This window comes from Cheilinus undulatus, linkage group 6 (assembly GCF_018320785.1).
Source record: "Cheilinus undulatus linkage group 6, ASM1832078v1, whole genome shotgun sequence".
NCBI classification, from domain to species: Eukaryota; Metazoa; Chordata; class Actinopteri; order Labriformes; family Labridae; genus Cheilinus; species Cheilinus undulatus.
The window spans coordinates 36,344,598-36,415,969 of NC_054870.1; the positions used below are offsets into that span (position 1 = coordinate 36,344,598).

The window sequence follows — 71,372 nt, forward strand, 5'->3', positions numbered from 1 at the left end:
ATTCTTTTTTTTCACGAAGAAGACGAGACCAAAAATAGAATTGGACCTTTTATAATAAAAAACTCTGTTGAAAAGTAAGTTTAGTTTATCACAAAGAGATGAAAACAAGACTAGAATGTCAGTGAAGGTTTGCTGGACACGCAATGAGACACTACATTATATTTATATTTCTCAAATATGCATAAGAGGTGTGTTAGTATCTTCAGATGTAACTTTTAAATCAGTTAAGGTATTTGAAGTGCAGCGATAAAAGAGTTTTACATTTATAATAATACAATTTCCCTGATAAAATTATTTACAAGAAAATAAATGTTTCCGCTCAAAGTAAAGACTAAATTTAAGAACCTTGAATGGACTTTAACTGCATGGTAAAGTATGGAGAAACACAGGACATTATAAATTCTATAATACTGTAATAATGGGTGCAATTTGTAAGAAGATAATGTGGAATAATTAACTAAAATACAGTGTAGTGTTACAGTTCAATACACATTTGATATAGTATGATATGAAATAGTAAATATACGGTAAAAACCTATATATATTCTTTACAATCTATCAATCAATCAGTCTTTGTTTCTATAGCACCAATTCACAACCGAGGTTATCTCAAGACCGAGGGCAGGCGTAGGCCGTAATAATAATATTCTAACAATAATACTAACTACTGACATAATAATATTGTTATCATCATAAATATAATTATTATTAGAAGAAGAAAAAGAAGAAGAAGAGGAGGATTAAGAAGAAGACATACCAGTACATATTCCACTTTTTATTACAGCAGTTGAGTCGGGGGTTTTCAGGTGTTAATCTTATTTCTTGACATAAGTTTTGAAATGTCAGAGGTGCTTGTGAATGCCTCTTACGTTTACTCCCGCCCCCTCTTCCTTCACATTGGTTTAGAATGCCGATATTCTAGCCAATCATAGCAAGTGGTACGGTTTCCTATGGACCAATGAGACTCAGTCAGGAAGTTAAACAACAACTCTTGTTACTCAGTGTTCTTTTAAAGAATAAAACGCGAAACATCTTTTTAAATTCGTTTAGTCGGTTTGTCATGCCTGCACAGAATGGATGTTTGTTTTTTTGTGTCACAACAGGTCTGTAGTTGTTGTAATTGGCACTTTTAACGGTTTTGAGTCTCTTCACGTTGCTTAAGACTGTTATCGACCCATGGGTAAAGTTCATCAGTATTTCTAACAACATGGAGGTAAAGGATGTAGAGAAGTGTTGCTGTGTAGTCAAGGTTTTTGAGACTTTTTTAGGTAAGAAAGCCGTGAGTTGCAGTGGGGTTATCGTCGATCCTCAAACTGGAATAATATTATGCACCGGGCTCCCGTTTTCTCGTTTCATTGCCGACAAAAAGGAGCCCCTGTCTGCAGACCAAAGGTTCATATCACCTCACAGCTTCAGTGAGAAACTCAAAATCCGTGTTAGCTTTCCTCCAGATCTGGACGCCAGCCTGTCTGCCCATGAAGAGGCATTGTCACCCTCCAGAAACAAAACAACACAACAACGGGAGGTAGCAGCCGAGTTGTTGATGCTGGTGAACTGCCTGGAGTTCAAGCACGCTTTTCAGGCACTTTTCCAAGAGGCTGACCAGTGGAGTTTCCATGGCAACGAAGAGGATGATATGCTGATTAAAGATGCTCAGTTCTTAAGCTGGTTCGCCATACTCAAAGCAAGTGAGATTGCAGACAGCAGTCAGAGTTCATGCACTATACCCTGGCAGAGTAGCTCATCTCTGCAGAAAGGATGTCCTGTTGTTGCATGTGGCTCACCCTTTGGCTCCCTCTGCTTGGATCTCTTCATCAGCACTCTCAGCAGAGGTATCATCAGCAACCTCGCTGGAGAGGACAACGCTGTCATCCTCACAGATGCTCGGTGTTTGCCAGGAACAGAGGGTGGAGGCTTGTTTGTGGTTAAAGATGCAGATGTGCGCCTAATTGGACTGATTGTGTCTCCGTTTGGGTGGAAGGCAAACGAGTGGATAGGCCTCACTCTAGTCTGCTCCATCCACTTGATCTTTAAGAGCATCATCAACTGCATGAGCGTTAAAGACCCACTCAGAGATGTTTGGCTCCATAAGGGAGAGGCAGAACTTCTTATGTCCACCACAGCTCAGGAGTCAAATGTTGTGAAATACCCCACTGTGTGCCTCGTGGATAGTGGACAGTTGTGGGGATCTGGGGTTGCTGTCACATCTCAGCTGGTTGTGACCTGCCGGCATGTCGTCAACGGGAAACCAACAGTCACCTTGAAGTTTCATCACAAGGACAGGTGACATAACATTTACTATCTTGGCCTCTTCAAAAGAGCTTTGCACTTGAAACGTATAGTCTTTATCAGAATAACATCAGTGTCTTATATATATATATATATATATATATATTTGTTGTCAAAAGAAACTCATTAGATTTCTACATTTTGAGAATTTTAATGAAAATATACTCATGTTGGTGGCCATTTTTGTGCAATGCACTCTGAGAAGTGATTTCAAATATTTGCAGTGTTCTCTTTTCACATCTTCCTGACTGTAGCTCCACATTGCAGTATAGTCCTCTTCACTTAAAATGCACTTAGTATTTAGACCCTATGCACCAACACTTAAAATTTAGCTCAGGTTCTTCCCATTACTTTAGATCATTGTTGAGATGTTTCTACCGGTGGTAAATTAAATAGATTGGACATGATTCAGAAAGACCTATAGAGGGCTTTCCATTCTCCCCGGATTGCTCAGTTTGGCCAGATGAACAGCTCTTGGAAGAGTCCTGGTCATGCCAGACTTCCTCCATTTGAGATTTATGGATGTCACTGTGCTTTTGGGAGCCCATCAGTGCAGCAAAACTTTTTTTATGGCCTTCCCTAGTTTTGTGCCTTGCAACAACCCTGTCTCTGAGCTCTGCAGGCAGTTTCTTTGACCTCATGGCTTGGTTTTTCCTTTGATATACATGAGGCCTTTAAGTGAGAGTTGTGTGCCTTTCCAAATCATGTCCAATCAGTTTAATTTACCACAGGTGGACTCCGATCAAGGTGTAGAAACATCTCAGCAAAGATCAAGTGAAATGCAGAGCAGACCTGTACGCTCACTGGCAGAAATCCTCCTGTCTTGTCAGAGCTGATGTCAAATGTTTACAGACAGTCAATAAAAAAAAATTAAATTCCAACCTTGATAGAGACCCTTGGCTGCTCTAGTGTTAAACATGTTCAATAGACCATTTTCACCGCACGCACTTGGACTGTTAATAGCAGGAAAAACATCTATTTAATTGAAGTGTCCTTATACGTATAACACCTACATCCTAAATGAAGTCCAGTCTGAATTATCTGTGGTTACACATGTTTGACTCAAAATCAAACCATTTTTATGAGAGCACTCAGGTACATTTAATGTGTGGTCCTTGAAGTCCCTAAAATAGCCAAAGAACCCTTAACAACCCCAGGCAAGACCTTATTTCTCCCCCAAAACCTAATAAGTCAAGAAGATATGATAAAATTTTCTCCAGGAAGAATATTTTGGATCAAAAACTCTGACTGTGTTATGATAAAATTTATCAGATTTGGAGGGTATAGTCTATTAGATCAGCACCAAATATGCAGTCAGTTTTTTGAGGCTGAACGTATCAAGTGGCTTTTTGGGACATTTTAATTACCAGAAACTGGTAACAACTTTAACTCGAGTGGGGAGTCATTCTGCTCAGATAATTATACAAGCCTCTCTCAGCATGATGTTGACTTTTTAACACTGAGTGCAGAATAAAAAAACATTTACTGAGTTTTTGCTTTTTTGCAGAGTCCATGATGTTATTGGTGATGTCCTGTTTTCCACCAAAGCATCATCACCCTATGATCTGGCTTTGGTGCAGATGAGAGACTCTGTCAAGAAGACCTTAGCTCCTCACATGGCTCAGAGTTTTAATCCAGGTTTGTCTGCGCTCTTATTAATTAACGACAGTAGAATTATTATTTCTTGCTTCTTTATTGGGTCTAGAGGAGATTGGTTCTTCTACAGTATTAAAACTGTTGAAGATAAATGTCTGTGTTGGTTTCCATGCTTGCAGGTGAATCTGTAGTTGTAGTGGGATATGGTGGGTTGGGTCGGAGGAGCGGCCCGTCCTTGACTTGTGGTGTCCTTTCCAAAGCCATAAAGTTGAATGGCCAGCCTGTCATGCTTCAGACCACATGTGCAGTACAAGCAGGGGCCAGCGGGGGCGCTGTAGTACGGAGACACACAGGAGAGCTGCTGGGTAAGAAACCTTTCAGCTCCAGAGTCATGTACTCCTTTTGATCAGTGGGGGGCATAAGATGACCACAGATTCTTTCACTGTAATAATGCAGCAAATGTGAAGAGAAAAGCAACTGTGTGCACTACACAACTCCTTTAGCTGCGGTGAATTTCAGATTTTACACAAATTAAGTGCAAATTATGATTGTTTTGTGTCTCTGCAGGTATTGTGTCCAGCAACACAAGGGACATAGCTTCCAAAGTGACCTACCCACATCTCAACTTCAGCATCCCAGTGACTGTTTTCCAGGGACTGTTGCAACACTTTGATGACACAAAGGATGCTGATGTTTTCAGAGAGCTAGACACCACAGAACAAGACGTCAGGAGGGTGTGGAGGCTACAGGGGGCTCCAAGCAAACTTTAACAGAAGGCCCCTGCACCAGGGAGTATGCTAGAGAAAGTCAAGAGTTAGATTATAAGCAAAATTATCTTTGATTATCATATCAACAGATGTATTATTTTAACAAAACAGCTGTTTTGTAATTTATTACTCTCAACTTTTATACCTCACTTTGTCAAAAAGACAGTTAGTAGGTCAAAGATCTAAGGGAGTTATTGCAACTGAAGCGAGAATCATTAATTTTTAATGCTGAAAGAAAGAATAATGCAGTAAACAATGTAAATTATTTAAAGGGTCACTTGATGTTAATAGGAAGTTTAAGTGTGTTTAAGCCTTCCTTGTTTTGATGAAATGTAATACAGTAATGCAATTAAAATAACACTGTAGATCATTCTGCTTGTAAGCTAGTTTTTCCTGGATACATTCCTGTGCACAGAAGTCACAAATAGCTCTCATTATCACAACTGAAATATCAAAGGAACATGGATGTAGCTGGAAAACTTAATAAAAGACTAATTTGCTCAATTCCTCCCTATGTAAAGCCGAAACATTAGATAAAAGAATTGCCTGAGGTTTCACTTCCAACATCTCAGCCTTTTTACAGTTGAAGCATCAAGAAAAAAAGGAGACATTTTCCCTGGAAGCATGTGATAGGATTTACACCTGCTCCTGTTACATATGGCTTATTTTTCCACCAAGCTGAAGGAATATTCAGTGTAATAGGCTGACAGGTTGCTGGAAATGATTGGTCCCTTTGGGGAGCCAGAAGTCTTGCTGTTGGTATCAGGTATTCAGACATCTGTTGGCAGGCAAACCCTCTCACAGTTAACATATTTAAGCATTCATCCACTGGGATATTACTGCTACTAATTTCCATTAGATCTGAAATGTGAAACTGAAAATGACATTTCAGAGGACTGGTTACTGTCACTTTTTACAATGCTTGGACAAGTTTTCTTGGCTGGCACTCCCAAGAAGGTGCATACCTTGTAACATACTGTGAGGTTTCTATTTCACTGTTCCCAGACTGAATAATTCACGGTGGAGAGGCTGGAGCAATGTCCCGAGGAGGCTGAGGAGAGAGTTTTCTATAGGCATTGTGCTGTTAGAAGTGCTGATATGCAGACTTGGGTCTGTATCTCATTTCGGCTGGTCTCCCAAAGCTATGAGCAACACTCCACTGCAGGGTAAGACGAGAGTAGAAGTGAGCTGTAAATAAGATCTGCCCCGCGGAGAAGTCACACAAAGGACAGTGCTGCTTTTGATTGGTATTTTCCAAGATTGCCCCAAAATATGCATCATGTTACCTAATATAGTGTACTTATCCTTAACATTTTTGGAAATGTTGTCTCACTAATTTTGCAACATTTGCTCAAAACAAGGCTAAAAAAGTTACCAAATTGAAGTTACTGTTCCAGAAACCCTAATAACACAGTACATTTTACCTCTAGCATCAGCAAGATTTGAAGAATAATGTTCTCAAGACCAATTAATACAAGAGAAGTACAGATATGAAGGATTACACACATGCTGTATTTCCATGGGCCATTCTGTAACCTACTTAAAGTTTGTGCATCATGAATTTCAGAAAAAAGCTTTAGGGGCACTAGTGTAGTGTTTTAATTAGAGTCAGACCATGACTTGAGCATGGATGATATTATCGTACTATTTTGGCATATTAGAAGCTAATCATTTTGGAGGACATATAATAGGGAATAACAGTTTAAGGATTGTAGCACAGGAGCAAAAGTCATGAGTGGATACGTTCCTAGACGCGAGGTGTTTATGCACCAAATTCTACAAAAGGGTCGACCATCTGACACCACACGTTCACAGTGCCTATAAAAGGTATACACCCCAAAGGGTTTTCTACCCTTTTATTTATTTTATAGATCAATCATTTGGCTTTTTTGAGGAAAAAAAGTAATAAAAAACCTCTTTAATGTCAAAGTGAAAACAGATTTCCACAAATAATACCAATTAAGTAAAAATATGTGATGTAAAATGAGTGCTTGCATAAATATTCACCCCCTTTAAAGTGACCAATCAAATCCATCAGAGGTCCAGCCAATTGGTGCTAGCAGTGTCACAATAAGTGAAATGGGGATTGCACGAGTGCAGTGAATTATAGTATAAAGACACCTGTGCCTGGCTACCATTACACCATGAAGACAAAAGAACACTCCAAGCAACTCAGAGAAAATGTGAAGGGAAAGTATAATAAAGTGTAATACATTTCCAAGGCACTGAACATCACCCAGAGTTCTGTTCAATCCGTCATCAAGAAATGGAAGGAATGTGGCATACTTTAATCTGCCCAAATTAGGGTATCCTCACAAACTGAGAGGATGAAAACAATCCAGTAGAGAATTTGTGGCTGGAATTGAAAAGGGCTGTTCATGCCCATTCCTCGTGCAATCTGACAGAGCATGAGCAGTTTTTTAAAGAAGAATGGAGCAAAATTGCAGTGTCCAGATGTGCAAGCCTGACTGAGAACTATCCACACAGACTCAGTGTTGTGATTGCATTTACTAAATACTGACTTAAAGATATATCTAATAATTATGCTGTCACTTATTTTACATTACATATTTTTATTCAATTGCCATTACTTTGAAGACATCTGGTTTCACTTTGACATTAAAGAGGGGTTTTTGTAATTTTTTGTCAAAAAGCTAAAGTATATTGACCATTATTTAGTTATAAAATCAATAAAAGGGTAAAACATCATAAGGGGTGAATACTTTTCATAGGCACTATTTATATTCCAACAACATTAGCATGGGAAAGAAAGGTAATTTAAGTGACTTTGAACATGCTTTGGTTGCTGGTGGTCTAGCTGACTTTCATGTTGTTTACACCAAATTGAAACCCTTTCACCTGAATGTCACAATGGAAATCGAGACACATCAGACCAGGCAACATTTTCCCAATCTTCTCTTGTTCAGTTTTAGCATGAATTGTAGCCTCAGTTTCCTGTTCTTAGCTGACAGATAAGGCCCCTGGTGTGGCTTTCTGCTGCTGTAGCCAATCTGCTTCAAGGTTTGAGGTATTGTTTGTCAGAGATGCTCTTTTGTACACCTCAGTTGTGAGGAGTGTTTGTATGAGTTACTATTGCTGTTGTATCAGCTCAAACCAGTCTGGCCATGCTCCTCGTACCTCTCTCATCAACAAGGCATTTTGGCCCAGAGAACTGCCGCTCACTGGATATTTTCTCTTTTTTGGACCATTCTCTGTAAACTGTAGAGATGGCTGTGCATGAAATCCCCAGTAGATCAGCAGTTTGTGAAATACACCGTCCAGCCTGTTGGGCACCAATAACCATGGCATGTTCAAAGTCTATTAAATCCCCCTTCTTCCCCATTCTGATCCTCTGATGCCTCAATGCACTGGTTGCTGGGATGTTATAGGCTGAGTCGATATTTGTGTTAATAAGCAGTTGAAAAAATTATCAGAGTGTATTTCAGTCTAGTGGTGAGCCTGTGGGATATATTTATATATATATATATAGAGAGAGAGAGAGAGAGAGAGAGAGAACTATATAACTGGCTAAAATTACTGATATTTCTAATTGTATAATATTTCAATTGCACAATAAATATTTTAAAACAATTGTCTTTTAGTTAAAGGATAGTCATCACAGACCATACTTTCTCCCCAGGATGAATTCTAATCATTTTAGTCACCATTTAATTTTAACTAGTGCTACCATCTGCTCAAAGCATGACTTTGTCCAACACATTAGTTCATGAAAAACTAACTTAAAATTGTGTTGTCACCATAAACCCAAAAATTAGTTTGTTTTTAGTTTTAATGGGTCATCTTTGGCTTAAAAGCTAAACTGCTATCCTTTCTGACATAAGCCTTATTCACACTTGTACAAAACCCCTGAAAATTTCCTGAATTTACCTGGATGAGCTGCATACATGAATGCAGACAACCGATATTTTTTACCCAGACTTTATCCTGAATTTTCCCTGCTATCCCCCTAATATTTTTCCTTCTCTTGCCTGATGGGTAAGCTGCAAGAAAACTTCCTGCTGCAGGAGTCAAGAAAACTTTTGGGAAAGTTTCAGGGTTGCATGTGTGATTTGGGTTAGAAGCATCACCCACCAATTTCTAGAGTGGTGTTTTGAAAGCCATCACTGAAGGTTGCTATATTGGAAAAGCTGTTTGAAACTACTAAAACAGGTAAAGAGGTGGAGCTTGAGGTGGGCTTTTAGCCTCATGGCAGACGGCTAAACTGTGCTTGCCTGGAAGTCAGATCAACCATGCTTAACCCTCTGCCTTAATGTACTAGTAGTCAGAATGGATGACCTATAATAACCCTGTAATAAAGAAAAGAGCTATTCAGTCTAGACAAAAATTTTGATGCAAGCCTTCGCTGACACTTAAGAAACTGCTGTTTTATGCACTTTGACTTCATTTTCAACACTGGATGTTGGTATGGTAACATTTTTTTTAATCTCCGCATACTGCGTGTATTAAGTCAACCTCACAGAGCTGCTAGTAAGACTGGCTGTGTTGACTGGATATGAACCAGGGTGGGAAAGTAGCAGCTGCCACCAGCCAAATGCCAGTATTTCTGAGCAGTGTCTGGTGAATTTGCCAAACTTACTGTCCACTGTTGCAAGCAAATAGAAATAGCCTCACCTAACAGTGATTTAGTGTAAACGGCTGAATTAAACCCTTGTTCCTACTGACTTTATGAGCAAAGCCTATCAGATCTACTAGCTCACTGTCCAAAAAAGCCGGCCTCCTCCTTGTGTCAGGGCTGCTTGTCAGATGTGAAGACAGCTGAGGACATTAGAGAAGTTCTCCACTGCAACTGGAGTATCTGCTTGATTGTTGCAAGACAAAAAAAAGTTAAACAAAGCCTGAATTTTAGCTTGAGACTGCAGGAAATGCGCAAAAAAAATATTATTTCTACTGAGTCAAACTCATAATGTAAGAAAATGCCTGAATGTACAGAGCCCCCGTAGGAGGCAGAGTGAATGTTTACATGGTTGAGTACAGGAAAAATTGAGGAACATGGTTTAAAATGAGCAACAACTCTATAACTTGAATATATCAAGTCTTGATTTTTATATTATACCTCATTAAATAATGCTTGTTAAAATAGGGTGGCTGCTAAAAGATGTGTGTGACTGGTAGATATTTGAATTCACTAGCTACAGTGGCAGGTATACAGGTACATCTCAAAAAATTAGAATATCATGAAAAAATTTAATTTCTTTTTGTCGCTCATTTCAGAAAGTGAAACCCATACACAGTATGAAAAAGTTACATTTCGACCCTGATGAGAACGGGGCTGTCTGTCTGTAGTTTGGGTTTATTTCATTGTTATTTCTGCACATTCTCTTGAAGCTGATGGATACGGACCAAGTGTTGCAATACAGCTGGTAATCTGTAATTGTGTTGAGCCAACAGTTCAAGCCAGAGCAGGCAAACACAATGAAAAATCCTTTGAGAAATGGTGGATCTTTATTTAAACCTTTGGAGGAAATATCCTGAATACTGTGAGTTATTAGAAATTACAAACATAAATATGATTTTAGGTCATCTGGGCAAAGAGACAGACAATTAAAACAGAACATGTGGGTGGAAGAGGGATAAAGCAGCAATGAAAGAGTTGTGAGGGTCTGCAAGACAGCGACCTCTAGTGGGAAAATGTTTTTATCGTCCACCCCAAAATAACAGATGTACATACGTGGCCTGTGACAGTTGTATTGTTTAAAATACAATCTTTTTTTATGTAAAGGGGCATAACTGAAGCTTCAGTGCTGTTAAAACTCAAATAAAGGTGCTACAGAATAGATTTGTTTAAAAAGACGGGAGTCAAAGGGAACAAAAGTACAGAGTCGGATGTACGGTGGCCAGTTCGGCCACATAGACCAGTTTATTTTTATTTTTTTAATAAACACAATAATTGATCCACATCATGATACGATATACACTTGTCAACCAAGCAGCATACTCTGCTAGTCTTTCAAGGCATTGATAACAGGACTAATAGGTGACAATCTGTCTTCTGGTACACACGTTATTTACAAGCTAAAGAGTGATGCGTGAGAAACTTTTTTTTAATAAGTCATGGATGAGACAGAGCACTACTGTCACATATGAGCCAAAGCGTATGACATGAAAAGGGTAAAGTCAAAGGATGCTTTTCAATATTCAAATGCAGCTTCCTCTCTTCATCTCCTGTTTTCTGACTCAAATCAAAACTGGATATCTAAATGCTGTTTATCTGCGGAAAGTAAAAGATGAAAGAAGCCAATTCAGACTATTGAAATACATCCGATCTTTCTTCATTTTTTTATGCAAGCACCTGCGACTGCTTAAAGTCTCCATTATGTAACAGCTAAATCTGCTCAAAGATGGTTCAAAAGACATACAACAGAAGAGAACATAGATTCACAAGTATGGGGGACAAAATTCTTGACTCCAGACCCTTAATATCTTAACAGTGATATTTCCCCTGCCCAGTTTAAGAACATCCTATAACATTAAATACTCCCATGACATCTTCCCTCTCCACGCCTGTACAACCCTCTCCTTTGCCTTTTATCAGCCTGTTTTGTTCTGAATATGTGAGCTCCATCACATCCATCTCTTTGTAAGATCTGTATGTGTATGTTTGTGTGTTTAGGACCACCAAGATGCTCTCCCAGAAAGGTCAGACTTCATCTTTCTACCAGATATAGCCCCCATCATCCACTTCTCCCACTTCTCCTTCTTCCTCTTCTGCCTCCTCTGCAGTTTCCTCAGCTTCTTTCTCTTCCTCGTCTTCCCATCCGACCCCGCTGCCAAAATCACCTGAATATGCCATTTCATCATCTGCGGAGAGAAAACACAGGGAAGAAAGGATGCAAGGGGATTGAATTATCCACTGTGGCCATCTTGTATATAGCAATAAATTCTGTGCAGCATGCCTTCCTCTCAACTTTAATGGAGTCCAATGAGAAATGCTGAAATCAATTTAAAAACATGGACTGTAGAGGCAAAAAAGGGGCATGTGTTTGACTTTGCCTGGATTTTAATAGCTATTTCTAAACCTTGCCAGGGGACTCATTCTTATCAGCCGCAGGTTCAGTCCAACCAGTCCTCATTTATCTTGAAAGACTTTTCTTGCAGCGACAGGCGGGCTTTAGAATGCAAATGACTCTGGACACATGAATGTGGCACTGGTCCCTGCAGTGAGTTATGTTGCGGCGGGCCTCAGTCCTTTAACATAAAGAAAGCCTTGTGCAGAATGCATGTGGGGGTGCCGTGGAGATGTGGGCCAATTCACAGCAGACATTTTGAGTGTTATTTCTCCCTTCTACATTCAGCTTTCAAGTTCAAATTCTCCTCATATACACTGATAGCTTACCGCAATCTGGCTTGCCTCGAATCCTGGATCCTGCTACTTCTCCCCCGTTTTGATCAACACACCAGCACTCCCCCCTCTCACACTGCTGCTTCCTGTAGTAGCCGTCCTCGTCGCAGCTGGGGATGAATCGACCTAGCGATCAACCCACGCAAGAAAACACAAACAAGAGTCAGGTATGGTAAAGCGACCTTATCTTACAGTATGCACAACGCAATCTCTGCAAACGCCATGATTCATGCCTCATTGCACATGGCATAGATCCCAAGTGTGGATGTAATGCATGCAGCATATGTGGCAGCCAATTTTGTATTCCATGAATACAAATCTGTTCACAGAGCAAAACAGGGGTGAATAAGTATTAAGTCAGCATATTGCAGTATGTTGGGGTAGTATGGGAGTGTGTTTGAGGGCAGGTAGCTAATCATCATGAGAGGATACAAGATTGGAAAGTTTCCAAATACAAAAACATTACATGAATATAAAACACAGCTTCTATTCACATAAGGATGTGGAAAGCAAGAAAAAAGGCACAGCATAGTGAAGTTGCATTCATTAAATCACTGAGGCGAAACTTAACCTTGTAAGCCATCAGACTGTCATGCTCTTCACAGATGGATGGGTTTGTAATGATGTAAAATATTTGAGATGCTACTTTCATAATTATGTGCAAAAAGAAACAACACAAACGTGAGGGAAAGCAAATGAGCGAGGTCAAAAACAAAACTGTCTGTCCAGTCTTTCAAGGGAACATCTGAGTGTTGGTTTGGCGGACTGCCCCACTCTCTGTGTCCTTGGAGAGTCCTGACTCACTACCCAGTCAGGGAGCCAAAATCTGCAGAGCGCACATGCTTACACACATGTCCAAAAAAACACTCTCACAAATTTCCCTCCTCACGCGTACATGTATGACACACTGATGGCTGTTTTTCCTTCCCAGACTGTCAGTATCAAATCGTAATCCACAAGACTGATCAGACACTAATCCCCGCCTCCTGCTTGTCATCTGCTCCATGAAACCCATCAACCAGGCAAGACAGATTCATTTAGGCTGAAATGTTTTCATGAGAAGTCAGATACCTACCGAACTTCCTCTTCCCGCCGTCTAGGACTTGGATCCTCTCGAGTTCAGCCAAGCAGGGGGGCTCTTAAAAAGCAGAAAACAGTATTTTAGAAGCTGAAATAAAGAAACAAAGCAGACTCTAAGGCACAGCTAAGCATAAAACAGAGGAGCAAAATCTGTCAGAAACAATGAACCATATTTATGTGGCCCTTTTGTAAACGCCCAGGGTGGAAAGCTCAATAGCTTATCATGTACTTGAGTGTTTAAGACTGTAAGCACTGTTGTATGAATGACATCTGATTCATTGGTAGAGGAGTTAAAAAAACATTGAACTATGAAAATTCTGGGGACATTTAGTCCTATTTCAAGGTAAATAATAAAAAAAAAAATGTGAATTTGACTAGCAAATACTAGCCTTCCACCTGGCACATATTTTGTTAGCATGAAAGTATACAACTTGTAGCTTAGGTGTTGCTAGACAGTAAATTCCTATAGTTTTTTTTACACCACTTTTGCTGCAATAAATTTTTCAAATTTCCCCTTGTGGGACTAATAAAGGACTATCTTCTTTGTTAATGAATTGTTGGGTAAAAAGATTTTGAATAACTCATATTTTTTTAGCAACGAGGCTAGCATTTCTTAACTAACTTTTGTCATCTCGGAAGTAAGCAACTTGTGGCTTTAACCTTGTACCAAACATTTGGTTTATATTTTGCAAGCAAGAAAGCAACAAATGCCTAGTCAATAAATAAGTTTGGAAGAAGTGAGACTAATATGTTGTTGGCTAGGTAGTTAGCATTTCCTAGCTCATACACACATAGATTTTGTTAGCGCAATAGTAAAATCCTATACTTTTAAAAAAGTAATAGCAGATTCCTAGTTTATATTTCATCAGCAAGAAAGCAAAAAACTCCTACTTAATATGTTGTTTGGCAAGAAATAAATTCCTTACTCATATCTTGTTAGCTACGAAACTCAGTTTAACCCTTCACTTACGCCCCGCCCCCTTGGTTACTGTTGCTACGTCTGGTAAGCTTTCACACTTGCAGTGCTGAATACGAGTTTTCTACTGCCTAAGCAGGGGGTATTCTGAAAGAAGTCCAATCATATTTATAGCAAAAGTGTTTGGAAAAATCAGAGAAGTAGACAAAAACATCCACAAGTTGCTAGTGAAAACGACATTTATGATATAATTTGTGTGAACAGATATGTTAGCATTAGGCTAAATACCTAATCCCTAACGCATAAGTAGCACACGGATAATTCAGGCAGCGAATATTCATTAAATTGAGAAGAGGACGTCATGCAAACACAACTATGCAGGAAAATGACAGTATGGAGGAGTTTTAATTTAGTCATTGATGCAGGATATAATGAAGCTGAAACCTGGAGAACTGCAGACAGATTAGCTACATATCAGGAAGCAGCTGTGAACCTAACTACAGCTTCAGCTGTAAGAAGATCCATCAACTATAGTACAGCACTGAACAATCAACAGTAAATGTTTTTCTCTCTCTTCCACTACGCCACATAAACCAAGATGGTTGGATTTTATAGTTTTAAGTGAACAGTGGCTAGACCTAAGTTCATTAGCTTAAGAGAAACTGCATGTTAGGACTCAAGTTTGATCTGAAATGCTGAGTTTTAATATGGTGTCTAACATTATCTGACTGCTGGTTAGCTATTTGTTGCAATGGCCTGCCAGTGTTTTTCTGTGGAGGATGTTATTTGGCTGTTGCCTGGTAGTGGCTAATGTGCGAACAGGCTAAATAAATGCTAATGTTAAGCTAATTTTTGTTCACGTGTTAAACGCAGCATACTGTATATGTTGCAGCTGACTGTACGTAAGTATGTAAGAAACAGCTAGCCACACTTCACATTATGTTTGCTAAACAATTAATTTAAAAAAAAAAGTGACTTTCAGTAGTCAATTTCACGGTCTGATCGTGCAGGCAGTACAGTGAAACAACATTTCTCTTGTACAGCAGAGTAACTAAATATATGATAACATTCAGAGCTCATAAAGAATAAACTTTTAAACACGTGTTAACGTTAGCCCTTTGCTAACTAATCTCAATCGCTCCTGCTGGTCTTGCGATCTCACTCTTTCATTTTTTTCATATCCTACATATTTCCTCTTGGTTTATCAACTTTGTGAAAGTGCAAATTTCAACACCACACTCTTAAGATTTGTAGGTATGTCAAGTCACCACTTTGGCATAGCTTTACAGGCCTTCCTTGCGTAGTTACAGCTGCTAATGTAGGATTGGACAGGGAGGGGCTTGGCGAAGGGTCAACTGGGCTAAACAGCCAAATGGTATAATTAGCTTTAAGCTAGCTTGCTAGCTTAAGGTAATATCATGTATTAAGTGCCCCTGTGTTAGCATTTCTTTCTGCTCATTCATTTGACACTCAGGATGGGAAGCTCAAGAGCTTTTATGTTCTGCAGGGTTGGCTGAAAGGACTTTTGTATGTAGGACATCTGACAGGTCTTAGCGAGGAAGCCAACTCCATGCTTGTATTTAGCTTTGAGCTAACCAGTCATATTTTGTAAGTTAGAGATATTTTAATGCTTCTTCTTTGTTAGGCAGGAAGTGGACAGTTCTTTAGAGCACCCTTGTCCAAAGATATGCCTTCTTTAGTCTTGAAGCCAGCATTAAATTAACCAAAAAATAACTAAAACTGCTATCCTACATTTTATTTGGTAAGTTCTTACATTAGCTGCTGTCTTTAGTTTATTTTACCTTGAATATTGCCAGATTTTACACCAAATGTTCAGTCCATTTAGTGGTTAAGTTCTGTAAAAATAACATGTTGCACAAACAGTTAATCTGGAAGACAGTGGTACAACACTGTAATACTTTAGCTTCACAGAAGTTGACAACAGAGGACAAAGCCTGCTGAATCAATACAGTCAATTAACGGTTATAGATTAATCCTTTCGTGAGAGTAATTCATTTTCTAATTAAAAGTATAGTTTTAAAATCAATTCCCTTGTATGTCCTTCTAAAACAAACTAAAAAAAGTACATGAGGTTGGATTCTGACTGTTTCTGCTTGACTAGTTGGCTGACAGGCATGAGAGCTGTGAGAGAATCAGCCTGTCAACCAGCAGCAGGAATGTTTTAGCTCCTTGTGGTGACTATTTTGAGCTGATGGGGAAATAGGAGAATAAGTGGGGAGACAAATAATAAAGGACAGGCATACAACAGTAACAACACCTGAGGGCAAGCTGAGCACCTTAAACACACAAAAAAACAAACCTCACACCCTCCCCAGAATACTCACTCTCTCTCCAGAAGCACAGGCACCACTCAGCAGTGGAGACTTTGCCATCCTTATAGGAGTCACAGGAGTTGAAGAAAGGCCGGATACAGACCTCGTACTTGTCTAGGTTGATGGCAGCCAGCTCAGCCTGGTCCAGGTACAAGTCGCCGTTGGTGTCCAACTTGGAAAACATCCAGCCTATGGAGTCCTTACAGCTGGCCACCAGGCTCCTGTCCAGCACTGCAAACACAAAGACAGACAAACAATCATCCATTTTTATCAGGGGACAGCTGTACAAATGGAAATGAAATCAGGCCAGTCTGTTAGAGAAAATCGACTGTTTCCAATGCAAATCCCCGATTATTCCCATTAAAATATTATCAGTTTAAAATGGTTTTCCCTCTAAAAATGGGATTTGGCAGTTTCTACCACTGCCAATCCAGGCTTCACAGGCTCATAAAGATCTGAAGCTTCTTAGGAACTAAATAATCACCAAACTGTGGTTCTGGTATTGCTTTGATCACAATATGTCCCAGTTTGAGAAGTGATAGTCTCCTGATATCTGAAAAAGTGTTTATTGCAGCTCAGTAACTGAATTCCAAAAGAAATCCAGTAGTTTGTTGCAAACACAGCACCAGCAGGACCATAAAGCTTTATTTGTAAGGATTTTTATTTTCCCCTCTTACTAATTTTTACTTTTCCAAATGTGGTCAGAGCCTAGTTCTTACATTTTTCTCATAGAAGTCTACCTTTGTGCCTATGTTTGAGGCACCAGTGAGTTTAGTGACTTTATTGTGGGGCCTCCTTAGAAGTAATTTAATAATGATAAAACAAGCACATCACATCGGTTGCATAAGCAGTTGACCCCTGACTAACATTTGCCATCAGGTCCTGGGGCCCCTCCAATAGTCCTTCTTGGTTAGGGAGGTTCATAACTGAGTTAAATGGCCTAGAAGTAATGAAGTGTTGGACATGATAAAAGCTGTTGGAATTCTCCACAAGATAAGGAAAGGAGTTTCCCTGCTTCCTTTACTTTCTACTTTAGTATAGGATTCACCAGGCCATCTTTATGAAAGGAGAGAAGACAGGATGACCACCAATTCTCTGCATCAACTTCATTTAAAGTGACGGCGTTAATAAAAACACGCAGTCATCATAACTGTAGTAATGTCATCTTCACTCAGTTGAGAAAGTAGTTATTATTGAGAAAGTTCAAACCCTCTAGGTGTTTTCAAATTTTCTGACTTACATCAGAAATGCGTCAGAGGGAAAGTTATTGAACAAAAAAAAAAGAAAACTCCTGCACACTGTCACACCCGCAAAAAAATCAAGGTTATCTATTTATAACATTTTGGTACTAGACCTTCATCAGGCAAACAGTTTAATTAAAAGATTATTTAAGATGCCCTGGCTGTTACAGGGGCTTAAAGCTGCCCTGTCCTGAGGAGAATGAACCAGAAGATAGATGTGGTTTTGTAGTCAATAAATGGTATATTGTATTTTTCTACCTTGTAAACCCACATCACAGTTGTAACATCTGCTTAGAGTAAGAGCTGTCAGATTCCCTTATCACTATTGTTCTCTTTTCCTATCCTTGTACTCACATCTTTCCTTGACCTTGTGATGTTTTCATCGAGGTCAAAGAAAGGTGGAAAGGGAGGTCACAGGAAGTAAATTATCTCGACTTTTCAAACAGGCTTCTCCAATCAGATTTTGCTACTGATTGAATGAAGTTAGTTGCAGGTCCTGGCATGGATACCTTGTTCAACAATGGTGGCCTAGCAGCTACGTTCAGTTTGATTGCTTGTTTTATAAAACAAATAATCAAAGAAAGAGCTGATACCATTTTGAGAAGGGGCCACAATAAAATGTGTAATTTTTTAAAAGTTATGCTGAGTATGTGGCTTAAAAATAACACTTCATACTTATTCAATGACCCTGTTATCATTTGAGGAGAATGGGGCGGTAGCTACGGGCGGGGTTTAGTTGTACTGGAAGCTGGTAGCAATGGCTGCTTGCCAGTGTAGCAAATAGTTCAGATGTAGCTAGAGTATGGTAGCGGTTTTACCATAACTGGACCACTTTGAAAAGAAAAAAAAAGGAGCAAAGACCAGCACTGAAAGCTTTCATGACAGAAGTACTAATTTTTGCTCTACTCGTGACTTGCTTCAGCATTAGTTTAGCTAGTTATGGGCAGGGTTTAGTTGTGCTATAAGCCCACAATACAATGGCTGCTGGTGAGCGATTATCTCAGTTGTAGCTCCAGCGGCAATTTTATCCAAACTGGGCCACTTTTTTCATTACATCGAGCAAAGAGCCTTGGCAGAGAAGATGTTTATGCACTTCAACTGACCGGCCTCGTAATGACTGTATCCACACCCTGCCAAGTTCATGTTACTTGGAGGGCTGCATATGCCCACTACTTTTTGTCTTGTTGCTCTGATTTGCCCGCAATCAATGTAACAGACGAATGTGAAATATGTCCATTCAATAGATATATGAAACAGTCTATCTGGCATGTCAGGTCAATTATAACCTGCTCTTAATGCAGTGAGGACTGATTTGAATTTTGCTCTGACCTGATGTGGTGCTGGCTGCAGCACCTTTTGCCCCGGCCTTGGTGTTGTTGTTCTGCTTGGCATTTGTCTGCAGGAGTTGGAACCAGTCCCTCAGACGCTCCCCGAGATCAGCCAGATCCTGTCCAGTGCAGCTCTCTGTGGAGGCCAGAGGATTATGTGTCGTTATAACGATGACTGCTGAACAAATGATGTGTGAGGCACAGATAAAGAATTAAAACAGAGATGGGAAGCCTGCTATTGCAGTGATAACCAACAAACTCATTATGAGTATATTTATTTTTGCCATGTGTTTGATCTTACCATGTTTACTGTCCTTGGATGTAGGAGCAGCTGTCGGACAAGGACACAGACCCGAACACTTCAGGGTAAGATCCTTCCCAGTAAGACACGCTTGCTGCTCCAGCTTGCACTGCAACATAAATACACACATCAATAAGCACAAACACACACACATATCCACCCCAGCGACTCAGACAAGGGGACACAAAGGTGATGAAAAATGAGTTATTACTGCAACACAGATCAAATATTCATGAGGTGACCGGCTGTACGCCTTAATTCATATCTCAGACTTGCTCCTGAATGCGCTTTTTCAACCTCTGCCTGCACACAAGGTCAGGAATAGTGATCCAAAAGACATAGCATAAATCAATAAAAACACAGGCATCTGTCACCACAAGCCACCAACTGGCCCATGTGAGGCCATGTATCATGGATCTTTGTCTCCTCTTTTTCCCCGGAGAGTGTCCTCACACTGCGAAGCTCTGACTATGCAAGGTGTATGTCAGTACCCACAATGCATAGTACATTATGTTATCAAGTCTAAAGCACAGATTTAAAGCTGTGAATGCATCTCCCAGCACCTGGCTGACACAGAATGTTTTACATATGCTTCCAATAGTACGTGTCTGTCACTGTAACCTATGTTAGCGAACATCAAGATTATTTCTGACACAACATATGTTATTATAAGGCAAGCAGAACATCCAGTATGTAAAGCTGAATCCACACCTACATGAGCATAATTTTCACTCTTTCTTGAGGCGGCTGCTGCCGTTTCACTGCCAATGATTTGCACCCTCCACCTACACCTAGTGATTATTTCTCCTGACATTTATTTTCTTTTTAGTGAAGGCCCAGGTTCATTACACTGATTTAGCCTAGAAAATATATATCTCTCCATATCTTCAAACTTAACCTTGGTTGCAATAGGGTTTTTTTTTTGTTATTTTGGTGCAGCAGGAGCAAGATGGTAATACAAAACTGACAAACAAGTACCTAATGAGGCTTAAGTGGAGCCTGTATACAAGCAAACACTGAGGTATCCAGAAGCAAACAAAGACATGTAGTTGATGACATTATATCACTTTCAATTCAGCAAGTGATGGCACATAATTCTCTTTGTCCCCCTCCTCTTTTAGCACTTTTTTAGCTGTCCATTAACATTAGTGAATGTTGATTATTGTCTCAGATAACCAAATTCAGTGTCAGCTGGACTACTGTTTGTTTAATTCTGGGATCCTTTAACACTGAATACTGGCGACAAGGCTAAGGTTGTGTCTACCAAATTATTTCCATCTTTTACTGAAAAATCTGAAGGCTGTCTTTCACTTTCACAGATTTCATTGCAATGGGCGATCCGGATCCACCCTACCATTCTGTCTGGCAGCTGTAATACAAGAAAATCCTGTTCACATAGTAGTTTAGTTTCCATCCAAATGCATCGCAAATATTAAACAAACTTTTAGAAACTTGGCAAAGGAAAATGCAAATATATGCTGGTTTTTCACCACAACTGTTATAACTCCAATAAATCCCTCCGGACCTATCTCCGTTACTTTCCTGCTATTTTGTATTAAAGGACCTTTGCAATAAAAACTAAGGAACATTTGTGAAACAGTAAACAATGTTTCTGTTTCATGGATAAATTTCACATATTGTAGTGGTCACGCCTTCCTGCCTTGTACGTCAAACACTCCCAAAATGCTTTGCAATTAGCTTGTGTCGTAAAATCAGAAGGCATTGCCACCCTCAAAGCAGCTTTTTGCCCTCAATGCCTAAAATTAATCCATCAAATGACAATGGTGGTTTACTAATTAATATACTGTATATACTTTATTGGGTACAGTTCTGACTGAAAAGACTCCTTGATACAGAAAAGCAACTAAACAACTGAGGTGGGCAGAGCTGAACAGTCTGTTGCTGTGCTGCTAAAGTCAGGCGTACACTGTGAATTCAGTCTGATTCAGACCTAAATTTTGAGTTGCACAACTTGCTTTGAAGTCGCGCTGACTTTCAGTCAGATCGCCAAACAAAAGGACAAGGGTTAAAGGACTTAAGAATAAAACATAAGGTAGATAAAACTAATTATACCATGGTCTTGGTGAATACTCGATTGTGATTGGCTCTGGAAATTCCATTGGTGTCCATTAACCTCTGATATATGGACACCGTCTGAACTTCACAAGTAGTTCCAGTCACAAAATCATTACACCATTCCAAATTAATGCGCAGCAGCCGTTAGCCGTTACTCCGGTAGGAGTAACTATAGCAACCTGAGACAGTCATATTTTCTGAGCAGGGAGTACAGCACTGCCAGCCTAAGGAGCCTGCGGATCGGCATCAACCGTCACTTAACTGACTTGAATAAAATGACAGACTCCAGGTTTAAGACCAGTAACATAAGACGGTCTTATCTTCTATATCTGATGTCAGTTTTGTTTCCAGGGTCACCTACAACCTACAATCATACTTACAACCCCAAGCAAAAGTCTGACTGAATTTCTACTACAGCAGACTTTTTGACGTGTCTTGTTGGTTTTATGCTCTGTGGTAAGTAACCAAAATGAACAACTTCCAAGCATCATACAATAATAACATCCAGCAGAAACTACAAACATATAGTCATGGGGGGATTGTGACAAAAACACAACCTCTGTTAGACCTCATCATTCGATCTTTGGATATTTCACAGGTTTTTTGGTACATGTGTTAAGCATAGACATACCGTAAACATATTGGCGGATGATTCTAAACTATCTTTGTGTTTCCAACAGATGTATAAATTTATTTCCAACAAAATTTCTGCATCCTTCTACTATTTTACCCTGACATGTTTTCATGAAATTGATCCAGCACATCAGACAGTTGTTTTGCTCCCTGACTTTCTATCGACTTAATGACCCACCATTCCCAAGACAGACACTTATTCATCTCATGCAAATTGTCTACTACAAAATCTTCCTTTTACTTTAATTCTTCTGCTTTTTTGTGGGTCACTGAATGCCACTTGATTATCATCTCAAAAAGACAAAAAAAAAAAAAAACATCTTTCTCTGCTCTTATTTTTCCTTTCTAGATTTGTTTTTTTGTTCTGCACCCCAGGGGATGCCATCCAGCTGGTGTTTTAGTTCAGTTTAAAAATGGTGTCTTTCTGTTTGCACAAAACAAAAGGATTTTCAGATCCTACTTTCATTTCAGGCTCAAATGTTCAGTTTTCTCTTCAAACTCTGAAGGCAGAGTTTACTTAACTTTATGGTTACTATTGAGTTACTGTGTAGGCAAGCAAGTTTTAACAACTTCAAATAATACCAAAATATGTTTTTGGTGACAAACTAAAACTCCTACTGTTGGTAATGTTGAAAAAAACAAAACAGTAACTAGAAAGTCGTATTTATCCCTACTGAGTCTCGACTGAACAAGAACAGAAATAACGTGATTATTTCAGAATTGTTTAATTAATTGTTGCATTATCTGCTGCCCGGAAAGAGCAGCCCACTATCACGAAGCAGAGAGGATGCAGTGTCTCTGCTCATTATCTTTTATTATTGTTTGGATTAAGAGCCGTGTTCCGAATGAATTTACATATTACGTCTTTAAGCCACGACTGAATGTTTTTGATGATTTACTCTGCCCTTATTTATAAAATTTGATAAGATTTGTTTGATAGTTTCAGTTCAATTTAGCATAATTCAGATCCAGACCCATTACAGGCAAATATACCAATAATAGAGAGTTATTTCCCAGTCCTACGGTTATGTTTTTGCTTCTGTGTACCTTGGAGGCATAGTTGTGTCCGTCTGATCCGCACACAGGCCCGGTGGATGAGATGGGACATGGCTGACAGTTTCCATCAGGAGACCTGAGAGCCGGCTGCTTCAGCCTGCAGGATAAAGGAGACACAAACACTTCAGCCTCTGCACGTCCATCTGAGACTGCGACTGCTGAGCTCATTCAAAGTCCAGACACAGCAGCACCAACCTGGACATGGAGAAACAGCCCTGCTCCATGTGGTCTGAATGTATGAGCTTATGATTAAACAGCAGGTAGTCATACTGCACTGGCACACAAACAGGTTTTATGAATACCACTGTGACTGACAAGAAACCAGCAAAGTTCATTTACTGTAAATCTGGTTGTGTGGACTTCATCTTAGTGTGCATTAAGAGGAGTGATTTGTTGACAGTGTGTGTTGTGGAGTTAGTCGGTTCTCGCCCAGGGGCTGCACACACTCACCTGTGTTCGAGTTTCTTGCGGTTGACGCATACAGCTCTCTGGTAGCCCTGGGCGATACACACTTTGTGTCGGCTGCACTTAACCTTTTGACAGGGGTCCTTGGTGGTGTCTACATCTGGGAAAAAAAACAGAAAATTAGATACACACTGCTATCTACAGCACTTTACTTTTGATCCTTTTCTGTGTTGCTCTCTGCCCATCATTCCTCTACTACAAGTCTCAAATCCCAAATCTATGATTTCTAGTATAACCTCAGAGAACTGTTTGTTTTTTCCTGAGGCCTTTTGTGCCGTACTGGCTGAGGATAGAAAGGAAAATAATTTCTGAGCATAAAAATATAAAGACTTAGGTCAGGAATATTCAAACACTCATAACTCTAGTGAGGATCATTTAGTCTGTGTTGGGTATGGCGACCCCTTGGGGCAAAAAAGGACATCTTATCCTTGGGTATCTTTCCCAAGACACATTTTCAGGCTTTTTATGCCTTTATTTAGAGAGGAGGACAGTGGATAGGGTTGGAAATAGGGATAAGAGAGTAGGTGTGATACATACAGGAGAGAAGCCGCAGGCCAGACTTGAACCCAGGCATACTTGGGGTGCAAGCTAACCACTAGGCCATCTGCACCTCCTAAATCCATTTTTCTGATGCATTTTTCATATACATTTTCTGATTTTTTTCATTACACAGAGAACTTGTACAAACTGACTCTGTTGCAATTATTTTTATTCATTGTGTAAGACTACAATACAAGACAAAATGGGCTTCAACCAGTTAAGATGATTTTATGGTTCTCTTTTGCTTGTGCAAAAAAGAACCCTTCAGAGCTCTTATTTGCACAAGCTCAAGCGTCACAGCACTATGCCGAGTACTAAAAAGCCCGTTGGAGAGATACAAGGCATCCTTTCAGTTAAGTCTTTCATGCTTTAAGTGGCTATAAGAACAAATTTTGGCCTTCATCTATTATGTTGCATGGCTTAAATCCACATAATGGTGCTTCAGATGAAGTCTAATTGTAAGGGGGAGAGAGAAGAAGCTGCAGCTCTGAGTAAACAACCTCCAACAACTTGGCCAGATGCAGGAAAAAAATAGCAGGAAATCCAAAATGCTCCAAAAATAAATATATATATTTATGACTGACTGAGTGCACAAAGGCCTCAAGACACCCCCACAGGGGCACCAACATCTACACAAACAGAAAGATTTCCTAACAGGAGCTCTGAGAGACTTGATAGGATGTAAACTTGGCTAGCTAAAGCCTTTATGGCGAGCTTCCTCTTCCTCATCCATCACATTCTCTGCTAGCAGCCACTGCTCTGGACTGTGTGTCACCCCCACACGCACACACGCTCATATGTCACAGCTGTCTGTTCCTTGCAGGTCGCCTAGAGCCCGACCTGGATGTCACACTGCATTCCCTTCATGTACCCCCAGCCTTTATTCACCTACGCTATCCATCAGTACAGTATACAGGGATACAGCTTATTCACAGTGATGGCGGCTCTCCTCCCCCCCTGCTCTTACTGTATCCTGTTTTATGGCACCGTTATAATTTATCAGCAAGGCTTAGGCTCTCCTCTCTTGTCCTCTCCAGTGGCTGAATACATTAATGCTGCCCACATCACAGGATTATTGAAGCGAACCGACAGATATCTGATTTGAGAAGCAAATCCAAAACAATACACCCCCCTGTCATGGCTGAGCTGGTTGTATAACTGACTGACTGACTGCTCTGACTGAGAAACAGTGCGGCTTGGAGGCATTAATGCCCAGATGCAGACTCCTCATCCATTCAGACTGTCAACAATAGAGCCTTATTCTCTCTTATACCAGTTGGCATTGATTGTATAGTGTCTCACGCACATCTGCCAGCTTTTCTCCCTGTCTGTCTCTGCCTGTCTTGCTCTTGATCTTTCAAAACTTCCAATTTTTTGTGCACAAATATCTACAGAAGCAATTCAACTGTTGTCATACTTTTTAAAACAAAGGAGGATGAGGAAACAGACATGTAAATAAGGAATATGATGAAAATTTAAACAATGATTTTGCATCCTTTCAAGGGAGATTTAGCCAGTGCTGGAGAGGAAGAAACTAAAAGGAGCATGCAGAGAGAGAGCAGATAATCCTGTCTTCTAATAGCAAAACATTCGTAAATAAATCTCGTCTGTGGTGAGCGACTACAATGCTGGCACAGCTTTGTGTTGTGAGTACAGAAGCATAAGGTGGCTGCCTGAGCCTCATGTTAACTTAACAGGCTTCCACGGATTAAAGCAGCGCCTGCAATGATGACGTTGCCATAGCAACAGGCTCTCAGAGGTCCGGGGAATCATTTCTGGGTTGACTGTGATTTGCAGCTCAATCTGGTGTTTCTGAGAACTCTCTCCTCTCTTTCTCTCCCTCCATCTCTGAAACCCCTGTTGTGCAATCATGTCTATCAATCTTTTCTTCCTTCTTTTCATGTTTTTTTGTCTTCTCCTCCATTTAAACATCTTCACTGCGTACCCTCAGTCTTGAATCTCGGTTTTCACCCCTCCATGCACTCACCGACTTCCAGTTTTTACTTTTTGAAAGTCTCTCCTCCGGTTTTAAACTAATGCCTGCAGCAGTAAAACCTCTTCTAATTAGGCTCCCTGTGCTTCATCTAATCCAATCCAGATTTGCATGAGGTTTATCCCTGCAGATTGAGGATAACAGAGGCAGAGCCCAAGCCACATCCTCATTATCAACCCTCTTATCTGCTATTTACCCACTCAGCCTCTAACATCAGTATTATCTTGTTAGCTAGGTATCAGTGAACCAGACATGACTCTGGGATGTATATCACCTTTAGAGCAGTAAATAAAAAAACAGACCTAAGTTTCAAACATGACCATTGTTGGCTGGCCAAGAAAAAGGGAATAGATACACTCAAAACTACATACTGTTTTTTTGCTCTGGGCCAAATAATCGTATGAATATTCAAATTCATTAAAAAAAATTGGGGCAATTTAAGGCACTTAGAGAGGCAGCATTACAAAAAAAACAACCAAAAAAAAAGTCTAGCAAAGAAACATGATTACGAATATAAACGATATAAAATGCAAAAAGAGAAGTTTTAAAAACCTATATACAGTATGTATGTCTGTTCACAAAAATGAACACAATAAATAGACTATTTTAAATATAGGACTCAGATATTGACAGTAACAATAGTTACATGAACCAATTAGTACAATTACAGTGAAAAATAGTGAGCCAAGAATGGCTGAAGTATAAAGAGACAAACATTTCCAATGGAAATAAATATACTAACAGGGTAAACTGAAATGGACCAATATTGAGTAAACACATGTTTGTAGTGCAAAAAATGAAATGAAAAAGGACAAGGTTACAGCAGTGACTGGGTCATCAGAGTAACTCTGTGACTGTTGAGTGGTCATTAGATTAACTCTGTCACTGTTGAGTGGCCATCAGAGTAACTCTATGACTGTTGAGTGGTCATTAGATTAACTCTGTCACTGTTGAGTGGCCATCAGAGTAACTCTATGACTGTTGAGTGGTCATTAGAGTGACTCTGTCACTGTTGAGTGGTCATCAGAGTAACTCTGTGACTGTTGAGTGGTCATTAGATTAACCCTGACTGTTGAGTGGTCATTGGAGTAACTCTGTGACTGTTGAGTGGTCATTAGATTAACTCTGTCACTGTTGAGTGGCCATCAGAGTAACTCTGTGACTGTTGAGTGGTCATTAGAGTGACTCTGTGACTGTTGAGTGGTCATCAGAGTAACTCTGTGACTGTTGAGTAGTCATTAGATTAACTCTGTGACTGTTGAGTGGTCATCAGAGTAACTCTGTGACTGTTGAGTGGTCATTAGATTGACTCTGACTGTTGAGTGGTCATTAGAGTGACTCTGTGACTGTTGAGTGGTCATTAGAGTAACTCTGTGACTGTTTAGTGGTCATTAGAGTGACTCTGTGACTGTTGAGTGGTCATTAGAGTAACTCTGTGACTGTTTAGTGGTCATTAGAGTAACTCTGTGACTGTTGAGTGGTCATTAGAGTAACTCTGTGACTGTTGAGTGGTCATTAGAGTAACTCTGTCACTCTTGAGTTGCCATTACAACAAAAACAGCTCAGTTAGCCAGATAGCTATGCTAGAATACCTAAATGACAGCCAGAAGAATACTGTTGCTGCTACTTTTTGTACAAATTAAAAATTATTAGTATTTTAAAAGTACTAAAGCTTGCTTACTTTTGCCCCTGTTTTGTCTCTTTTAAGCAAAGCTAAGTCAAACATGGACTTTCCAAAGATGCTAAAAGGTTAACATCTTAAAGACAAAGGTCAGATTATTGTGACAATTCTTGTCCAATGATGAATTTTTTGTCACTAAAACTGAAACTTTTCAGTTAAGCTTGTTAGCTGCGTTAGGGATTTTTAACAGGCTGAGTGAGCCAGAAGACATAATTGCAACCTGTTGCTGTTTCATTGTATTGTCTTGTATATTGAAAATAAGCTCACTTTGTCTCCTGATTCCTGTTTTTAAGACAAGCTAAGCTAATCTCAGGTGGTTTCATCAGGATATCAAGAATAAACTTGAGACTGGTAATGAAAGTTGAATTTCTTTTAAAGGCATTATTGATACTGGATAGAGGGGAAATGGTAGCCTTGCAAGAATACGTAATGCTTCTGTTGTACAGATTTAATACACATTGATCACTTAAGTCCTGTATGTGGCTCTTTTTTTAAAATAAGATGAAGGCAGACCCAGGTGGTTTGAGTAGGAAGAGTGAGATGGGGTGAGAGTGGACAAAAATGTGGAGTAAGGGGAGGTGAGAAGGGCTGTAAAAGTCCATAAATGACTCTAGTGGCTGGTTTTGGAGGTTCAGAGTCAGCAGCTCAGACTCCGATGTGTATAGAATGAGTAAAAAGGACTGAAAAGACCCCCTGATGGGAGCCTGGGTAATTTGAAATAAGCCACGCAGAGGTCTCGCAGAGGGCAGGGAGAAGGAATTAAATGGCCCCCTGACAGTCTCGATGTTGAGGCGAGACATTCAGCTAAAACTTCTAGCAAGGCGTCTCGAATGCTGTTTTTACACACACTCAACATTCCTGAAAATTTCCAGGATTTTACAGAGTGGGCTGCACATGTGAGTACTCTAGTAATGTTTTTGTGAGATTACAGTTGAGTAGGCAGAAATGAGGAAATTGATCAATAACAGGTGCAAATCTGTGTTGTTTTTTGTGCACATAATAGGGTCTTTTTACCCTTTCTGTTAAGCTGTGAATACATCCAGATACACATTGCACTGATACAAACACAAAAACTGTCACAGTTCGTGTGAGTGAGCTTCCTAAGCACCGGCATCTATCAATAGCATCAAGAGGTATCAAACTCTAGACCTTGTGAATTGCGGAGTCAGCGTGTTTCCATATCTCCTTGGCGTCTGCAATTGATCCACAGCCATTGATTTGCCAGAAGGTGTCCATTCACCATTCACCTGGCCCTCTCTGGCTGAGATAAGCTTGTGGAAAACCAAGGCGCACTCAAAGGCACACGTATAAAAGGATCAGGTCTTCCATGAGTGCTGTACACAAACACTTTAGAGTATGTTTGTGTGTTTGAGTTCAAAATTACAACTGTTCTCCTGCTGTGTTTACTGTCTCCACAGCGAGGTGATTCAATCAGCTGCCTGATTGATGAATCGACTGTAAAAATCGACTGCAAATTACCCTGACCTCTCCCTCAATCAGCACACAGCCGGCTGAAGTGGAGCACGGTGCCTGAATGCAAATCTCCACCTCAGACTGAATTTGGCTCTGGCTGCGTGTGTGTTAGAAGCATTGACAGTTCAAAAGCTCCATCTTCCTCTGCCTGTGCGGCGGTGAAGCCGTCTTGGCAGAGAAATGAGGCCTGCAGGCTCGTCCGAGCTTGGGAAGTAAAGACATCACACTGATTTAGAGAAGTCTCAGAGGGACAAATCTCTTTTTTGCTTCTTTGCTTCATTAGGTCACTCATAAAGGAAGGCAGATCAATGAGGGGAGATAGTACATTTTTGTCAAAACGAGAAACAAGGAAATAGATAAATGAAGGGCTTTATGCTGTGTGAAATGAAAGCCTGAAGTAACATTGAGATGAAAACCTTTGGCAAGAATACAAAGCTTTCTTAAATTTTAGGAAAAGCTGAGCACACGCAGCAGTGTAACTACATACAGAGATGCTCCTTTGAAGTTGATTTGTGTCAGCTTTGTAGTTTCTGAACCAAAAGCATGTATATTATTTTAAATGTACTGTAAAAATAAAAGACTTTTTAACTTTGGGCTGAAACAAAGAGGACTGTGTTCAGTTCTGATCATGCCATGCCAGTTTGCCAGTTGGGTAAGGTTGGGTTAGGCTGGATAAGGTTAAGTTAGGTTTGAGCTCTGAGCTGGGGGTTCACTTGCACTTTAAGTATATAGCTTAATTAGACTATTTAACAACCATCTTGTCAGAGTTATCAAGTCCTGCGGAATAATCCATTTTTTCACACACTTTTTAAAGTACGTCTGACTCCCTTTGCTGGGTGGGAGTTTATATACTTGAGGGACGATGACGTCAGCTTTGCCGAGCATTTATGCGTGTAAACTATGGAGTATGGACAGAATGTGCTTGGGTGTGACTGAGTGTTTGCACTGGGGTTGACATTTGTTTATGCTCTGTGCAGACAAGGGAGTCCATCCTGCAGGCTACTGTGGATGTTTTCATTACTCTTGAGACACTAACAACCCTCTTTCAACTTTCTAATCTACAGAGCAGCTCAGGATGAAATGTGTCTGTACTGTGTAGACACAATGCTAGAGACAGGAGCTGCTAGATATTGCCTTTCCACTCTACTCTTTGACAAGTGCTCAATACTCGGCCACAGTTGCCTCCACATCTCCTATGTACTGTACCACATGGCATGGTGACCAACTATGGTGCAGTTGTGTTCACACTGAACCAGGCTTTGGGGTCAAGTGTACTTGGATCTAGAGCAACCCTAGTTTTATTTGCACTTGCACAGTAACTTAATTTTTTTTTCTAATTGTGTGCAAACATACTGATAGAGAGGTCAATTTTCTAGGAAATCCTTTTTTTCTCTGTCTTTTTCATTTACACCTAAAGAAACAAATAAAACTACTTAAGTGCAGATCAAAATACACTAGCATATCAAAGTATTAATATAAATAAGTGTGAAGGTAATTTATAGAGAGTCATTATATATTAAGGAATTCAAAGTCATATTAGTCATATTATGACTAAAGTTAAATCAGATTTGCAGAGGTGGATGAACCTTCTGGTATCATTATTAGGCTGAATTGCAGTTACTAAAATGAACGTCCTTCCTCGCCTATTATACCCAATACAGATGCTACCTGCCTGCATTCCCTCAAAGATGTTCAAATCAGTACATAATGCAATTAGAAGCTTTGTTTGGAAAAATAAAGGTCCAAGGATTAAATTAGAAAAGTTACAGTATCCTATTAGAAATGGTGGATTAGCCCTACCTAATTTGTTGTATTATCACTGGTCATCACAACTGAGATTTGTCACAGAATGGGTTAAATAGACAGGCCTGTTTCCCTGACTTAGGAAGTATAGGTTTAGATAGCGTGTCATTAGCTGATATTCCCTTTGTATGCTTCAGGAAATTACAAAACAAAGTCAATAATAATTTCATTGTTAGAAATGAATTACAGTCTTTGAGTTTTATACAAAAACACTTTGGTTTAAGCCAATATTCTTTTTGAACACCTGTTGCCAATAATCCTGATTTTGAATATTCGTGTATGGATATGGGGTTTGGTGATTGGAAGGCTGCTGGCATTCTGACTGTCTCTGACTTGTATCTGGGTAATACACTAAAGACCTTTAAGCAATTACACGAAGAATTTAATCTTCCTCGTACACACTTCTATCGGTATCTACAAACTAGAAACTAGTGGAATTAAGCATACACTACTTTACATTGTTAAGAAAAAAGCACTTAAAAAGAAAGTAATGACTTGCATATATGACCAGCTGATAATAAATGCCAAGCTCAAAATGAATATGAAAGAAAGCTGACAGAAAGCTGAAAGAAAAGGACACTGGCGAACAACTTGATGATCAGACCTGGTGCAAAGTGTTGTACAATGCGAAAAAGATTACAAGGTCAGATAAATCACATGAAACACAGTATAAGATTATTAATAGATTAAGTGTAACTCCTAAAATACAAAGTAAATATGACAATTCATGGTCTGCGATTTGTAGGAAATGTCAAAAAGAAGTAGGTTCATATCATCTAATACGGTCATGTCCAGTCATAACAACTTTCAGCTCCTCTGTTCATAAGAGATTGAAAAATATCTTAACATCAGAATAGGAATCAGCTTGGTATGATAAATTATTATTAGTCTTTCTGTATGAGAGGTTATCAAATGTAGTACAAGGAACCCTTGATGAATTTATAAAAAAGTGGTCCCCCTTAATGGGCTCTTTCATACTGAGTGGTCAGCAATTACATATATTGGAGGAGACTGAGCTCAATACGCTCGATTATTATTTGTTTGTTATTTATTCCCTTGTGTGTATTCACTCATTGGTTTATTGTATTATTGTATTTTGTCACTTGTCTTCTATGTTATGTGTTATTTTTTCCTGTTATTTTGAATGTTAAAAACTTAAATAAAAGTAAAAAAAACAGGAATTCAAAGTGCTTTACAGAGTTGAGAAATGAAACTACCAATACACAGCAGTTAGATGAGCTACACACTTGCTGTACAGTGACAGTACAGTAGTGGGTCAAGAAGAAAGGGTTGGAAGGTTTTTGACCTAGTATGGTATGGTATTTAGTCTAGTCTTGAGTCTTGAGTGGCTGGATACACAACCTGAGAACATAAGACCTCCAGATCTGGCTATCACTGGTGTCAAGGCACAACTAAACATTAATAAAATAAAGAGAAATATAATAAATGTCACACTGAGCAAAAATAAGACAATGTACAAGATACATTTGAAATACAGGATAAAAAGAAATAAAGAAATCCAGATGTTTGGGCAGAGGGTGTTGCAGACTTGTGACTTTACACTGATAATTTTACTGGTAAAAAACTTCCTCTTTACATTTATGAAAAAGACATACTTTCAAATTTTCTTGTTAACTTCATCCTATCACACCATCCTTCACCAGCCACCTTGCTTCCTTCCTTGAGTTCACCATTTCCTTATCACCAAACTGCCTTGAGTTGACAGGAACTGTATTAATGTCAGTCACTTCATACTAAATCAGGGCAAATTAGTCTGCATCCCTGTCTCACTCTCTTCTCATGCTTTTACTTCTCTCTCTGGTCTTTTACTGGAAACCATAATTAGTCCTTCATTAAGCCCTTGGAAATTGCGCTAATGGACTCTGCCATTCAGCTGACTTCATTTCAGCTGGTAAATCAGGCAACAATGGCTGAGGACACGACTCGGTCATGACTTCATCTTACAGGAGCTCAATTAAGTGGCAGAAGGAGTCGATGTGGAGGAAGCAGACATTCGGTGTGAACGCGCAGCTCCTGCTCCCAAGTGCAGGAAGGAAAGAGAAAAATGTAGGAAGTAGAGCGAAGTGGTGATGGGTTGAAGTCGAGTCGATGTTTAGTGTTTCCTTGGGGAGGCACATCAGATGTGCTGAAGCAGATAAAACAGAGCACTAACATCTTTCAACCCTTTTTCACTAAGGAACTACTACAAGTGTGGACAGTGAGCGGCTGACCCCGGTGTATAAACACAGAGCGCATGCAGAGCTGTCTGATGCAATGAACTGCTGACGGTCTGGGAAACATCACAGTTCAAATGAAGGCCACCGATTCTGTTTCTATGCTACGGTACAAGCTAATGACATCCAGTTTCAATAAATCATGTGGCTCTGCTTTCACTGCATCAGCGGAAAGCCAAGGCAGTCATACCAAACACATTTTTTTTCTTGTTTGGCCTACATGCATGGATTTTATGCTTGCATGAGCATTTGAAAAGATATTATAAATCCACAACATATTTCCTTTTCATACATGTAAAGCACAGAAGGTTTCACGGTAAATGATGCTATCATGGTCAATATAATTGGTCTTTTCTGCCCAAAAAAACAAAAACAAAATCAAAGAGAAAGATTCCTACAAAATTATGAAATTGAAGTAAATATGTAAGGTAAAATAAGTTACTGCATAAATATTCACCCCCTTTAAATTGACTCACCTAATACAACAAAGCCAATTGGTGCTAGTGGTCTCACAGTTAGTGAAATCCTGATCATGTGAGTGCAATGAATGTGACTCAAGTGATCATAGCATAAAGGCACCTGTGTCTGGAAGGTCCAGTCACTGGTTAACCAATATTCCTGGCTTCTCAGCAGCCAGTCCTGGAAGACTTGTAAAGGTAGAAAATATAGAATACCCGTATTCAGTCCGGCAGAGAACTAAGGCTTGGAAGAAATAGTTTAAGACAACAACAGTACAACCCAACAGAGCTTGAGCAGTTTTGAAAAGAAGAATGGAGTAAAATTGCAGTGTCCACATGTGCAAGCCTGATTGAGACCTACGTCTCTACTCAGACTCAGCGCTGGGATTGCAGCCAATGGTGTTTCTACTAAATACTGACTTGAAGGGGTGGATATTTATGCAGTCACTTATTTTACCTTACATATTTCTATTTAATTGATATCTGTAGAAATTTCTTATCGCTTTGATATTAGACTCCCTTTTTTGTTAATTTCAAAGGTAAAAAACAGATTCTATTGACCATAAAATGATTTATAAAATCATTAAAGGAAAAAATATCAAAAAGTTGAATACTTTTTTATAGCACATCTTGTCTCTTCAATGATCTTCCTGCACAATCATAAGTTTTATGTTCTGACTAAAATCTTTTCCCTTTATCTTTGAACAGTCAAACATATCACTCACTTTAATCTGTGCTTTGGAAAATGTATAACAAGCACAAAATAGAAGAAATCTATGTGAAATGCCATTATGGGAAAATGAGAAAAAAGACAAGATAGTGTGAGACTTACTGTCACTGGACCCTTGATTTTCATCCCAGGTACGAACATAATCATCCTGCAGAAACAGAAAAAAATCAATCATGTTTCTGCAGCACAGAAGCAGCACACCTCAAGCTCAAATAAACGTTGATGCTGGTAGCAAACATATCATCACCCTTTTATCTTCATACAGAAGTGACATGCCTGCACATTGTGTGTTGTGTGCTCATGAGGCTTGCAGCAGGATAATTGGCCAAGTGAGTCAGAGAGACAGATGAGAATGAACTGTGGCTGTGCATCTGTATGGAAATGAGCCCAACATATCTGCACTAGGCGCCTATATATGAGACATATGGCATGGTCTTTAAAATTCTCTGCCTTTTTTTCTTTAATCATTACATTAATGGTTCTAATTAAAATGGGCAGGCTGAAGGAGATTTGAAGTAGAAGGAGTGAAAGAGAAATTGGACAGAGAAGTGGAGATAAAGTCACACAAAAAGACAAGGGTATGAGTCATGAATGAAAACGACATTTTACAAAGACAGCTGGAGGAGTGTTATAGAAAAGCTGAAGAGCACTAACCTCGACTTCCTGGTGAAATGACAGCAAAGGAGAGAGAAAAGGAAATATTAGAAAGGAAGAAAAAGTCCTTTAAGATACAAGGTATTAAGCTTTTCATTGTAAAGTCCCTTGTTAATTTCAAGGCCCTTTTCATAATAAATATTCATGACTTAATGAAGGACAATCAAAGTTAAAAAAATTTAGCTGTGAGGAACTTTTGATTTGTGCTGTTTTTGGTACCCTCTGCCGACAAAGATGCAAATCTTATCCCTATAATGATCTTGTCTCCTACAAATCCTACAGATTTAACACTTTCATTCTTAAAATGTGCAGTGTGCAAGGACATGACCGACACAGCACACCACTCAATAACAGATCATTCGCCAAAAGCCAAAATCTCCACTCTCAAAACTCCAAATGTCATGTGATCAAATGCAACTTCAGAGAAAGCAAGCTAAAGTAGGTAGCTGTCAGCTACCTGCCTCCTCCACTGTGGTAGTAATTCCAGTTCAGCTCCTCTCCTCGTCAGTTTGATTGTGGTATGTTTTAAAGCAAACATTGTATCAACACTAGTGATGTTGCCACAAATCAACAGGTTGCTCCTCACTTTCTGACGTCCTTCTGACTTTATGCTTCCCATTAACTATTGTTGCCATGGCTGTGTTTGCTGTGTTTCCTTCTTCAGTAAGATGTCTGGCTTTCTTTCAGTTTCACCTGACAATCCACAGAGTGAGAGCTCAGCTGTCCTGAGTGCTCCCCACACACAACAGGATTTCTGATTGTAAATTTTAAACATATTTCATAATTATGACTTCTAATTGGAGCAGTTCAGAACCTCTTCTGTCAGATAGAAGAAGAAAAGATCACTCCTAACACAGCACAGGAAAATCTGTCAAGTCAATATCAAATACCATCAGATAATCTGGCCTTTGCTTCACTGACTTTGGTCAGAGGAGGGGAATCTGGCTTGTAACTGGCCCCTCATCCAACACTTGTCCAGCAGTAGCATTTACAGTTATACAAATAACTATGTAGAAATGATCAACTATAGCCATTTTTGCAGTTCGTTTAGAGCCATCAGCATTGATCAGCCTGTTTCAGAACCAGCTAAAAATACTAACAGAAACTTTGAGTCTCATTTATGCATGGCTAAATAGATAACATCAGTGTTTACAATGAGAAAAGCAAAGAAACGCACAAAATACAAGACATCGCCTGTATTTTTGTGCGTTAAGCAAAACTTAAATAACTTAAAGCAAAGACAACTATAACACCATGACTCATAATAAATAATGGGGAATAAGCCAAGAAAATGATACCCACTTTCAGCACCACAAAATGTGTATTTACTGTTTAAATAGGCCCTAATCATGTTTTTAATCTTCTAAACAGAAAAAATAATGTAGTTTAATGTCAAATGGGATGTATTTATTGTTTGGTTTTTTTTAAATAAGGGGTATCCAGAGGAAAAAGTTTACAGATGTAATCCTTTCTGAGCATATCTCTGTGTCAGAAATAAACATGAGTTATTCAGGATATTTACAATCGGCCATCTTCCCTCCTCCTCAGTGATGACTTACTCATCACCGTAAACATTTACTGTACTGGAAGCGTGTGCCAAACAGCTCCCCGGTAGGCGATAAATCCTGACACATACGTAAAATCAGCAACCCTCATGAAAGCCGAGACCTTTCTCTCTGACCCTCACAGTTTTATTTCACAGAGGTAAATATTTTCACCACTGACAGGGACTGCACTGAAAACCACCACACAGCTCCTCAGCCTCTCCGCGATGCAGCACTGAGCTTTTCTCCTGCTCACTGACAGATAGAAATCACTTCCTGGGAAACTTTTATGAGACTGAACGTTACCTTAGCACTCCAGTTTAACTTTGCGAATGCGTTTCGGTTACTTTTTATCACACAGAGACTGTATATAAAACGAGATGACGAAAAGCTCCTCAAAAGTGAAGCCAAAACATTCAGGTCGCCTTACTGACTGCAGTAAAGGTCGTAAACTCTGCTTTATTCATGCTAACAGATAAAACATGGATAAAACTAGGACATCAAAACACAAGTGAAATACATTTTCCCCAAACACTGCTTCTTATATTCTAGTGGTCACTTTTTGGAGAAGTTCAGGTGTAGTTATTTATAATTGAAAAGAGAGGATGTAAAGCCATGAGCTTCTACACCATCGTGTTGACAAGATAAGTAGAAGACACACAACAAAAAGTCATACATGAGTCATCAAAGTTTCCATTAGTGACACAAGAACCTGTTGAGCCATGGACTGTCCTGGTCTGGGGATCTACCCCGTGTTGTGGGAAAGACACTCTGAACAATTAACAATTCTCGCAAATTCTAGATGAATTTTAGCCAGTAACTTGAAGTAATTAATATCATTGCATTCTGATGTCAAACTTAGTTTTTGTTTCCAATTTTTAACCTATTTTCACCCGTGTTTTACTTATTTATGCACCTTTTCCAATTTCGTTCCACTTTTCGCCCCTTTATTATGCTCTTTAACCACTTTTCACTGCTTTATCTGGCCATTTTTGTAACATTTTTGTCCCTTTTGACCAATTTTTGATATTCTTTGCCCCTCTAAACCAATTTTTCCTGCCATTTTCGTAACATTTTTGTCACTTTTGACCAATTTTTTTATATTATTTGCCCATTTAAACTCATTTTGGCTACTTTTCACATATTTTTTTTTACTCTTTTTCACTTCTTTATCTGACCATTTTGCAACATTTTTGTCTCTCTTAACCCAATTTTGCTATTTTTTTCCCCTTTTAAACTTGTTTTTAATCCCTTTTCACACCTTAATCCTACCATTTTTATATCACTTTTGTCATATTTGACTCAATTTCATAACATTTTCTCCCCTTTTAAACAATTTTTGCCACTCCCCTCACCCCCCTTTTAACTTATTCAGCCATTACAGCTGCTGTCGAAAAAGAAAGAGTCCTTGCAAAGGCCTCTTTGTTTAGTTTTTAATTTTTATATCAAACATATATAATCTTTAAAACATTCAGGTGTAGTTGTTGTTAACTGCCACACTTCTTTCACCTTGACACCACCCCATCCAACATGTGTACACTACATCTAATGCCTGCACCAGTTTTTGTGCACAGTCTGGGTCTACAACAGACACAGAGGATGTGTGACAGCTATGTGTTCCCAGTTTTAACTCCAGCCTTGGAGAGGTGGAATTATGCTATGCTTCATCAAGCCCCCTCCTCATTTGACCCTACCCAACAGAATTCAAACCTACAAGCGATGATTTCCTGTTCACTGTTATTAATTTTGGACTCTGTGAATTTTGGTTAAAGGAAGGGACATCGATCCAGCCAATCCCAACTGCTCGAACTCTGGTTATAATGAACCCCAAATGTCAGCACCTGTCAGGGAGGATATTTTGGCCTCCCTTTTGAACAGCAGTCAGTGTTTCAGTCTTGTTAGTCCTGAGCAGAAAAGGACCTCTAACAGTTTACGACCTGGCCGTTAATCTGGCGCCCCCTGTGCCTCCTTTATTGATGCTCCAGCTCCTGCATTATTTAGCAGCCCTTCTGTATTTGTGTTTCTGCCAGGACCAATGAGGGAAAGTGTCCTGCTGTGCTGACAGGACTGGAAATCAATGATTTCATAAAAGACAGGCTGCAGAAAATGTATTCGGGGAAAAAATAAATCCTCCTGAGTGCACAATGCAAGACATGCAGAGCCCAGTGACAAGTTTGGCACACAGCAGAGGAGTTATATCACTCAAAAATATGACTCATGGACTGAAATCCTGGAGAAAAGACTGCAGGTTTTTACACAGAAGTGATTAGAGAAAAGGAAGCTGAGAGTTGAAAGCACTCGGCCGTATCCAGGAGGAGCTCTGTGATTTACCTGATAACGTCTGAAAGATCTCCTCCTAATAAACAGAGCCGGGGAGCTTAGCCTCGGCATCAAACATCGTACCGCTCACCCAGCTGCTGAGCTCCACAATGATGATTGACAGATCACAACCCTCATATCTGTGGGGTGGCCATTGTACAATCAAGCCAGGATCAAAAGAAATGCACAGGACTCCCTAAAAAATGAAAATATCTTCTAAAAAATATCCCATATTGAGCTTCGTCTAGTGAATGAAACATAGAACAAACAGGAAACTGCCAGATGGGTGTATGTGTGACTATCTGAGAGGTTGTGTGTGTGACTGACAGGTGTGTCAAGGTAAATGTCAGCTGTCAGAATCACTCTTCCCTGTAGTTATCCTGAGGGGGTTTGTCCATGCTGACAGCACAGTGCTCCACTGCCTCATCAGTAACAAAGGACACAGTAATAACACCCTCACGTGGGGATCTGTGTGAGTTCCTGTGACGGATGAAGGTTTACAGTTGACCTTTTCTCACAATTAATGTTAATATCAGCCTTCAGAAGATTCATCGCATATATGTTTTGTACCAGAAAAGCATTAGGGGTCAATTTATCTGTGTACAGACCAGACTGTGTGGACATATATCGAATCCAGGGATATGACATTGCTTCCTTTAGTGTAAAAAAAAATCATTCATGTGCAGTTTTTTCTGATTTCATTTGTTCAGTCTTTTAAAAGCAAAGCAGTAGGGTGTGAATTTCATTTTAAAATCTTTGTTGAGGTTAGTTTATGTTTGATTTCAAAGTATCTACTTTGAGTAGGAAAGAGCAGCTTTGGACTGGCATCATTTACTTAGTTGTAAGTTCTTATTTAAATGGATGTTATTCACAGAGAGTTTATCTGTATTGTATACTTCTAAGTTGTTTAATAGGCTACATTATCATGCATTTTATTGAATTGATTTATAACTTCGGAAGGTCTTTTGTACAGTTTATATTGTGTGTTGTGCTAGCTTCCCTGTGTCATCTTAACCTGGAGCATTTACACTGAGCTGCAAGCTTCTAATAATAAAATACATTTTCACATTAGGCTGCATCAGCCTCTAAAGCTTTTGTTTTAAGTCTAACTTCTTTGCCAACTTTGCTCTAGTTATTTAGGGATGGGAATCAGTAACAGGTTCCAGTTGAGAACTGGTTCCACTTGGTTCAATCCATCAACATCGTTTACATTTAATCCTAACAATTCTCTGACAATGTCTTACTTCCATGGCCTTGAAAAACACGGTCTGTGAGAGGCAGTTGAAAGTGTGGCTTCATCTCTCAAAACATGATGCAACCGCATGTCGTGCAACGCCTGTTAAACAGTGATTTCATGGAAGGCATGCTTCTTTTTGCACAAGAAATGTTATTTTTGCACAAGATTTATATTTATATGTCCAAAGATCTAGGATCCAGAGGCTAGTTGGATGTTTATTTAAGGTTTTATCATATAAAGACAGTGAGCAGCAGTAATTATTGTATTCTAATTGAAGTTCATAGATTGAAGTTCCAGAGAGCAGTTTAAGTGAGATAATTACAGTAAAAAATATTATTTTTTGTATATTTTAGCATGTTCTCCCTCCCAATACTTGATGATTTACATTTATAGTCATCAGCACTATTTATTATAGCCATCTATTGAAGTGTGCTTGTCATTGACTCTCACAGTGTTCAGTGTTCAGAGAGAGACTTAATAAAATTTGTGTTGTTAACAGTGAAAACCTAGACAGTCTACTTTTCCCAACAAGATAAAGGGATTGATAAAGATTTGGATTGATAAGAATATTTGATAATGGCATTGATAGCAATAAAACCTGATCAGTTGCCACACTTATAGTTATTAACCATCTTTCTCTCTTGATTATCACCCTGTCTTGGGCATTAAACACTGACAAGGTACATGCAGAACCAACGTTACAGCAGTGTTTACAGTCAGACAGATACAGATGGCCTTCCCTGCCTGACCAAGCACAGACAGAGAGAGAGAGAAGAGAAATGTTCTTGAACAATGAGTGCTCCTGCCTGCTGCCCGTGTCCATCCATCACCAGCGCAGCCTGTTAATGCCACTGTTCACCATCCCTCCTGGCCCTCAAACCAGCCTAGCCCACCAGGTACTCTCCCAATTCTCCAGATTAGCCACTCAGGGCCTGTGGTACACTCTGTACAGGGGATTAATTTTTTTAATCACCCTCTTTGATTAAATTAAGTCAGTGAGAGTTGAATAAATGAGCATAAATAGTGGCTACGTTGACTGAGAGGTGGGCACCTTGTAGTTATTATCAAGGAGGCTTTATGACCACCATAACTCCACCTTTTTGGGTTTTTTTGAAACAGCATTTTCAATATGGTGACTGACTATCATTGGGTGAAGCCACTGATTCTGCATCCATGTTCCATATAGTCTGTGCTATACTGAATGTCAAGAACTATCTTTGTAAGAATCTGGTGGGTCGTAGGCAGTTTTCCAATGTTTACAAATTTCATGGCCAGTTGGCTACGTAAGACTTTAGCTAATGCAAACATTTACCACTTACTTGCTTACTTACACGAGCTAAGGACTTCATTTTGCTGTTAACATCAACTAGCTGTGACATTATGCCATATTGCATAACATCACCAAATAGTACTGTTCCTTGCAAAACCTGTGTGAAACTGTCAATCACTTGTAGGTTCTCGGTCCCCCAGGTCATATATCCTCCAAAAGGTTTCTTCAGTTCCAATGTGACTGGGGCCAAAGTTGGAATTTATGGCCTCTGGAGCAAAAAAATGTGGAGCAAAAATTAATCTCTAACCTCATTATGTAGGTGTTCTGTCTAGTTTTATGAAATTTGAGTTGGTCTAACATGTTTACATAATTTTTGAAGTCCAGTTTAAGATGGACTGACACAATAATAGTTTTTCCTGACAGCATATAAAGGGGCCAACCGTTAAATTCTAGAGTTAAGCTTCGCGGTGTAGCATGCTATGCTCAGTGTGCTGTTGGTAGACTAAACACTGAGAGCTTGATAAGAGAAAGTCAGTGTCATTCGTCCATAACTACAGGTATTTAAGTTGGATACATTTTCTGTTATTTTTCCAAGTAAAAGCCACATTACTGGTTTGTTAACTTAGCTATATTTATCTAGTGTGCAGGCATTGATCAGATGTCTTTTCAAGCACAGCATAAACAGCAAAGTGCCAGTTCTTTCAGTGTTTATTCAACATCTTTCACACATGCCTTATATTATTCAGCTTTACTGCTAATGCAGCATGAGCAGTAAAGCCCCAGCTTATATCAGCATTCAACATTCACATCACAGCTTCTTCAAAAATTGAATTTCTGAGTTTATCATAAATGCTTTCCTCTTTGTCTTTGGGATTTCTGACATTTCTGCAAGAGGCATACTGAATGCTTTGCTTTGTTCCTTAATGTTGCTGTTGCAGCTGGTTGTGAATGAAATGGCAGAAATAGTTTTGAGTATATTTCTGTCTTCTATACAACCTAACCCTGAGACATAGCCACTACATAAATGCATGTTATTTTTTTCTGCAATTTGAGGAACCTTTTATCATTGGAGAAAAGTCTTCCCCATGCACATGCAGGCTGTCGAGCTGTTTGATTAGAAAGTCACCTGCTTTGCAGGCCGAGATTAAGTGCCACTCTACCATGAAGGTCCTCCTCTCTCTGTTCTCCCTCCAGGCTTCATTGAGAACCGGGCTGCATGCCCATCACTTCTGCTGCTGAGGTTCCCCCTTTTTCATCCTTTTCCCAGCCAAATCTGTGACAGACAAAGTCCTTACACAAACACAAGAACCCCTTCAAAGAGGAGAGTCACTGGGAAAGAAAGGTACAGACTGACTGGCTGTGAATAATTAGGTTATCTTTCAATATTAAAACATTAATGGACTGATCTGGAAGTAGTGAAATATCACATTTTGATTTTTTAATTGCAAACATGACTTGTGCAGTGGGATCACTATTTAAAATGGCAATAGAAAAATTCCTGCATTTTATTCATATTCTGGTGAAAATCACTCTGCTGAAATATGCAGTGTTTGATTCTGTTCTGGTGCAAAATATAACCCTGAAATCTGATGAAATCATGCTGAAAAAAACATTTCCTTGAGGTCGTCATCAACAGGGATGCAACATGCAGCATCGTATTATTTCCTCCCACTTCAAGATTCACATAATGACTGTTCACGGCTTTGGATTACAGATCACATGAGGCATGCCTGGGATGAAACAAAACCCCCTCAACAATATTCTCATCCTATATGTTCTCCTCTTATCTTCAAGCACACTGGGCTGCAGGGCATGAGAAGCAAGTCTGCTGATTCCATATTTCTGTGTGCACACAGAGCTCTGAGCCGAAGCGTTGCAGAGCAGAGGCAGAGCATCAAACGCTGAGAGTCCGGGCTGCCTCTTTTACAAGATCGAGTCAAGAGTGAGGCTTATGTAAGAGAGCTGAGAGGATCGGGTAATAAAAGGTAAAGAGGGGGTTAGTGCTTTTGGGAGCTAGATCGATAGGCAAAATAAGGGTGAAGAAACAGTACTTGAACAAAGAAGAAGTTGGTGCCCGGAGTGGCAAAATACTGCAAGTTGTTTTGATGTAAAGGGAGGAAAAAAATATTTTAACTAGCTACATTAAAACTGGTTTCTCTGTTTTCCTCAAGAAACAAAAGCTTGAGTGTCTAATGTTTTAGGATATTTTTTCTCAGAGACATGTGTCTTTACATTACTTGTTGCTGTTTTTGACCTGGAAGGAACACCTGCAGGCAGTACTCAGGGCTTAAAAACAACTGCTCACATTGTTATGTTGTGATGTTGTTAATTATGGTTGATATTCTCTTGAAAAACTTCAATCTAAGAGAAAAAAGTCAGACATATTCAGTGGAACCTGTCTGTTTCCAACCTACCAGACCAAAACCACAACTCAGTCCTTGTACCAACACAAAAGGCACTCAATGTTAAACACCTGTGGTTCTCAACAGGTGTGTCAGGACAAAAGTGGCTCTGTGTGCTTGAAAACAAAATATAATAATTAATGACAGAGGGAATTTTAAAAAATTAAAGTAGATGACTATAGAGTCTAATGGCAGAAAGGTTTGGGTCTCTGCAACACTGACTGGAATATGTTCTTTCCACTGTGAGCGATGATGCATTTCTACAGAGGGTTTAAAAATGTTTGCGCCTTCCAAAATACAAATATAGGATTGTAAGCCAAGTATCTCCAGATGCAGATTTTGTGCAGAACAAAAGATACATCAAGGTTGCAAAAAAAAAAAAAACCCAAACACAATGTAGCAAATCAGCGCCGGTGAAAGCAATTTAAAATGAATAATGTATTCATTTCTTATGCTTCTGTTTCCACGGAGATTTAAATTTCTACAGCATGACATCATTGGCAAAAGACAAGACATGGCATTTGTTGCATTTTTGAACTGGACCATACATTTGTAAGTACTTTAATACTAAAGGTGGCTGAAGAAAGGTATTCATTTACATCAGGAGTAGGATACTTATGTGGTATAGAATATACTGAGCCTATAAATTCCCTGCATTGTTCGAGAAAGACTCTAATTTCAGTCTTAACACTCAAGTGGAGGCGAGTCATGTCAGAAACACTATAACAGAACCAATTATAGGATAAAAGGTCTAATACAAAACCTGAATGAAAATGCACTCAATTACATGAACAATTCACAGTTTGGACATTTAAAAGCACAGGAGAAAAAAAAGGAATGACAGAAAGTAGAACAATGGCACAATGTAAAGATATTTAACTTTCTTCCTTTGTTGCTAGTGTTCACCGATACGCACAGTCACAATAAACAGATACAGACATAGTCTAAAGCGCCTGTGTTCTCTCACGCCAGCCTTCTACTCACTATCTATAAATAAAATCCACCCCTGTGCCTTTTAGAGCCCTGAGGGGAATAAGGAAACAGTCTGCAACTCACAGGAGAATCTGGTACAAACAACGAGAGCGTTCACACTTCACTGAAAACACCGAGCTCAACTGAAAAACAGACACGAACAACAATGGAAAATCAATGATGTTGCCTTGGTAGGGTCTCCAAGAAGAGGAAGAATCAAGCCAGTGATTTGAGACGGGGGGTCTAAGACAATGTAATTGAATGAGAGAGTTACAACCAGATCAGCAAGAACAGAGAGTGGAAACCTGGCTGGATTTGTCAAAAAGACATGGGATGTCATTTCTACTGTTAAACAAGTCTACTCATAGAGCTAACCTTTATTCATACAGCAGGCATTCACAAAATATATTCATATAGAGAATAGCATGTAGGTGTCCTAGCTTCCGTATTTTAAAACTACTCACTTTTATAGATCTTACTAGCTCAGATAAATCCCTATCATCCTACTGTTGTTACTTCCTCTTTCGGCCAAATATGGAGTCAAAAGGAGCAATAGCAAATGTTAATCTAGATGATCACCTTTGTCTTCTTGTCTCCTGTTCCTATGTGTGGATTTTACAGACAAAGAAACCACTGATGTTGGCATTTACAGTAAGCCAGCAGGGCAACAAAAAGATCATCTTTTTTTTTTTTCTTATCGTCAGTCCCCAGGGTCAGAAGTGAACCGGGAAAAACGGCTTTAAATTTGCTGCTGCCTTTGCCTGGAATGATTTACAGAAAGACCTCAAACTTAGTGAGCTGCTCTCACTTTTAAGAGGAGGTTGGTTGGCTTGGCAGTCAGATCTGCCTGCAGATGTTTTGAATGTGTTTTGATTGCAGTCGATCTTAAAAAATACTTGCTGTTTCTCTTTTAATGTACTGGTGTTTGACATTTTATTTGTATGACTACTCATTGTTTGTAACTTTAACTGTGCTTTTTCCCAAGACAGCATTGAAATTTGGTAGTTTCTTGAGGAAAATCCTAATTATTTTAGGAAAACATGCTTTTTTTATGTGGGGGGAAAAGGAGGCAAGTTGAAATCTGGAGAAAATGACCAAAATTTGCTTGTCATCACCCAAAAAAAGTATGCATGTGTTGAATGTCCACTAGGGTTAGGCGGATTCACTTTTAATACTGTCATACCCTCTCCAAATTTTAGCAGGGAAAATGGTATTACTGCCAGGTGTTTAAAAACCACAATATAAATAGGTGTTTGCTGGCGTGCATGTGCAGTCACAGCAGGCAGAGAGTGTGCCTCTACAGACGCTTCATTCATACCTTTAACAAAATGCTACAAGTCTGAAAGAAGGATGTTTATGAAGCGACGTGTGCATGATGGAAGCACGAGTTCATTTTATGCAGGAAGCTCATGAAAGGACACAGCACCGGTGGATTCCAACAGACCTTATCACTTTTCATGACTGATCTACACCCAGAAAGAAGAATTAAAGTGTTTTTTAAACTCCTGTTGCTGTAGATCACATAACAACCAGTGGTCCATGTTTATCAGATTGACTTCAGGGAGGACTGGTATATGGTATTATCGTCCATTCCTGATGTCCACTTAGTACCTTAGTTCATCATAGACTTTTTTCCACATTTTTATCCTGGTACACCCTCGAAAACCATTGGAAACTTCTTTGCGACCCTCTGTTGGGTCCCACTGGTCTAGTTGAGAACCACTGTTATAGAGTGCTGAGTGGCCAACCCTCGCATCGCAAAGTTTCAATCTTCAGAAACCCTGTTGATTATCTCCATGGGTTCTTGGATTGCAGCTGGATTGCGTGTTTTGTTCATCAATATTTGTGTTTTAAAATATGCTACATAAACAAAGTTATTATTATTATTATTATTATTATTATTATTATTATTTTCACAAAGGAACACTACTTTCATATTTTCATACATCACAAACTCTGTAGTCTTAGTCAGCAGCTTCTGAAAACACCATTTGTAAGAAGGGATGCACAACACTAACCTGACATGCCAGATGGATGTGTTTCACACATCCATCTGGGAAGCTTCAATAGGAAACGTTTGAGAAAAGGCAGAGGATTTGAAAAAAACTTGGAGTGTGATTGGATGACTGTTCTGTCTGTCACATCTCCACTGGCCAAACAGAGCAACAAAGCACGTGACATAGCAGCTATCGAGCGGTGCTAGCGCTGCTACAAAGGATTAACGCGAAACATGGCGACTATAGACTGTAAAATAGTCAAAAAATGCCCTAAATCTGAGAGCTTTGGTCCCTTTTCCCAGCAGTACTTGAACTTGACTTTTCAACATCTGGTTAATGATTATTGCACATTATATGGACTTGTCAGCAGTTTAAAAGAAGAAAAACACAAAAACTGATTTGTTTTTCATGGCTTTTATGAGAAGAAATTTTGTTATTGCTCACGAAGTTTTGATTTGACATTTGAAATGTGAACCTATACATGTTTAGAACAATCACCAGTCGTTTTTTGAGTCTAGGACTCTGGGTGTGCAAAACACAGTGCAAAAGATAACTACATACATATGTGAAATTAGTGCAAATAAAGGTGGAAAAATGCATTCTCAACATTCTCAAGTTACATACTGTTATTGCACATGACAGACACGCACAAATGCATCTATCTAATGCTATTTTTGAAAACAAAACACCGCTCTCACTCGCTCTCCTTTTACTCTCTTCCTTCACTCTCCTTTCTCACTCATCTTCTGCCAAAGCTGCCGTTTTCGCGGTGCTGTTCGATATTACCGTAATATACAGTGCTTAACAAATTTATTAGACCACCTATCATATTTGTCTCAAAGACCATCCAGCATCATGAAGTGCTTTGATGCAGACTCTTATATTTTCAGGCAGCTCTCCACGTTTTACCATTTTGAACAGGAATGAGGAATTTCAAACTGAATTCAACCAAATTTGAGCCGGCTCACTGGGCTTCTCTGAGAAGTCAGAAATTAATCAAGCATAACATTCAACCACTAAAACTCATTTTTCTGTTCAGGAATGCAAGTAAATAACTATAATTTGACATATTAATCAAGAAATATTAATGTGCTTTACTAATTTTTTTTTTCAGTTTTGTTGTTAATCAGTAAATTTGAAAATTCATTGATAACAATAATAATTAGATTTTAGCTTTAAAAATATCATTTGGGTTAAAGAGCTTCTACATATTGGTGTATTAACCATTGCAGAAACATAAAAAAAGGATTTTGGTAATAACCAATGCTGTTAATTTAGGGCAGCTGTGGCATAAACCTTACTTTGGTTAGGGTGAGGGTGGTCTAATAAATTTGTTAAGCACTGTATATATCACACATCATATATTGTGCAACAATGCTACGTAGCATAACAAACTTAGCTCAACTTTACATCATCCTAAAAATAGCCACTGTAAACGTAGGAAAGACTCTAATGCACTGAGGAAGATGTTTTCTGCAGTCCACTTTATTCCCTTACTTGCTCTGTTGTGCCAGCTTCCGTGTTTTCAGATATTTCAGAAGGTTAAAAGGCTCTTTAATGCCCAGGCTTCAGTTGCTAAGCTACAATCAGACACAAAAGGGAAACGCATAAAGAAAATTACTAAGTTAGTTAGTTAGTAAGCTAGTTCTGGCCATGTGATCTTTTTCTCCCTTTTTAAGCATCTGGCGCATTTCCATTGGACATCTGTACAAGTGTGTGAGTATTTCTCGATTACAGGAAACACCCTCTCAACAAGCCCACTCTCAGGTGCTCTTATGTTGCAAAACATCCTGTTATTTTCACCCACTTCTAACTTTTTCAATCAAATCCTCTTGTATCAACTGTTGCTGTTCCTGCAGGAAGTGCTGATTTTACACTGGCAGCTCCTCCGTCTGGCCCGAACCCAAAGGTAATAACACTTGTGTGGCATTAGCTGTGGGGAAAGCCACTTCCACTAAGACTTATTGTTACTTCTGAAAGAAGAAACGGTGTGATTAATTGAGCATGCCTTACAGAGTCTCAGAAGCCAAACATTATAATTTTAGAGGTGTAGTGCATTTTCAAATGAGAGTTAATTATGAAACATACACAAGTCTTGATGCACCACTCAGACTAGTTTAGGACTTTACTGTTGTTATCTAAGCTAGACAACTTGCAGGTTTCTGACAACAGGATGACAATGGAAGAGCTCATAACAGGCAGAATCATGGATGTCAGGTGCTCTCTGCAGCAGACAAGCTATTTGACATACCGACTCCCAGATGTAGTCAACACAGAGGCAGGTCACTCTGACATGTCCTGCATTTCAAATGCTGAAATTTCAGGCATCTGTTTGCAGGAATATTGTACAAAAGGATGCTTCAAAGGGCTCGAGTCTTTGTCTGCAGCTCTCAGGCACACATGTATGGAGATTTCCAAATGAATATGCATTCATTCAATTTGGTATATTGCATCAGCTAAAAAATGTGATATTAACACCTTTTTCCACCTCTTATCAAATCCTCTTTCCTTGTCTCTCTGCAGCACCTGTGCCCTTCAGCTGGGGCTATTGTACTGCAGTGGAAAGCAGCTGTAGCCATGCAAGCAGTGCGTTATGAACGGCTGTTTCTTTTCCCTTTTTCTCCCCCCTCAACTCTCTACTCAATTACAGCCCACCTAGGCCTCTGGTGGGCGGCCAAGACTCCCTGCAGCCCATCAGCAGTCTGTCCAAACCCCAAACAATCGGAGCATCTCTCCCCAAACTGTTGAAGACACACTCCATCTGCACATTTGCAGCCTCATAGAGAATCTGGAGCACGATAAGAGACAGCGCAAAGCTTGCCGAGATAGATTAATGGATTTCTGATAGGCTGTTATCACCATTCATAGCAGTAACGCATCAGTAGCTGTCTTTTCTAACATGCAGAGGGGGCAGTCGAGTGACTGTGTGAAAGGAGATACAGACTCAGTGCAATGCTAGTAAATATGATTTACAGTTTATGTGGACTGTCTTTTATGGAGTATTTGGCTCCTGTTTAACAGATTCCATTACCCACAATTACATTATGGTATGTTATGATGTGAAATGCTTAAAAGTAGCACTCATGGCTGCACCAAGGTATTAAAATTCAACTGGAAAAGAGCCAGTTAAGTTCACTAGAGGCTAAAAGAAAGCTTAAACCTCTTGTCAGGTATCCAGAACCTGAAGCAAGTGCTTCATCTACTCTGCATATTTTTTTCTGCTGGCATTGACAAGGGATGTGATTTTTTTTTGTCCTGTTGTGGATTGTTTTCTGCTCCCTAAAAATGAATTATATGGAAAACAGGTGCATGTAGTTGTTTGGTACAGGGTGATCCAGAGCTGCTCTGAGTATTGAGGCAAAGATAAGGATTTACCAGGCACAGATAGCGCAGGACGGGAGGAGGAGAGAGTATTTAGAAAATAACTAAGAACATCCAGACCTTTCTGCACGCATGATGGATGCTGACAATAAACCGCCTCCTTCTGGGTGAACTTGCACTGCCGCATCCTAATAATCATCCATTTTTAGGCTCATATCTGACTTCATCTTAAATCAACAGGAATAAAACATTGTACCAATTTTATGGCCTGGCAATTTCATGCACAGTGTCCTCTTTATGAGCGAAGTTGAGCAAAAAATTGAATTTACTGTTGATTTGCCTTTAGCAGACGGACTAAATTGGATCCGCTGTGCATAAGAATGCGGCCGTCTCCAGCCATTTAATTTCATACCAAAATGAAAATAGACAGCGTTAAAACTGGGGAGATGATCCCAGTTGACATGCAATCGTTCCTTTAATTGAGTTCTCAAATTTCTGTGTGCCAAACTGATTTAATTCAGAGAACACTTCAAATAAAAGAGTTCATGAGGAGAAACAAGATGTGATATTCTTATATTTTTTCCACTTTGTCTCTATCTTTTATTCATCAATTACAGAGCTGTCTGATTCTATTTTAAAGGTTTATTATGAGTTAGAGAGTCAGGGTTGAATGCCATTCAAAGAAAGAATTATTACACTTATATTGCTACAACAAACAGGATGATAGATGATGCTGCTGTTGATGCTTCCTTATTTGTTGATGTTTACATTCCTTATAGCACTGGGCTGGGCTGGGCAAAGTTGTTCGGCCCCTATTTACAGGCTGCAAAAGAGGCTGTATGGAGAGAAAGTGGTGGCAATGTGTAACACTGGAACCATGCAGCAACCTTGAGAGTCAAAAATATGAATAGAATACAGATGTTCAGTCTTTTGAGTGTCCATAAGAGACAAAAGTCCAGGAAGTCACAAATACATCCATTCAAACAGTGAGCAGATATCAAATAGTTACTATCTGGTGGAATATCCAGATTTGCTTAGAGTAGTTTATTTGTTGAACAGCACACACTGTGCAGGGGATAAAATATTTTCTATCAGTGATCTGCTTTGATTTTGTAAAGGTTGAGAGTTTAAGGCTAGCCACACACTAGATGATTTTTAAATCTTAAACGATTGGGAGACCACAGACATAAAGACAAATTCAAACAATTTTTTATCTTGTAATCCTCTGAGCGCAAACATGGATGACTCATCCAAACTGTGAGACCACACACCTGCTGACCTGCCAGCAACATGTGTGATCATGTGACCTCACAAGAATAGCAAGCACACCTCTGTATCGGTTTGCTGTCCCTGCATCACAGGCTGTTCCCGCATGCGTTAGAGTTGCAGCAAAATCTGAAAACAAGGGAAGGAATCAGGATCAAATCCTGTCTGGAATAAAGGTACAGTTGTGTTTATGCTTGTGAAAGTATGTATGATCCTGCTGGTGATGCAACCTGATCTGCTCACTCTCATTGGTTGTTGTGGGTACTCCGTCGGAGGCATTATGACCAAGAATCCTGAATATCAAACAGGTTTGATATTCATGATTTGGGGTCTGGGAGGCTACGATGCAATTTGTAGCAGTAAAAAAATTGTGTTGACACCACACACACGCAAGGATTATTCAGACAAATAGTTGTTAGCATCAAGGCTCCACTTGGGATACGCCTCCACGATTGTCAGATCATCAAATCAGGATCAAAATCCTTTAAGATGAGCTCTGCCTCTCTGCCTGTTACAAGGTTAACTGAAACTAAGGCTGGGTCCAAAACCCCTCCCTATTCACTATGTAGTGCACTATATAATGAATGCATTACTTTATAGTGGTGTCCAAATTCTCAGTGAGCATTGTTATACACTATTCATTCTATCCCACAATGCATTGTCAAGAAGTAACGAACAAGTGGTGGTCACCAGCCCAGCAAAATTTACCATCATGCAATGAATTTCAAGCTTTAAAGAGCAGAAAGACTGCTCATACATGACAGACGAGAGGAGCGCATAAACACAGTGCACTTCATTTTTGAGGCTTTAGTTTTCAATTACAGATGATATATTCTCAAACTATATAATCTGCAATAAGCTAAGTATCCAAAACTAAGTAACTTTTTCCCCTGTGATGATGACAGAGCTGAGACCTTCATCTATATGCACAACTGCTACTACTGCTATCGACTGTTTTATATCTAGAGGAGTTCTCTAATTAGCAGTGGATATACAAGCCCTGTTTTTAACAGAGCTGGAAAATGTTTTTAATGTTGCTACAAAATAATACAAATTTCACCTCCAGACAAGGGTATTTATTAAAGTTTCTTGCCAAAACGTAAAAGTTCTCTCTTAAAGTTATATTTCAAGTATCGTAAGGATGTAATAGTTTCTGATAAAGCTTTTAAATGTAGCTGAAGTACCAGCCCACAAGTAACACAGCAGCAAAGTGAATCAGATTAAACTGAAATGGACCTCCTTAGACTGTGGGGAAAAATAACTCAGTCAACTTGTCTGCTATTGCTGTTATAGCTCAATCATCCTCCACTTAAAGCAAGTACTGAGACTTTGTAGCAATTCCCATATGTGAGAAATAGTTATCCAATATTAACATCTGTGTTGAAACGGGATGGAAAAAATCTAATAAACAAGAAGACATGAGGTTGCATTAGGATTTGTGTGAGGTCGAGTGAGTAAATTGATCATTGGACAGAGGCACAAAATGTCATGACGGTGATCTGATATTAAAATCTGTATTGAAACTGGAATGATAACAGTTAGGTACACACAGCATTATAGGTCACATTACAAGACCTACAAGGCCTGATAGCAGTGTCGATAAGTTCAACTACTTTCAATCAACATTTCCATCGACTTCAGAACTGCGTGACAACACTGCTAAGGAAACACAATCTGTAGAGAGATACTGTTTGTCTCTGTCTCATTCTCCTTCCCCATATTCACAGCACTGTTCAACATGAGTCTGGCTCTAATCAGGATCTCTGCTTCTTAAAAGGCCTTTTTTCTTATCACTCTGCTAAATGTTGTTGAATGTTTTGCTGATGGTGGATTAATGATGTTTTTTGCAGGATGCATTGATTCAACATCAGACAGTATTTGGCACTTTTAGTAAACATCAGCCATCAGCAAATAAAGAGGACATGAACCAGTGTCAGCAGCAGATGTTTATCTCTGGTTTCAGATCAATTTAACACTGGCATTTAGCACATCTAACAGCTGATTCAGAGAAGAGTTTTATTATTGGGCAGGTGATGTCACCTGTTGGGGCGCAGATGGGTTCAAGTCTAGCCTTCGGCTTTTTTACTTTGTGTAAATCCCCACTCTCTAATCCCTGTTTCCAGCTCTATCCACAATCCTATCGCTCTAATAAAGAAAAAAAGCCTCAAAATAAATCTTTAAGAAAAAGATGTGACCTGTTGGATGTACTCTGACCTCTTGCCTTGGTCAAACATAAGAGAAAATGTTTGCATTACACCAGAAGAGGTAATTATAAAAACATATTCCTAAATTGGTATCTTAAACACAAGTGATCTGAACCTACTCTGATTTATACAACCCATGCACCTCCAGTATTTTGTGATTAATAAAGCAAAATACCCTTTAAAATAAAGAATGATTAAGTGAATAATGTCATTTTTGTAAGAACCGAGCCATGGACACTAAGTTTGTTGTTGTCTGAGTTATAAAACATTACCCCGACTTGCCTCCCCTGCTCCCTTGTTGTCTGGATTTGGTGCATTAGTGGAATGAAATGTTGAGTGCACCTGTCAGATTAAAGGATTGAAGGTATCCCATTCTATTATTTGTTGACTGTAACTGTTAAATCTAATCGCCTTGTCTTCCTGGTGAAATAGATTAAATTGAAGTGTGGGAGCTTTTTTATTGGAAGGGAAAGAGCCTCTTATCCTGATTCTGCCTTTTACATAAGAGAATAAACATGAAATATTTACAGTGTGCAGCCCACAGTATGTATTGTGTGTTTTTTTTTATGTGTGTGAGGTTTGCGTGCATCCTTGCATGTGCAAAAAGGGAGAATGAAAGAGCTCAGCTTTCATGTTGTGCTGCTTTGATTATTGCTTTCCAGTGTTGAATTAATATTCAACGTTCAGCTCTCGGAGGACTGTGCAAGTCAACATCAATTTGCGTAATCTTCCTACCTATAACTGTGTCATCTGTAGCCTTTCATACATCAACTGAATAATTCCCCGGTAATGAGCTGTGCTCATTTAACGTGTTTAAGCACAAATGCTAGCATGAAACACCAATTAACGCTTATCTTATTTGACATTATGCAGAAGAAATGCAAAGAAAACCCAAGTGTGATGCAGGGTTTGTGTCAAGAGCGATGAAGTTTGAGAGATGCAGAAGAAAATCCAGATATAAGGTTGTTTCCTCCGCCCTGAAGCAGGACCAGTGATGGGAATAGAGTCATCAAACCCTCTGTGATACACGCTCCATTTCAACACCATAACACACAAGCTGCTGTTGCTGTGGCAGCGGGCTGAAATCAAAGCCGTTTCCACTGGCGATTCCCCCGGGGAGACTCGCTTGGTTTTGCTACTCTGATGTTTCTCCTGTCATCATCATCCTCACCAGAGACATACCACTACTACCAACAACACCGCCATGTCCTGCCCTTTAACTCAGCACAAATGGGCACAAACACATATAAAGACAATCACCTCTGGGAATAATGATCATGAAAGAGATAGAAAGAGAGGCTGTTTGTGTCACACAGCAGCAGCTTTGATGTTAAATTGAGGAAAAAATGGAAGCAAAATATTCACACTGCAAGGAAAACCCTTCAGGAAGATGATCCCACTTTCCCTGTTTCTCTGTGAGTGTTTATGCTTGTATTCCCTCTGCCAGTTATTCTGTGCACAATTCAGCGAGGAGTTTTCACTCTAACTAAGATTTCAGGATCAAAGCTGAGTAAATATATAGAGCAGCATCCAGAGAGTTATAATCCCACAATAATTCTAACTTAATCTTTCCATGCTCACAATTTCATTACTTTCCTGAGCACAGTACCAGAGGACAATCTCTAATAATCACAGCCAAAGTAATCTATCCCCAGGAGAGGGCAGCTGCCAATTTTCTCACACATTCACCTTTTCATCAGGGACGTCCAAGACCTGTGATTTAAGGCGGCATATAAATGCAGATCTAAAATGACACCACAGCCTCCAGAGAGTTGTTATCGCGTATAAAGACCTCTCTTCTCCTCCTGAAAAGATATGGCATTGTGCTTATGAAGATGCTCAACCTGGAGCTCACATTTCCAATCCAATAATGATATCTATCACGTGGTGGCAACCACCCTGGATCAATTAAAACCCAATTAACAGGATTCATATGCAACATAATCCGACAGCACTATTGTCCAAATCCTGCCGGGATCATTAGTAATCATTTCACAGAGCTGGAGGCAGAACTAAATGTCCATACATTCAGCGACACAGCCATACATCACCATGAAGACCCTGCAGGCTTTAATCAATCCCTGCAACCCAGTTCAGTCTGTTCACTAGGTGAATATGCACATCAATCAATCAACACCCCCACTCTGCTCTAATTGCTTAATTCTCTTGTTTGCCAAGATCTCCTGGGAACATGTCTGGAAACACACATCTGAGGTAACCCACATTAAAGGCAGTATGACGGAAAGGTCTGTTCTGCTCCCTCTGTGCTGGTGGGGCCAAAGCATTAATTGCTTTAATTGACCAAAGACTCGTTAACTAAGATAAGAGAGGTCATAATAGCCCATATTAGCAGTTTTATGTTGGCTAGCATCCCTGGCAAAGCTTTATTTTTCCTCTTTTGGAGGCTTTCCTGTTAGATATGGCTTTACATGCCTTGAGAGATTAAAAAGGTGTCAATCAATCCCAATTTACCAATTTTAAACATATTTCTAGTATTTTTTAGAACAAAACACTTAAAGTGTACCAAAGGATGTCACTCCTTCAAAATAAAGTACGCAATAAACAATGTACACATATTCACTTGTATGTTTTCTTATTCAGTTATCTTTTCCTACCATATATCAATACAAGAATATAACTCGGCAAAAAGGTTTATTTTCAACTAAATTTACACATAAAAAGGGTTTAAATGGTGTTTTTAGTGCAAAATATGAGTAAATAGCCAATGTAAAGGACTTTAAAAATAGCGGGAGAAAAGTATTCACTCGTGCTCGGTTGAGAAATTTGAATAAAATAGATTAGGCTTTAATAATGCAAATAATAATGTAGAGCATGTATAATATGTCTGTTTAGAAGGTCTTACAATTATTTACTTTGGTAAGTATCTTATTTAAAATAAGAAAATCCATAAAGAGCGAACATTTCTGTGTTTCTTTAGTGTTTGTTCCAAGTTTTAGTGTATTTTCATGCTAACAAAGTGCGTGCTAACTATTTCCTGTCGTCTTATGGGCCGTGTAAATCTCCTTCTACTGCATTATCGCGCCTCTCTTCAGTCAACACGGCGGACTTACGTCTCTGAAGCGATTCCAGTGCTTGATCTTGCGGCTGTACTGTGAAATGGTGGACAGCCACTGCTCGTCTTCCATGAAATTGCTCGTCTTTTCCGCCTCTTTGGCGCTCTTCACGTCGCTCTGCAAGGTGGACCCCGCGAGCACCAGCAGCGGGACGAGAAGGCACGCGATATCCGTAATTCCCACCATGGTTAGCGGACAAAAACACCTCGCACCACACGTACCGGTCTGTCGGTTCTTCTCCTCTTCTGGGAGGAGGGGGGAGGAGGAGGATGCTGAGGCTGGATGGATTGAAAAGTACCAACTGATTAGCCTATAGGATGCTCCTTCTTCTGCTGCTGAGAGAGAGAGCGCGCGAGAGAGGAGTGGATGATGATATGAAAAGTAAATCCTGCTGCCGACTGACAGTTATATGTTTTATAAATACGTCCTTACGTCACAAACCTGTTCGCGTTTGAAGTTAAAGTGGGTTTCCTACGTGCTGCACCTTGCTAATGTAACGTGACGCCCTGCACCCACTCACGGGGTGCTCAGGTGGTACAGTTTGTGCGGGGGGGGGGTTGAATTCAGGGCTGCCTGCAAAGGATTACTCTCATTTTCGACTAATCTGTGGATTATTTTCTCGATACATTGAACATCTGATCCATAACATGAAACACTCCCATTTCCAAGGTGATATAAACAATCTGTTTTTCCACTGAGTTTGCTACCACCTAAAATTCAGAAAATTGAAAAAGCTAAACCAGAGGCTTCAGTAATTTGTGGGCACTAGCAGGGCTGCACATAAGTGTGTGTGTGTCTGTGTGTGTGGGTGTGTGGGGGGGGGGCATTTGTGAACAAGCCGGATCTCCCATGTGAATGCTGGGATCCATTTGTCAAACTTTATTTATTGTTATTTGATTGAGCGTTGGTTCTGGAAGCCAATTCGCCAATCACATCCCCCAACAACCAAGAACCACACTTCCCAGCTGCCTGAGTATTCATGACCAGGCCTGCGCACAGTATTGGTAGGGCCCCTGAAAAACCCAGAGAACATGTCCTGCCTCCCTAGTGGTTTTTGATATCATTGTGTTTGAACATTGGTGCTAGCATCCTGGCAAACAAGTATCTTATGTTTGAGCTGAAAAGTGTTAAACTATTATCGGGCTCTGATATTGAAATTGTTTATTAATGCTATTTTTAAGCCATTCCACCACCTTTTCTGCCCATTTTTGCCACTTCTTGTTTCTGCTTTTGACTAATTTCTGCCACTGTATGCCCTTTTTTCACCACTTTTCACCCATATGTGCCGCTTTACTCCCTCTTTTTTTTTTTTTTTACCACTTTTAAGCCATTTTTGCCCTTTTAAACCCATTTTTTCTGCCTATTTTCACAGTTTCTTAATTTTTTTTTAATTTAAGCTTTCAATCAGAGATATCCCTGTCCCACTCTAGGATTGTGGGTAATGTAGTATTCTTAGCAGAAAACATGATAAAATGTTTTCCTTAAACAGAGGTTAATACAAACTTTGTCTTGTACAGGAGCATGCACCATTGTTTCACACTCAGGTAGCTTGTGGTAAGTCTGACTTTGATATTTCAGTTATTATGGCTAATAATAACTAATCTAATAACTAAATAATAATAATCAAATCTTTTATGGAGAAAATGCATGGGATTTTTACTTCCAGAACCACACTTTTGAGCTCAATATGGATGATTTAAGGGTCTTCGTCTTGCAGTTCCATTTCCTGGTTGAAATGAGCCTCAGAAATCATGAGAAACTCTTTTTATTTCTTTTTTTTTTTTTTTGACAAAGAAAAAACTGAAAAAATAAACAGAGCTGTTTTCCCGCTTGACATTACTGATTTTAAAAACACCCAGAAAAATTGCCTTTTCCCTTTTTTAAAATTCCAGTTACAAAAAAATGGAAAAACAGGAAAATAAATTTCAGGCTCATTTTAGGCTTATTTCAACCAGGAAATGGAACAGCCAGTAAATATACTCTCCTTTCTATACATTTTCTTTGTTCATTAGGGCCCAAGCACTGACCAGTGCGAGAGCCCCATTGTATCTGTATTTGTATCTGAATTTTTTTTTTCTATCACAACTTTAGCATTTTTGGGGGCCTTAACATGCTCCAAAACTCACGAAATTTGGTGGCTTGAAACTTGGTACACATATGTATCATGACTAGACGAACAAAAAATCCTCTTGGGACCATCCTCTAAAATGCACAGGAAGTGACATCATAAAGGAAAAGTGTCCAAATTTGGCCGTTTTTCTGTCAATTTACAGTCCTCGCATTTGAACAAACCTGTCCGAGGGGACTTATCCGATTGACTCCAGACTGGTATTTCCTGAAACTAGACAAGATGGAGATCTCAGCTTGTGCTCTGCAGGAGTTTTCACCAGGGGGCGGGGCCTTAATAAGGGCCCATACTTTGATGACCACTTTCTTCACCATTTTTCTCAAAAAACATGGTGTAAAAACAACAATTATAGTCCATAACTTTTCAGTGCTTACACCAATCATCACCAAACTTCTCACAGATGATCACCCATGGATCCTCTATCAAATCATGCAACAACATCAGAAATCAATAACTCCGCCCCCTTCTGACAAAACAAAATTTGATTTGGCACTTTTTTACACTTTTCTCACATAACGGCTCTTTTTGGACATTTATTCGCTGAAAACTGATGTAATTTTGGGAGATTATCATTCTATGGCCTTCACTGTGTTATGGCAACACAACAGTATCGCACTGAACATGCCCACATGAAAACAGCTCATCATGGCGCGCTCTACTGCCAACAGGAAGTGATGCAAATGGGTCATTTCTGCTTTTGTCTTAGTGTGTTGAACCTTTCATGCTCTGATTTTGACCTGAACTCATCAATATCTGTTCCAACATTGATATGACTCATTAACAGATGCCCCAGTGGCCCAGTGTACGATCAGGGTCTGCCTCTCTACAGATTTCAATGTTAATTTCATGGTTTTGCTGTAGCGCCCCCTACCGAAAGATGCAATTACACCTCAGAAATAACAAATCCAATCTTTTTTCAATTTTCCATGATAAATAGTCCTTCCCTCATCACCTCTCCATATCAACAGCCACCTCTGACATACTGCCACCTACTGTTTAAGGGCAGTACTGGCTATTTTAAAACATATCTCAACAAAACTGATGCATGGTATATATGAGGGCAGTGATTCTTGTAGCGTTTAAAATGCACAGATCTACTTTCATGCTAAAGCGTAAATAAGCCTTTACTTCACACAGCTTTACCACAGGCATACAATGTATGGAGCTGAGCCAAATGGTCTGGACCCCTAAAAAAAAAACATGGAAAACTTTCTGGGACTCCCTGTGGCTGTGGATGCCTGCCTCCAAATGTTTTAAGGGAGGGTCCATTAAATTGATCTGTTAGTGCAGTAATATCAGCAAGTATGGCCATGCTCTGACCTGTAACAAACATTTGTCTGTCTGCTCCATAGATGATCAGAACCATTAGGCAATAGTAAACTCGGAGGCTAGGTGGGCTTTGGCCCCAGAAAGAAACAATATGTGGACCTTCACCATTTAGCTTAAAGCAGGGGTCATCAACTACATTTATTTAAGGGCCAACTTTGTCCTATACAGACACTTTGGAGGCCAAACTCTCAAATAAACTAAATACATTTTTAAAAGGATGAATTAACACATTTTTGTTTAAATGTAATTAATTTATTTTCTTTTAAATGTATGTAATTTTTAGACTCTAACAGTGAGATCAGTCCTTATATCGCAACCAGCCACAAGGGGGCAACTGAGATATTTTAGCAGAATATTTCTGGGGCTGTCATGTTTCCCATCACTGGGTTTGGTGCAAATATTCTGTGCAGTGATAATTGAAAATCCCAAGCAGGAAAATTGAACTCCTAAAATGCATGAAGTCCAAAGGTTGGCGCTGCAGTTTTTATCTAGAATGGACTGATAAATACTTCTAACATGCATTGTATTTGCTAGTAATGGCTGACAGGTGGATTTCTGATAAATTGATGAAATATAAAGTCATTCCTAATTGAACCGGTTTCCATCTCAATTGTTTTTGGATTTGTTTTGAAGGCTGTAGGGGTTTTATTTAAAAAAAGATATTCAATATACCACAACATATTTTTCCTCTGCACATGTTCAGAATTTGATAATGTTCTGGTGGTCAAATGGGAAGATTTGGGGGCTTGATGTGGCCCCCGGGCAACCAGTTGATAGTGAGAAAGGAGAATTATTTTGAAATATCTCCTTTCAGAATAAAGCCAGAGAATTACAGGTGCACCAAAATCAGAAATAGGAATATACAGATCCCTGAGTCGAAGTGGACATTCCCTAAAAGTGTTCTTGAAATAACACATTCACAAGCAAGTGATTAACACAAGCCCAGAAGACCTCAAAACATGACTTTTTACCTTTAAAATTGAATCAGTTCTTCCCTGAATCAGAGTGGACGTCTGTGCATATTCTGATGAAAATCCCTCAAGGCATTTTTAAGCTAATGCAGACACGAGCAAGGGATAAACTTAAAGCTAAATGCTCTTGACGTTTGACTGAAATTATCCCAAATCTAATCAGTCATTAGTTAGTCAGAATGGGCATTTTAAAGAAATCTCTCAAAGCTTTCTCTAGAAATTGTTTTCACAAATAAGGGGGTAACATGAGGCCCAAAGACTTAGGACCTACAAAATCAAGTCAGTTCATTTTTGAGTCAGAGTGGATGTTAGTGCAAAGTTTGGTGAAAATCTGTCAGTGTTCTTGAAATATTGTGATCACTAAAAAGGGTGGACCCTGGGAGTCAACAATCTTGACCTCACAAGCTCCAAAATCTAACAGTTCATTCTTGAGCCAGATTTTAGATTTTATTTGAGTAAATTCTCTTGAATTTCTGTCTGCTGTGTTCAGATGGCCTGCAGATAATAAACCATGCTCTCTGATACATTACTGTTTTGCAGAGTGATTTACATCGCAACACTCTATATTATCTGAGCGAATCTGCCCTGCCTGCTGTATCTCCCCCCTCTGCAATCTCCACCAGTCTCCTCTCTGGAGAGACACACCCTGAATGGCAGCTTGTAATTGAAATGCTGGATTAACTGATGCCATCTTTACTTCATCCTGAAAAGAGTGTCTCTGAGGCTCTCTTAATAAAGGCACGCACGAGACGGGGCGTCACCTAATCTCTCAGCTGAACGCAATCAAGTTTACGAGCAGAGATAAACAGGGAGGAAGTTGTGTAAATTGAAGCCAGTGCAGACGTTGGGGTGCGATAGAATCAGAGTCCGAGAGCATGACTGTGTTCTAATCCGTGTAAATCTGATACAAGTGGGATGCAACTTTGCTTAACATGGCTATACACTCAGACTGGCAAAAATTATTAAAGTGTAACAACGAACGTGTATAATTCAGTCTGCACTTTGCACACTTTGAGCTCTCTTTTATAAATTCATTGAACGAGGAGTCACACCAATGCATTTCTAGAGTTTTTCTCAATTACTGTGGTACAATTTACACTATTTGGACAAAGTATTTAACCACATCTGTTAATTACTGAATTATGATGTTTCAATCAGATCCATTGCCACAGGTATATAAAATCATACACCTAGACATGCAGTCTCTATTTGCAAACAACTGTGATAAAAAACAGGTCATTTTGAAGAGCTCAGAGTCTTCAAGTGTGGTACTGTGATGGATGCCACCTTTGCAATAAGACGGTTTGGGAAATTTCATCACTGCTGGATATTCCTCAGTCAACTGTAAGTGATATCTTAGAAAGTGGAGGCGTTTAGGAACAACAGCAACTCAGCCACGAAGTGGGGTCAACAACTGCTAAGGCGCATGGTGCGTAAAAGTCGCAAATGCTCTGCTGATTCCGTAGATAAAGAATTCTGAGATTCCACTGGCGTTAATGTTAGCCTCAAACTGTGCAGCAGGAGCTTCATGGAATGGGTTTCGATGGCCAAGCAGATGCATGTAAGCCTCACATCAACAAGTCAAATGCCAAGCATGGGATGGAGTGGTGTAAAGCATACAGCCAAGACAACACAGGAGTTGACTAAGGAATGATCCTAAGAATGTCCTAGAGTGGCCCTGACTTGAGACCTGAAAATGGCTCTCCACTAACAGTCCCCATCCAACCTGACTGATCTTGAGAGGATCTGCAAAGAAGAATGGCTAAAATTCCCCAATCCAGGTGTGCAAAGCTTGAATCGATCTGTAACTGCTACCAAGGGTGCTTCAACTAAGTACTAAGGAAAGGGTCTGAATACTTTATATTTGTTATAATTTGCCAAAATATCCAAAATTCAGTTTTCACTTTGTCATGGGGTACTGAGTGTAGATTAATGAGAATGTAAAGATTGTAGCACCAGGCTTCCAAAACAAAAAGAGTAAAGGGGGTCCGAATATTTCTGAATACACTGGTTTTTGTGCAGACTGGGCACCTTATTTACATCCCTAAAACTCATAATAATTATCTGAACAATTTTGATGTATATCTTTCATTAGATGACCACACATTTCGCCTTTGCTTTGAGGCCCCTTGGTGCTTAAGGCCCTGGTCACTACCCTAGCTTTACTGAATGATTAAATGGCAGATGGGTATAAATCAGAAAAGATTACACTTGCAACACTATTCCTGTTGCATCAAACATCAAAAAGCAGAAAAAATAAGTGGTAATGGTTCCTCATGTAGTGGGCATGTGGCCCTTGCTTATTCATGAAACTGTACATAAACTGTTACCCATAATTTGGGTTGCTGAATGTGAAATTCTGGACAGATTAAAAAAAACTCATTTGATTCTGGAGTAATGCAAACTGTAAAATGACAGTTGTGTAAAGTATTAAAATCAGTCAATATGAAAAACTTTGATGTTCCCAGCAGCCTCACTGTGACCTAGCACTAACTTAGATATTGAATATTAGTCTTAGCATGCATAGCCCCGACTGATGACATGCTTTGTTAATAAGCATCATCTGATCTTCACATGTCTCTGCCCTGCAGCAGTTCTCACAATTAGATTCCCCTTTTTTGGACACAAACTGTCAGACATGGGGAAAACCACGATCATTTGACTGACAGCGGGACAACCCCCAACCCCCTTTATAAGTAGATTACCTGAAACCCCCCATGGCTGTGTGACTCTAGGATTACTCAGCCTTTTTTTCTCTTTAACTGGCTCCAACAAATGAGATGAATGTTGTTGAGCTGCCATGTTGTGCCCTCCCCTCTTCCCTGTGATTGTCACACCACATCTGTCGGGGGGTTCATGACCAGGCCTCTGCATAAATCCCTCTGATGTTGCCTCAAGCTTTCTCTCTAATAAGTGTCTTAAAAGACGCGTAATGTTAATCACACTGCCATTTTAGTTCATTTTAGTTCATTTGATTCACTGCTTTTATTTTGATTAATGCCAGGGAGTGTGAAGCAGGCTGATAGCAGCAGCTGCAGAGCTCTGTGCTGCAGTTTTCTCAATTGTTTTAGCTCAGTCATCACATTGCTGTTAAAATATGTGTCAAAATTTGATAAATTCTTCACACGTTATCTCGACAGCGCTTTAAATGATTGCCTTGAAATTTTGCACTCATGTCCACTCAAAGATCCTTGAACATTGAAGGTCAAAGGTCAGGGTTATGATATCTCAAGAGTTCAAGGGATTTTTATGAAACTTTGCAGTATTCTGACACAAGGATGAACAATTGAGATTTTTCATGCAAAAGGTCTAAGGTCAAAGTTATTTGTCCATCCCTTTCCCGTTAATGCAATATCTCAAGATTGCTTTGAGGGATTTTCTTCAAACTTTGTGCACATGTCCACTCTTACTCATAGTGGATGTGGACTTCCTGGGGTGTTTTGGATCACTGTCCTGCTGCATAACCCAAGTGCACTTGAGCTTGAGGTCACGAACTAAAGGCTGGACATTCTCTTTCGGGATTTTCAGGTACGGAGCAGAATTCAAACTTCCCTCAACTATAGCAAGTGATCCAGGTCCACCATGTTTGACTGCTGGTGTGATGTTCTTATAAGGAAATTATGTGTTAGTTTTCTTACATATTTAAAAAAGTTAAACTTTTGTCTAATTAGTCCACAGAATATTTTAGGTCAGCAGTGGTTTGGGCCTTGGTACTCTCCCATAGATGCCAGTGTCTGTCCTACTGTTAAAGAGGGGGTATTATGCCTTTTTTCAAGGCTTTACACCATCTATCTGATACCCACGTAGTAGCTTCACATGGTTTACAGCTCAAAAAAACTCCTCATGTTTCTCACACTGGCGTCCTGAAAAACCCTTATTTTAACCTCCGTCTGAAACGCTTCATTTTCACTGCTGTCTCTTCAACACCCCCCCACGGACCCGCTTTCCTCCGATTTTCCAATTTTCCGCAGGCTGGCTGGGGGCAAGACTCAATGTTTGGTGCCCACCCCCTCCAATATGGCTATGTTTACGTACTTGTAAACTTTGAATGAACCAGTCCGACTGAGTAAAATATGGCGAATTTTGATATACGTCCGTACATGTTAGACCCGGAGTCTGACCCTGATAGTTTGGAGAGAGAGGGGGAAGACAACCAGCAGGAGTGAGGACAGAGCAGGACCTATCTGTTAGGTAAGTGTTTAATTACTGTGTTACTAAATGGCTTTGATAATGGTGGACTTATCCCTATTATTCATCTCTGTACATCTTGTGGGGGCGGTCTGTTCCGCTTTGCCGGCAGCACGGACGAACCAGTCAGGAGATCCTATTGCGATGACCTCATCAGTTCGCTCCATCGAAATCTCATCTCGGGAAGATCTCGGAGAGATTCCCAATGAACTGTTTTCATCAGTTTACAGTCTAATTCCAAGATTGATGTCCCATATGTTTATCTTGCAGTTTGAAAATTTGCATACATGAAGTATGGACACCCAACATTGTGACTTTATATTTATGTTTTAAAATCGGAAGAGTATAATACCCCCTCTTTAAATAATGAACACTGACCTTCACTGAGTCAAGTGAGGCCTGCAGGTCTATTAATGTCATTCTGGGTTCTTTTGTGACCACCTGGATAAGTTGTTAACGTGCTCTAGGAGTAAATTTGGTAGGGCAGCCTTTTCTGTTTTCTCCATTTGTGGATAATGGCTCTCACTGTAGTCGCTGGAGTCCCAGAGCCTTGTATGGCTTTGAATAGCTTTTAATTTGTTTGCAGATCTGAATCATGTAAGAAGAAATAAAGAAGAAAGAAACTGGGGAGGGGAAAAATACTTTATCGCAGCACTTTAGTAAAATGACACAGTATTAAATGACACTATCAAAGATCAGGTTTGGGTACTCTGTTCCTTCTAAATGTTAGCCGTAGATTAAGCTTACTAAGTAGAAGATTACTAAAAGGAAAGAGAGTGAATGATTTTTTTTTTTAAGTAAGTGATGCAGCTATTCCTAAAAGAACAGAAACAGTAATAGACATTTTATATTAGTAAGTCATGTTAGTATGGTTTTCAGAATACTTTATTATTCACAAGGCTGTCACAACAGCCCCTAAAGTCTTCTTTAATTCAAACTAAACACAAAAAGCAAACCATTGGCACATCACTAAATAATGCACACGGTTCTAAAATGAGAGATAGCTTCACTCAGGGACGAGTCCCGGTAAGAGTACTTATAAATAATAATCATGAGCCTTTTCTGTGTCTGATCTCATGTGGTTACATTTTATCATGCGTGTGTTGACTTCGCTGCTCCTGCACCGATCAACTCTTTAATGCAGACTCTGCTTACGATGGCATTTAATCAATATCAATAATAAGGCTTTTTTTCAGGCACAGCAGTACAAGCGGGAATCTACAAATAACCCTCTTCCTTTGGGTGTTTTATGTCAAGGTGGTGATGAGGGTTAATATAACAGATTCTTTGCAGTGATTATATTCTGAAAAGCTGAATACTGTAGAGACAAAAGTACAGTAGAATATGTTATTTGGTAAGTTTTAAATATTAGAAAACATGTTTAATAATGCAGGATAACTTATAAAGTGTATATTTGCTGATGTCATGCATTTTATATTCATTTAGTGGCACTGAAATTGTTTTTGAACATGTTCTCATGCAAAGTTAAATGAGTGATACACACAAACACACATAGAGGACAAGACTGTTTTTCTATGTTTTAAATGTGTGTGGGGCTGTTTCTACAACAGATGTAAATCACAGTCATATTACACTGTAGCCGTTTTTTGGATAACAACACAGAAGCTGAAATATCAAGTGTTTGCCATAGGACCATTCTGATTCAGTTGACTTTTTCAGGGCCTGCAGTTGCTGCAGCTGAACGATATCATAAGCTCATTTATACACGTCACATTTTTATCAACTCAAAAAATGACTAAAAGAAGCAGGAAAAAAGGAGTTCAATTTATGCTGTTTACTGCATCAAAATCACTTGGTTAGATTAGACAACATATTTACCTGCCCCAGTGCCTGGTAAGCTGAGCAAATTCACCTGACACCGCACAAAAGTACCTGCATTTAGCTGGTGGTGGGTGCTAATTTTCAGACAGAGCTCTCTGACCGAGTCATTTTTCCAGAGTTACAAATATTTTACTCAAAAATATATGAAGTCACTTTTTTTCAGTGTATTTATTACCGGCCACCACCAGAGTTGGAGTAAAAACACAGAGTTTTAATTGAGCTGCCATCACTCATGGACAGTCACTGCTGAAGCTCTTAGGTGTCCCAGCTGCAGCCAATCCTTGGCAATCAATACCTCCTCACCTTGTGATGAACTTTCAGACACCAGTGTAAACTACAGCTACCAGTCAGGTAACCTGGCTCTTCTTCAACCTTTGAATCTAAGGATTTTTCAGTGAGTTTTTTGCCTTGTCTAACTCCATTTGGTCCTTTTTTGCAGTGTCTCATCACTCTGCTAGTTCTCCTGCCAACCACCAGCCAGTACATTCCCGTTTGTTTGCACTTCTGTTGATGTCAGACAAACTCATTTAACCCTACTTACTCCTCTTGTGCTCTGCTCTTGGATTCTTGTCATATGTTCATCACATTTGTTTCTTTAACATTAGAACATTAAGTCTAATACCTGCATTTAGGGAAAAAAGTCTTCTGTTGTTCCTCCATTTCTAGGTGGAAAGACAGCAGGATGATCTAGTCAGAGGAAAATGTAGCTTTATATAAAGAGGAACATCAATCTTTTTAGAGATACAGCTCAGCAAACATTTCTATAAGGAATGAAAAACAGCTCTACATAAAGTGTTACCCATTTTTATAGTGAGCAGGAAACATTTCTATAAGGAATGAAAAACAGCTCTTATATAAAGTGTGGAAACAGCTCTGAAAGGATTCAATACAACACTGTATTTAATAAAAACAGCTCTGTAATAAGTCAATTATGTTCTGTATTACTCTGTATTTAGTACAATTGCTGTAAGGTCATTTTTATTTTGTTCATCGCAGAGTACATAATAATCATTTAGAGTTAAATAGAAACACCTTTTAGAGTAAAAATAACTCTGAAAACATTACTCTGCAAGCAGAGTAAATTTTAGATGGGGACAAAATGTTATATTTTCAGAGTAAAATTTTATTCAGTTATATATGAATAGTTAGAAATGATATACTTCAATTGTTCACACATGGATGTACATTTAGGACCTCCAACTTGAATTAAAACAAGAGAAAGGTGAACAACTAGCTCACAGATCATGGGGCATTTTTTTGCAATTTGGAGACGCCTGGCTAAAACCAGCATGGGACTCCAGTTATCTAAAAGCAATCACAGCAAGTGAACAAATATTTCCAATAATCTTTTTTTTTTTTAATTCAACAAAGCCAGAGAACCACAGACAGGGCCTACCCAAATCTGAAAAATGAATACTCACCTACCCAACAGCATTTTCTGACCTGCTACAAAACTATGTTTAATGGACTTAAAAGGGAACAGTAAATGGGTAAATAAGGCATCAAGGGGCTTATCTATCTCAGATCCAAACTGCAACATTTAATTAGATAAATTTGAGTGGTTGAGATTTTTTTGGAAAATGGGTTCCAACTTCTCATTAGGTGGTTAATGTGGCTCCTAAAGGTTAGATATGGACCGACGGACGGACGGACAGACGGACAGACGGACGGACGGACTGATCTATATTATGATACTGACAGATATTGTCGTCTGAGTTGAGGGAATCATTAAATTATGGATGGATGGATGGATAACTGATGGATGGGTGTATGTATGGATGAATGGATGGAATGATGGATGGATGGATGGATAACTGATGGATGGGTGTATGTATGGATTGATGAATGATGGATGGATGGATGGATGGATGGATGGAATGATAAATGGATGGATGAATGGATGGACTGATGGATGGATGGATGGATGGATGGATTGATGGATGGATGGATGGATGGATGGATAACTGATGGATGGGTGTATGTATGGATTGATGAATGATGGATGGTTGGTGGGATGGATGGATGAATGGATGGATGGATGGATGGATAACTGATGGATAGGTGTATGGATGGATGAATGGATGGAATGATGGATGGGTGGATGGATGGATGGATGGATGGATGGATAACTGATGGATGGGTGTATGTATGGATTGATGAATGATGGATGGTTGGTGGGATGGATGGATGGATGGATGGATGGATGGATGGATGGTTGGATTGATGGATGGATGGATAAATGGATGGATGGATGGATGGATGGATGGATGGATGGATGGATGGATGGATGGATAACTGATGGATGGGTGTATGTATGGATGGATAGATGCAATGATGGATGGATGGATGGATGGATGGACTGACAGATGGATGGATAGATGGATAAATGGATAACTGAATGATGGGTGATGGTAACTAATGGATGGATAACTAATGGACAGATGAATGGATGGATGATAAAAAATGGATGATGGCTGGATAACTGATTGATGGGTGGATGGTAACTAATGGATGAATGGATGGATAACTAATGGACAGGAAAATGGATGGATGGATAACTGATGGCTGGATAGATGGATGGATAGATGGATGGATGGATAACTGATGGATGGATGGATGGTTTATTGATGGATAGATTTTTGATGGATGGATGGGTTGATTGATTAATGGTGGATGTATGTATGGATGGATGGATGGATAGATGGATGGATGAATGGTAACTAATGGATGGATGGATGGATGGATAACTAATGGACAGATGAATGGATAACTGATGGATGCATGGATTGATGGATGGATGGATGGATGATGGATGGATGGATTGATGGTTTATTGATGGATGGATTTTTGATGGATGGATGGGTTGATTGATTAACGGTGGATGGATGGATGGACAGATGGACAGATTGATCTTTATTATGATCCTGACAGATATTATAGTCTGAGTTGAGGGAATCATTAATTTTTCATCCAATCTATCAACCTTATATTAACTGTTGTTTCTTCATTTACAGTTGTTCATTTTGTTCTTTTGAGTTTCTTTTTCTTCACAGTTAAATATGTTTTAAGTATACTTGGATGGGCTCATTTGAATAGTAGATTTACATCTAAAAGTTAATTTTTGATGATTGGATCTTGGCCAATTCAAACAAGTCTTTGCTCAATGGAGTTGAGTTTTTTTCCACTCTCCCAAATGTGCCAAAACTAAAGACACCCACAGACTTTATTACTAATTCAAGGCCAGCCAAAACAGACGACACTAACACTGAGCCAATATTTGCAAATATGGGCTATGTGAAATTGGTGTATAAAGGGCTGAAGCTTTGATAAAGAAGAGAGTGTCTCAGCAAAGCTTGCCAAACATCACAGTCTCCTGCCCCCCCTTGAGAGTGCAGGTCTGTTTCTGCTTCCTCCAGCAATAAATCAAAACCTAAATGGAGCGTCGGCATCCCGGCTCAAACTTCAGGGGACACAGAAGGCAAACTGCACTCAGAGCTAACAGCTTTTTAGATAAACACAGAGCTCAGATGACAGACGAATAAGAGACTACATGCTGGGATATTTTACCACTGAGACAGAGCGATACTTAATATGTTCTTTTGTTAGAATCATGTTGTTGGATTGGCTGACACTGAACTACTTTAAAAGGCCCCAACAATGATAAAAACAGGAGGTAGTAAGAAATCTAAGTTTCAACAAAACACTTATGCTGTTTGAGTGATGGACCCAGCTCAAAACAGCTTGTTATTATCTCTACAGCCTGACAAACACAACCCAGGGACCCTTTTACCCCTTGTTGAATTAATGAACAGCATGAGCATATTGAAGGAGCCTGGAGGAGATGGTTGAATCTGAGCTAATTCAGGTGTAAATATATTCCCTTCTCTGTTTAAGTGCATCATAATTGCAGTGCTTTTTTCCACACCAATAACTGGACAAATTGTTCTTAGGAATATAAAAACAAAAGAAGTGAAGATTTCTGTTTTCTGCTTGCACTAATGCCAAACAGATTAAAGGAAATTATTCCAGAAAATAAAACCCTCCCCAACAATCCACTTGGTTGTAGATTCATTATACATGAATTACATAGCCTGAGGCTGGCCAGCCTGTAACAGCTCTCTCAGGTCTGCTTGAATTGTAAAACACAGCCCCTGTCATGCTTTATTTCCTCTTCATTGTTTTACTTTTTTCACTGGCGGGCATGAATTATGTTTAATTCTGAACAGAGCTGAACTTTTAAGTTAAGTGATGTATTTCCAATCAGTGTGCAAAGTGCAGAAACATATTAAAGAAGAAGAAAC

The 71,372-nt window shown here is 39.4% G+C and overlaps 2 protein-coding genes across 4 annotated transcripts; one reads left to right on the forward strand and one right to left on the reverse strand.

Annotated features, from left to right (window-relative positions):
* Positions 1–982: 982 nt before the first annotated feature.
* Positions 983–4,986, forward strand: tysnd1 (trypsin like peroxisomal matrix peptidase 1). 2 transcript variants are annotated; one of them, XM_041788954.1, is made up of 4 exons: positions 983–2,283; positions 3,797–3,927; positions 4,065–4,250; positions 4,453–4,986. In XM_041788954.1, the coding sequence occupies exons 1-4, from the start codon at positions 1,208–1,210 to the stop codon at positions 4,653–4,655; spliced, it is 1,596 nt and encodes a 531-aa protein (XP_041644888.1). In that variant the 5' UTR covers positions 983–1,207; the 3' UTR covers positions 4,656–4,986. The 2 variants fall into 2 exon arrangements, with proteins under 2 accessions (XP_041644888.1, XP_041644889.1); XM_041788955.1 differs by lacking the exon at positions 4,065–4,250.
* A 5,299-nt stretch (positions 4,987–10,285) lies between these two features.
* spock2 (SPARC (osteonectin), cwcv and kazal like domains proteoglycan 2) lies at positions 10,286–57,046 on the reverse strand. Of its 2 annotated transcripts, XM_041790376.1 has the most exons (11): positions 56,611–57,046; positions 35,008–35,016; positions 34,456–34,501; positions 23,427–23,541; positions 22,968–23,073; positions 19,212–19,320; positions 18,912–19,046; positions 16,354–16,572; positions 13,088–13,150; positions 12,007–12,138; positions 10,286–11,471 (listed from the first exon to the last, which is right to left on the reverse strand). In XM_041790376.1, the coding sequence occupies exons 1-11, from the start codon at positions 56,797–56,799 to the stop codon at positions 11,326–11,328; spliced, it is 1,269 nt and encodes a 422-aa protein (XP_041646310.1). In that variant the 5' UTR covers positions 56,800–57,046; the 3' UTR covers positions 10,286–11,325. The 2 variants fall into 2 exon arrangements, with proteins under 2 accessions (XP_041646310.1, XP_041646312.1); XM_041790378.1 differs by lacking the exon at positions 35,008–35,016 and having other exon boundaries at positions 10,288–11,471; positions 56,611–57,043.
* Positions 57,047–71,372: the final 14,326 nt, after the last annotated feature.

Excerpts from the sequence above, each read along its gene's own strand:
- tysnd1 (XM_041788954.1), top strand. The coding sequence starts at position 1,208 with ATGGAGGTAAAGGATGTAGAGAAGTGTTGCTGTGTAGTCAAGGTTTTT. Across the intron at positions 2,284-3,796 it reads AAGTTTCATCACAAGGACAG|AGTCCATGATGTTATTGGTG; the intron begins GTGACATAACAT and ends GCTTTTTTGCAG. Across the intron at positions 4,251-4,452 it reads ACACACAGGAGAGCTGCTGG|GTATTGTGTCCAGCAACACA; the intron begins GTAAGAAACCTT and ends GTGTCTCTGCAG.
- spock2 (XM_041790376.1), bottom strand. The coding sequence starts at position 56,799 with ATGGTGGGAATTACGGATATCGCGTGCCTTCTCGTCCCGCTGCTGGTG. Across the intron at positions 13,151-16,353 it reads CCTGTGCTTCTGGAGAGAGA|AGCCCCCCTGCTTGGCTGAA; the intron begins GTGAGTATTCTG and ends CTGCTTTTTAAG. Across the intron at positions 12,139-13,087 it reads CGGCGGGAAGAGGAAGTTCG|GTCGATTCATCCCCAGCTGC; the intron begins GTAGGTATCTGA and ends GTTGATCGCTAG.